Source organism: Nelumbo nucifera, chromosome 5, assembly GCF_055504915.1.
Source record: "Nelumbo nucifera cultivar China Antique chromosome 5, China Antique-T2T, whole genome shotgun sequence".
In the NCBI taxonomy this organism is placed as follows: domain Eukaryota; kingdom Viridiplantae; phylum Streptophyta; class Magnoliopsida; order Proteales; family Nelumbonaceae; genus Nelumbo; species Nelumbo nucifera.
The window spans coordinates 2,094,603-2,160,039 of NC_142653.1; the positions used below are offsets into that span (position 1 = coordinate 2,094,603).

The window sequence follows — 65,437 nt, forward strand, 5'->3', positions numbered from 1 at the left end:
ACATACTTGATGGAGGGTGATTTGGCCCGACCTCGTAGCACAGGGACACGTGTGCGTGACCTGGCTCGATGAACAGCTCAGCCTAACAGCACAATCGTAACTCGACGGGAGGGACCCGCCGAGTCCAACATTGGCCACTCGACGGGTTAAGCGACTCGCCGGGGACTAGCGCTTGGCCGACCTTGACTCCCACCAAGTGTGGGAGATCCCAAACTCCTCTTAGGGCATGAGATCCCCTTGAGACCCGAGCTCTCCCTTCCTAAGAAGGGAGCACCTCGGTTTTTGGCTAAGTGTCTCGAGGGAGAAATACCTTGGGGCAGCACCGTCGAGACTCTTGTTCGAACTTGCTTAAGGCCCGCCTCCAGTGCGGGCACCTCGGTGTACCTCGGCACCTCGGTGCAAGGAAAACCTGCCCCAGGTGGTTCAGCGTACAATAGCTCGATAGGTTGCAAGGAGATCTGCCTGACATCCGTACCTACCGAATCCGGTGGCAAGGCTCGGATCCCTTGCCAGGCAGCGTTCTGCTTGCCAGGCGGCGTTCTGTTTGCCGTCTCTGAAAAGCATGGCGCGCCTATCGAGTCCGTACCTTGCAATAGCAGTATGTGGCAGCAACTTGCACCTGCCACACCTGCCCTGGCAGTAATGGCTAGGGCAGTGGCGGTTATGCCAGATGTGGCCGAGCTTTGATATAAAAGAACCTCAACCCTCACAAGGCGAAGGTATTGAAGCTAGCACTTTCAACACTCTTAACTCTCTGTATCTTCTTTGAGCTTTCCCTAGAGTTCTAACTTAGCCATCGGAGTGTTCCCTCTGGGAGAGCTCCCCGGGAACCCTTCATCTTCTTCTTCCTCTCAGGTGTCGTCCATCACAGGTAGGAGCCAACTCTCAGCCAGCTAGGAGTGCCCAGATTGTGCAGCATCATTTGGCGCCATCTGTGGGAACGGTTCAAAAGGCCTTCCTCTAACTTCTGTGAAACTTCCCTCAAAGAACTCATCATCACCATGGCTTCCTCTAGCAACTCCAGACGCCGGAACACCCCATATGAACAACTCCAACTACCCACCGTCTGCATCGGGCAGTTCACCGTCCCCCTCTCCGTGGACGGGGTACCTAGTCTGAATGTGCCCCTGATGGTGGCTCCCGTGACCGTTCCATTACCCTCTACCATTGGAACAACCTTTGCTGAACTCACCATCCTCCCTCCGGTGGCTAGCCAAGGTCAGTTCGAAGACCTGATGCAGTGCATGCGAGCCATGCACGCCCAAATGCAACAGTTCCAGCAACTTCAGTTCCACCAGCAGCAAGTGTTGCACTAAGTGTCCCAGTATCAGTATCAGCAACAATTTCCTTCACTCCCTCCCCGACATCCAGCTGCGCAGCCGACCAAGCCTCACTGCCGCAGTGAACTCCCTTCCCACCGAGGAGAGACCTCGGCATCATCTCATGGAAGGAAGGAAAGGCTCCCTACCCCCGCCTCACGGTCTATAGTTAGGACGGGGGCCTCCCAGCCGTGCTTGTTGCCCCGTTGGGAGGTTTCAATTCTTTCCCGTCTCAACCACCTTTTCCGAAAAAACGAAGAAATAAGGGGGGAGAGAGAGAGTAGGGATTTGTTCACTCTGTAATCTAAGTACAAAATTGGTGGTTGGGGATGGAGCAGTTGGAGAAATTCCTGATGCAAGATGAGGAGGGAATTCATTTTTGGCCGGGAAATGTCGTCACCACCAATGATATGATTTTGGGTTTATTTGTTCACCAGTTGGGTACCGTCAATTGTCAATTGACAATATGTAAACGGTAAGGGTAGAGTTAGTCAATTTTGCAAACAATAAGGTAGTTTACGAAATTTACCCTATCAAATAATTCTCCGTCTAGTACCTTGTATTTGGCTCTAGTGACACTTTGGTCCCTAAACTTTAAAATATGATAATTCATTATGCGAACTTTTAAAACATACCAATCTAGTACCTCTCATATAGAAGTGTAAATTGAGTCATGCCACCCATGGCTTGACCCAATTTTCACATGATAACCTTCTTCCTTTTTCTTCTTTTTCTTCTTCCTCTTCTTCCTTCCTTCTTTATATAAATTTTCACAGAATTTACACCTTGACAAGCAAACATGATCGGTGTAAATTTTCAAAATTTATCAGTTCCAATTTCCATCGACAACTAAACTGGTTCGTATTTTCCATCGGTGTAAAACTGAATTTACACTTAAAACAAATGTAGCCTTGTGTTTTTTAAAATGTTTGAAATCTTTGATCAAAGGTCGACCCACCACAAGTTTCATCTAGGGGTGTTCACATTCTGGTTAACTGAATCGTAGTTCTTTTTTAATTGAACCAATCAGTTTGATTTTTTCAAAAACATAACCAAAACCGAACCGATGCAATTGTGATTGGTGGGCGGTTTTTTTGGGATGGACCGGTTAACCGCATTACGGTTTTTCGGGTTATTTATACTATATGTTTTTGCACTTGAAAATAAAAAAAAAAAAAAGAAAAAACAAGTTACTTGAGAACTTGGACGGCGGAGCGGTGGCCGACCGGCGACCGCAAACTGGCCTGGTGGGCGGTGGCCTGGGAGCACCAATTCCTGGTTATTGGGGGCAGTGGCCTGATGCTTTGGTAGAGAATAAAATGGAGATGGAGGTTTTAGTGTGATTGCGTTAGTCTGAGATATGAGAGAGAGAGGTGGGGAAGAAACAGGGCGGCGGCGGTGAAGCCAGGCGTGAAGGCTGAAACGTTGGCGCCTCGGCGGAGAAGAAAATGGAACGACGAGAAGAGAAGGGAGAAGCAGGGCGAACGAAAACAGTGACTGACTGACTGTGAGGGAGGACGAGGACCACCCTTGCGGTTGAGTTGTGACGCCAACATCGCCGTCGAAACGGTGACTGTGACGCCAACGTGGCACCGTTTTTTTGAAAAACGGCCACGGTTTCAAACATCTCCTTAACCGACGGTATTCTTATATTAGTTAACCAAAACAAAACCGATGTTTTCAGTTTTTTAAAAAATACAGAAATACCGAATCAATCGGTCGGATTAACTGCATTTTCTATTCGGTTTTGATTGATTTTTTGTTTGATTCAGTTTTTTATTTTTCTTGTTCACCTTTCGGGTGGTTGTTTCGAATCCGTTTAGGCTTTACTAATACAGACGCACAGTAGTCAGTGACTTGTTCTGTTGGGGGAAAATTAATCATAACTTCCCTAGACTTATTGTATTTACAAGATCTTACCATCTCTTTCTAGTTTTCTCTCCGTACCCTTGGCAAAACACTAATATGCCCCTAGACCACCGTAGTCCCTTTGTAATTACAGAAACTGTCAAATAATAGCTGTGTTTGGTTACCTTGCAGAATTGACACCTTGTCTAGTTGTCTAATTTATTTGTGAAAATTAAACTAAAAAGTAAAATGGTGTGGTCTCACCTTATATTGCAAGAAAACAGAGGTACGAGGAGAGTTATTTGTTTGGGAGTGAGATAAGAAGCATTATGATGTGATTTCTATGAAAGATAATTGTGGTAGAAAGGTGTTACAAAATTTGCATTAGTTTTTGAGATACAAATTTTACACTGCTAGTGAAAAACTATTGACACAAAAATTATAAATTTTGTATTAAGTAGATGCATAAATTATAATTACAAATAGATACAAAACTGAATCAAGTGCAAATTTGCATTGTTAGTGAGAGCTATTGACACAAAAATTATAAATTTTGTATCAGGTAAAAGTACAAATTATAATTCCAAACAAATGCAAAACTGAATTAGGTACAAATTTTGTATCTAGAATTCTAGACCACCATAATCAACCATAGCCCAAATGTTTAAACTTTAAAATCATGGACCAAAAGTCAGCACACCATAGGGTTGACTTGTTTCATCACATGCTAAGGGTGCAACTCGAGTGGATTGGGTCGGGTAGAGGATCAATCAAGATTCAAGACCCAACCCTAGTTGCAACTCGAGCTTGGCCCAATCCAAAGTCAAATTCGGGTTTATCAACTCAAGGACAATCTAAGTTGGGCCAAGTAAGGCCTGGGCGGATTGATCAAGTTTGAAATGATTTTTGAACATATTTTCATTTAAAGTAAAATTGATTGAAAAAATATGTACAAATTTCATTCCGAGTCTGCTTAAATTGCAGCCCTATAGCATGCCTTGATGCTTCATGTTTAATAAATGTTAAAATCTTTGACCTAAGGTCAACCTACATGGGTCCAACTTCATTGAAGATTTGTTTTGAAACCTTAGACTGGCGCAATTAACCTAACGATCACTTGTTTTTGTTTATGGAAAATTACTCGTACCTCATACGGGGATGTATTCAAATAATGAGATCTCCTAAGGACTTTACCTCTAACATCTGTTTTAATTTATGTTTTATTTTTGTTTATTCTCCATGCACTTGCACAATGGAGGTAGCCCAGCCCCCGAAGGCCCAAACCCATAAACCCCCAACTTTGGTGTAAGTAGTATATGATCCCAAGTATCCACTATACTACACATCATCATATTTTTGGGTTTCCAATACATCCATTTAAAAAATGTTTTCAAAAAACCCGCATTTTTATTGGTTAATATAAAAATATGTTTAAAACATAAATTTTGAAAAAAAGAAAAATTAAAGGATTGAAAAATGTGGGATAAAAAAGCATCAATATAACCCTATTGGCATATCAAAGTGTATCAATACTTTAACCATGGTTGACACCTTGCCTCTAAAGTCTTGTTAAGTTACTTATACTATCGAGAGAAGTTATTTTTACATGTACACCATTATGAACTGTTTATCTTTTGGAGAGAGAGAATTGTATTAATAAAAGTGGCTCCCTCAACTTTAATCATTGATAGAAATTGTTCACATCAGCTTAAATGCAATGTTTTATAATCAAATTACCCCATAATGGTGAGTAGGGGGTCCATGGTTCGGTTAACTAAACTATAACACATTTTTGTAAACTAAATTGGTAGTACCAGTTTTTCCAATTCTCCAAACCGAAACTGGACTGGTACCATCAGTTAGCCGGTTTCGATTTTTGACCGGTTCGGTTCTTCGATTTTTTATATTTATAATATATATTATACAAATATATGTATAATATTATATAATAAATAATAAATGATATATAATATATTATAAATATTTGAAAAATATATAATATATTTATAAATGGACCATTATAAATATAATATAAGTATATATTTATATATATAATGAATATATATTTATATATAATACATAGAAAATATGTGACATATATTAAAGTTATATATAAAATATACATAAATATATATATATACCAGGCGATTCGATTAACCGTGGTTCTTTTATAGATTAATCGAAAATCGAACCGATCTTTGGTTTTTCAAAAATCCCACCTAATCGGTTCGATTAACTGCATTTTGCGGTTCAGTTTTATCGGTTTTTTATGGACACCCTAACGGTGAGTTAGACTTATTAATTTTATGACTATAATGCCCTTTAGCGTATATAAGATTTTTAATCGTTGAGAGATTAAAAGTTGAAAAATGAGTTTTGGGTAAAAAGTACAAAAAATATAATTATAAAAACTTGGTAAAATGAAAAGGACCTGTCTTCAGTTCCGACCGTTGAATCGAATTATTTAAAGAGAACTATGATGGACGCACCATGTGGCAAATTACACGTTTGATTATTATTGGTTTGGCTCTTAAAAAGAGAGAAAAATATATTCTCCCACCAATGAGCAGTACCCACAGGTGGGGTAGGCTTAGGAGTTTCCCCGGATGATGATCATCTCTTCCCTGTGACAAATACTAACGGATAACAATTAACTTGACCCCACCTTAAAGGAATCTGCTCCCTGTAAACGACAGAGTTGAAGCTGACAAAAGGCAAATTGCTCCTGAATCCTGATATCGACGACCATTTGGCTTGTTCTGCTAATTCTGTTGATAAATGGTTTATCATTTATTTAATAAAATCACGTGGACACGTGTCCTGGGCCGGTTCTGGCTTCTTCTTGAAGGCTATACACCATTACACCTAGAGGCTAGAACTAGAATATATGCTTTGCTGCTTCCGTGGGAGAGGAAGAGAGAGATTGAGAGTGTGTGATGTTCTTTTCCTTACGTACACTTCGCAATATTATATCATGAATTCATGATATATATATGGCTTCTGTCGGTCTGTCATAGCAGATCAGTTGTAGTTGGGATGATTATCCATTAAAACCAGTATTGCCTTTGTAGCTTCGCTTAGAGGGTCCCGATCTAACCTCAGGCACGAACAAACCTTCTTTGCTTGTAGTGTGGATGGAGAGAACTAGGGGTGAGCTGATGTAGAGGGAGCAATCGCCCTGAGACTGGAAGAGATGTACAGTTTTTCTGGGTTTCCTCAGACGGCTATTCTTGGGTCTCCGTCATTTCCCCCGAATGGTTGCAGAAAAGTAACTTACAATTGCTCTTGTAGTTGGCTGATTTTGGACCACTTTAAGTATTCTATCTATTTAGAATTTGATTTTATGCATTCACTGGAAATAGGTTTTCATATATCAATGACTGCTACATTTTGTTTGTTCTTTTGTTTTGTTTTTTCTTTCCAGTGGTGGGTTTAGAACTGCTGCTTTTCTGTCAATGGATCTTACGATTTTATTATATTTGAATTTATGGACTAACTTCTACCTACCCTTTTGGAATAGAATTAATGAATTTCGCGAGTCTTCCTCAATTGCTTATACTCATCCAAATTGGACAAATGTCCTTGCATTCAGAAATTATGTAATCGGGCATTATTGTAGTTGTAACTAGGGCAGATAAAAAAGGCACTTGTGGTATTAGTTATGTTGATGCTAATTGAATGGCATTCATTTTTTTTTTCTCTCTGGAATTACAAGTTTTGGATTTTCTCCTGTTTATTTCATATCACATTTAAGTGAGCTTACTTTAATGGTATCCCTGTTTACAGTATATTGTTCCTTGGGATTGATGAGGTTCTGAATTCTCCTATGCTTCTTTTTGATGGTTCCCCTCCCATTTTTATTCTGGTCAATTTTGTTTAATTTTAACATTTCCACAATTCAATTTGTGTTTTCTACTGCAAAATTATATTAATGATGATTTTCCTTCCTATTACCGACCTAAGCATGCCCCTTCTCCACTAAAAATTTTGATAAGGCCATATTCTACGGTTACTGAGCAACACGTAGTGGTGATTGGTGAGATATAAATTTCATTTGGCCATAAGGCCTATAATCCGTGCTTGTCCCCTTTGTCTCTTAGAAAGATTGCTGCAAAAAGCTCTTTTTTGGCCTGTAAACTCCTAAGGTAGTCCAAAGAAATTGGTCTTCCACAAGAATAATTTCCATTACATTTTTTATGGGAATCTACTACACCATAAATTCCTGGCCGAAGCCAGATAAATTGGTTTCACACACTTCTGAGTTCCACTAAACTGAAATTTTCCAAAGGTAGTTCTCATGTGTCACACAACTAGAATACCACCGGCATATTCCAATGGAGGAACCATTCAACTCATCTCTTGCCTCCCCACAGCATTATTGTTTCCTTACTTAATTGCATCTCCCACCCCCAACCTGATCTCATGTGTTTAACAACTCATTGCTTTCCATCCTCACTTCTAGAGTAAATGGGCTTACTTTGAGGATCATATGCAGAATCAGCTCATTTTTTGTTCCTGGTCTTCTTAATAAAGGGAGAATGCTCAGGCAAAAAACTGTTTCTCCTTCTTCAGCTTCAGGTCATGAATTACAATTACAAATTGATCTTTTTATCTGCCATAGATGTCCTGTTAGAAATGTCATTAATCTGCTATTCTCTATCCATGTCCTCCTTGGTAATTTGGAGTTTCTATGTTGGTTTTCACATCTGTTTGATATTGGATGGGTTGATTTGAGTTACAAAAGATTTTGGTTGATACTTGGATAATATGGATTTGTTGGCATTTGAATTAATTCTGTAGTTTTCCCATTCTTTATGTGCAATTTACTTTTCGTTTGGTATTCTGAGTCTGATATTTTAAGGTTTCTAAACTAAAAGAATTGTTTCTGTGAATGATTCTTGATTTACTCACTCAACTCAACTCACCTAAGCTTTGTCCCAATTACATGTTGTTGGTTACATGAATCCCGTTCTTCCATTTTGCTCTGTTTACTTCCATATCCATTGTTAAACATAGGCACTTATATTATTTCTCATGACTTGTATCCATGTTATATCATTTAGCAACCATTATTTTTTTGCAATGTTAATATTAACCTTTAATTATTGAAAAATTTGGACTCATCTCTTTCATGTTTTTGGCCCCATGTGACGGTGGGCCATCTGGTTTCTGCATATTGAACAGCTAATATACATTGTAATGCAATTTATATGATCTAGGCTCTTTAACCCTTTGCTCTATAATGGTGGCAATACAAACAGGAAATGTTTATATTGGAAAATAACCATAACTTATTATAAATGTAAGAAATAACCACATTATACTCCATAATTCAACCCCAATTGTAACTTTGTATTTATTCTAAAAATATCTGCATCTTTGGAATGCCATTTCTATGAATTTCTGATTGATGATTTCAGGTTATTTTCTTTATAATTTCTGATGCTTGGACATTTGTATTGGACTCAAGTCTTTACATTAACTGCAGGCCTCAAGAGACTACTGTTGCCTCTCAACTCTACAACCAACTTTGGTATCCTGTCACTGTAGGAAATTGCTTGGGAAGAAAGGGCTGAACTTGTTCTTTTCCCAACCAAGACCCTTGATATATGGGAAGGTATGCTTAATATTTTTTACATAATTGCATGAATCTCTCCGTGTGTGCTTATTGATCTGAGAGCAAAAAATAAACAGATTCACCATTCATCATGGGCCTTTAATGCATTAAAAATATGGGCCACCACTTTTTCCATCTATGTTGTGGCATAATCACAGGATTAGGACTTGTGACCATTGGGCTATTGTTTAATGCATTAGGACTTGGAACCCTCTCCAGGTTCTATCAAACTTTGAGTTTGATTAGTGCTGCCTAGGAAACCCAGTCAGAGAGAGAGTATAGAAGGAGCAATTTGGAATCTTGAAGGGGAGATGTTACTGGTATATCCAGTTTTCAGGCCCTACTGGAGAAGGAAATTCCATCACAGAAGAGTTGTTATTTCTACTCCCAGGCTATGTTTTCCCACCAGGTTACCCCTTTAAGGTGGATGAGGGGAGGGCAGAAATTTCTTTGGAATTCAGACATAATATCAGGAAGCTTGTTTTTTGGCCTAAAACTTGAATGCCTAATTAAATGGTGTTAGTAGATCGGCCAATGTAGTAGCTAACCCACTAGCAAGGGATGGTGTTGAATTTTGTCTTTTCTATTATTATCTTTTAATAAAAGTCTCTGTTATTTATCAAAAAAAAAAAGTCTTTGGTGCCTACTCAAGCAGGGTCCATTGGGGGAAATTGCATAGGGAATTTGAAAGGAGTTTACACAGTTTATATCAAAACTGGACTTCTGTGACTATTTTGAAAAGTTTGGCAGAAGGGACCTCTTTTCTAATCATTCTCTTGTCAAGAAAGGAATCTCCTTTTTTTTTTTTTTCATTTTGTTTCACCATGCAGGCAGTATAGATAATACACATTGATATCTCGACTTTCTGGTGCATAGCTGCTGGTTTTACACTATGCACACTTAAATCCTGAATGATTATACATGAAAATATTACCTTTTCAAAAAGAGAACCTCTTTTTTATTTAACTATAGTATGAATAGATTGCTATTTTGTTTCTTTTTTATGTTTTCCTTTACTTATATTTCTTTTGTATTAACCAAAAATAACTTTTTTTTTTCTTTTTCTTAGTGAAAATTATTGTGTTTAAGATTTGGACTATTTCAGTAACATTGAATTCTAATCTGTTGATAACTTCTGAATGATCTTCAGTTTATTACCAACCACAATAAGGATAAAGAATTCTAATCTGTTCCCTTTTCTTTTCTAGGTTGAGTACAATTCTGCAATTGCAACCCTTTTAGCAGATGAAAGCTCAGCAGTGACAGACATGGGAGAAGATACTGAAGATATTGGTGTCTTGGCAATGGATCCAGGATTGGAACCATATAAAGATCACTTCAAATATAGATTAAAGAAATATGCAGAGCAGAAAAAACTGATTGACCAATATGAAGGGAGTCTAGAGGAATTTGCACGAGGTCAAATTCTAATGCAGGATGTTTTGTTTTTCATTGTTTGTACATGCATGTAAAATGATGAAATGAGGATTATCAATTTATCATCTTCAAGACACTTATTGGAAGGATTAACAGTATATGTCTCCTAAGCTAGTTTTTTTTTTGTCAAGTGACCTCCTAGCTGGTCCGTTGATTTATTTTTTGGTCCCTCCTTTCATTTTTACTCCTTTTAGAGTCTGTTAAAATGGGAGAAATATTTTACCTGGGTAAAGTGTTTGCTTACCTATTTCCTTGTATTTTCCCTAATCTTTCCTGATTAGTTGCATACTTGATTTTTTATAGGTTATTTGAAATTTGGGTTTAACAGAGAAGAAGATGGCATTGTGTACCGTGAATGGGCTCCTGCAGCAGAGTAAATTCTTTGATAACATTCACACTATCTCATTGTTTCTGTTGTTTTTATACATAGTCCCAATTTGTGATGACTTTTCATGCAAATGCAGAACCATGCTGGTATTACTCAACTGGCCTTTGTTAAATATCAGATATTTAAGTTCTGCACTAGGGCTGTTTGTACTTTCATGCTGAACTCTAAGTTCTGCACTAGGGTTCATCACAAACTGCTAGTCTGCATCATCTGCATGTGTTACACACTTTTTACAAAAATGAGTATATTAACTTGGCTGTTATGCTTAGTTATCCTCTGATTCAAGTTTCCACTTATGACCTTCATCTTTTCTTTAATGTAGGGAAGCACAACTTATTGGAGACTTCAATGGATGGGATGGTTCCAATCACACAATGGAAAAGAACCAATTTGGTGTTTGGAGCATTAAGATTCCTGATTCTGGTGGGAATCCAGTTATTCCACACAATTCAAGAGTGAAGTTTCGTTTTAAGCATGGGAATGGAGTTTGGGTCGACCGCATTCCTGCATGGATCAAATATGCTGTTGTGGACCCCACAAGATTTGCAGCACCATATGATGGTGTGTACTGGGACCCTCCACCTTCAGAAAGGTGCTAGATCTTACTCATTTTATACTTTACCTCTTCTCCTTTTGGATTAATGCACACATGGGAGAAGAAAAAGGGAAATATTAGCAGGGGGCCAAACTTAAAGCACCCACATATATCACATTGCACGTATGCCCAGATCCTTATGTTATTGCATAACAAAAGATTTATTGTTCAATAGAATTTAATGTTTCTTGTGATAATGTAGGTATCAGTTTAAGCATCCTCGCCCTCCAAAGCCCAAGTCTCCACGAATATATGAGGCTCATGTAGGAATGAGTAGCAAGGAACCCAGAGTAAACTCATACAGGGAATTTGCTGATGATGTGCTGCCTCATATACGGGCAAATAGCTACAATACAGTCCAGTTGATGGCTGTAATGGAACATTCCTATTATGCATCCTTTGGGTATCATGTTACAAACTTCTTTGCAGTTAGCAGTCGATCTGGGACCCCTGAAGACTTAAAGTATCTGATTGATAAAGCACATAGTTTGGGTTTGCAAGTCCTGATGGATGTTGTTCACAGTCATGCAAGTAACAATGTAACAGATGGCCTTAATGGTTTTGATGTTGGCCAATGTGCACAAGATTCCTATTTTCATACGGGAGATCGAGGATACCATAAGTTATGGGATAGTCGGTTGTTTAACTTTGCTAACTGGGAAGTTCTTCGTTTTCTTCTATCAAATCTGAGATGGTGGCTTGATGAATTCAAATTTGATGGTTTTAGATTTGATGGTGTAACATCAATGTTGTACCATCATCATGGAATCAACATGGCATATACAGGGAACTATAATGAGTATTTCAGTGAGGCAACTGATGTTGATGCTGTTGTTTATCTGATGCTAGCTAATCATGTGATTCATAATGTCTTGCCAGATGCAACTGTGATTGCTGAAGATGTTTCAGGTATGCCTGCATTATGCCGACCTGCCTCTGAAGGGGGAATTGGTTTTGATTACCGCCTGGCAATGGCAATCCCTGACAAATGGATTGACTACTTAAAGAATAAAAAGGATAGTGAGTGGTCAATGAAAGAAATATCATGGACCCTGACAAACAGAAGATACACAGAAAAGTGCATATCATATGCTGAGAGTCATGATCAGGTATTTTAATGCATTTGTGGTGAATCTCTCTTGTGAGTTACTTCTGTTTGGTTTCCCTTATTTGGTGTTTAGACATTAACCTTTTGGAAAAATAGCACTTATGCAAGAGAATTGTAATTTTGGTGCCTTTCTGCAAGGGATAGGGCACTACGTCTTTCCTTTGTTTCTCTTGGGAGGGTAAGATAATAGTATATTTGCATCTAGGGTGATGGAGTTACTTTATTCTCTCTCTCTCTCTCTCTCTCTTCGTAATAAATAATAAGGATTAAATTTAGCCACCCTCCCCTGCCTAGTTTGGTTGAGGTTAACCAAAGCAGAAAAAGTACCAAACACCTCCTAGGAAGGATTGATTGGTAATTTTATGCTTTTTAATACAATGGAATATTCCATTTTGAAGGTCAATTTTCCCCACTAATCACTCCATTGACCAAAACTCTCTGTGGAAAAGAACGTATCCTTGAATGATTGATATCTCCTTGGATTTACCATTTCCTTCTAATTCAGCTATTTTTTTTCTTTTTTCTGAAAATGCACTTTCATGCTATTGGCAGGCCATTGTTGGTGACAAGACCATAGCATTTTTACTAATGGATAAAGATATGTATTCTGGCATGTCTTGTTTGACGGATGCTTCTCCTACAATTGAGCGGGGAATTGCACTTCACAAGGTTATTCTTTATGTTTATGCACTTATTGCTTTGGGTGGATCTGATTGTCTTAGTAGTTCAGTTAGTTGGTAGCCTGCATTCTGATGGTCAAATGTTAAACTCCAGCTAACCTAGGCAGAAGAAAAACTTTTCTTTTCTGAAATCATATGTAGCACCAAGTATTTAGTTTCATGCATCATATATTTTATTATGAGTTGACATTAATATTCTCTTGATTATTCTCAAATTTCAGATGCCTTCTTATGGATTTTGTATTTATTTTAAATGTAATTGTTCTCATGTTTTCTTTTTATGTTTTTGCAGATGATTCATTTCATAACAATGGTCTTAGGAGGTGAAGGGTATCTAAATTTCATGGGCAATGAGGTGATTAAACCCCTCCCACTTCTGAAGAACAATGTGACTCAAGAACCTCATATTAACTACAAAAAAAAAAGAAGTAATGAGTAAAAAGAAATGCATTGAATAAACGTTCTGACACCCACAATACATGAAAAGGCCATTACTCATATTTATTATTCTGTTCCCCCCCCCCAAAAAAAAAAAAAAAAAAAAAAGAAAACTAGTGTAAGTTCTGCAGTTTACTCTAGGTTGTCAAGCAAGGTAAATGGTCTAACAGTTTGTTTTTCCTTTCCCTTCCCCTCTCCCTGAATCAGTAGTGGACTGAATCTTTAAGTGATCACATGATAGCAACCTGACTATTTGTAAAAAATGATAGCATCCTGACAACTTGAGTAAATTTTAAAGACAAATATAACCCTTCTGGAACATGCAAGCATAAGGGCAATAGAGGACTATATATAACATAAAGAACTAAAATGAAGGACAAAAAATACTTAATTCTTTGACTGTTTGGACTCAGTGAGCTAGCTGGTTTGTTACAAAGCAGCTAAAGAAAAGTAGGATATACCTCTCATTGTCCTTCAACTAAATCATGTCTCTGTTATGTAATCAAAGTCTTTTTTCTCAAAGCTAAGATCCTATGCTTCTTGTGCCTTCTCCTAGTCAAAGAACACTTTGTTAATGTGAAAAAGAAGTGCAAATCATGGACCATAAGGTGGATAGCCTCAGCTAGACACTTCAGAAGTTACAGAATAATGGACCCCCCTATTCATGAAAAAAAAAAAAAACGGACCCCCTTAGATTGTCAATCCCCAAAAAATTATCCCTGCCCCTTGTTTAGTCAATCCATCTGCTAAACTGTTTGCAGCCTGAGATACCTAACTGATTTTTGTGCTCAACTGTCTCATCAGACTTCTAATTTCCCTGACCATATGCCTATAGGTCCACTTTTTGCATCCTAAGGTACCCAACTGATTTTTGTGCTCAACTGCCTCATCAGATTTTTGTGCTCAACTGCTTCCAGCCCGAAGTACCCAACTGCTTTGTGACAACCTTGGAAACTCTTTCAATGATGGCATTAGAATAGTTTAGTGCTCTTATCTTCTTGAGCCCTGTTAATGCTGCCAATAGTTCTGCTCTTATAGAATCTCCTACCCTAAATGGACCTGAAAACATAGCAATTATGTTTCCTTCACTATTTCTTATCACTCCCCCAATACCTGACAAGCCTGGATTTCCTAGGCTGTAACCATCAAGGTTTAACTTGACAAATGACATAGGTGGAGGTCGCCATAAGCAGCTATTTGTTCCTTCCTACTAGCAGAATTGGCCACTCTTTTCCAATTTCTGCTAATGTCATCAATGGAGAACGGAGTAAACAAGTCTAGCGTTTTAATCCAGTGTGCCACCTTGATAGTAATATTATCAATGATCTCCTCAACTCTTTTTTCCTAGGTCTTAGCCAACTTGGAATGAGCAGGGATGAAAGGGAGACCAATAGATGAAGAACAAGACAAGATTACAAGGAATTTCAAAAAATGGAATGGTAGAAGATACACAATTGGACTCGACAACAGCATTGGTCATACTTGAGTATTTGTTTTTGATAGGTAATAAGAGATATGCTTAGTGGGTAGGAACCGTAGGATATTGGAAGGTCACCCCAACATTGATATTCCCTATTTGAGTTTGCTCCTGTCATCTTCTCCTCACAAGAAATATTCTGTTAGGAATCAGGATCATTTGCACCCATGAAATTATGCTCCAGAGCTTGATTGATGAAGTTATCAGTCTTTCTACAGTTAGATTGTTTTATATGAAAGAAGAAAAAACCATAGGACTATCATATTTACAATTTAAACTTTTCTTCATGCTAAACATGAAAAACGAGAATGCCATATTAAAAACTCAAGGAGGCCTTCTACAAGCTTAGTGCTTGGCCAGCTAGCCAAAGGCCAAGTGCTTTGGAGAGTCACCCCTTTACTGTTTTGTAGGTTCTGTGAAAGGAAAAATTGCTGAATTTCAATAATAATTCAAGGTTGATTGATAGAATTTGCAAGGTTATCAGCTCCTTCATTATGGAATTGGATCTGTAAGGAATATACAGAATGCCTGGAGAAACGTTCTTGGAGAAGGGTTTACTTATCCCTAATCACCATTTACAGTTACTAGAAATTGAATTCCTTTGACAATTATACCTGCTAACCCTTTTCCTAACAAGGGGTTGGATATGGCTGTGGCTTTCCCTTTTCCTAACAAAACATCTGGAGATCTGCTGCACCCTCAAATATCAAGTTTTTTACTTGGCTGGTAGTTTGGGAGAGATGTCTTACTAAGCAGATGCTAGCGAGAAAGGGGTTTACTAGATCTTTTCTGTCCCTTGTGCAGGAGAGAGGAGGAATCTTCCAACCACCTCGTCCTCTATTGCAAGTTCACTTAAAAGATTTGGATTTCTTCTTCAAGATCATTACTTACGAAGGATGTGATTGTATGCTAAGATCTGTTCAAGCTTTGTTACAGGGATGGAAAGTAACTGGAATGGGCAGGAAAGGCAGTCTGATTTGGTCTACTATTCCATTGGCAGTTTTATGGTTTGTGTGGCTGTAAAGGAATTCTTGGGTTTTTGAGCAGAAAAATAGCCCTGTGGAAAGAGTGACTAATAGCATTATTGAGACTCCAAGGCAGTGGTACTGCTCACTTCAAGGAGAATGATTTTTCTTCTTCCTTTTTGGGTGTTCATTTTTTTTTTTGTTTTGAGGATACTTGAATACTTTGGCTAATAAGCTTCTCATTGTACATTGAAACTTTTAATATTTGAATACAATATTACTCTTTTCAAACAATTATACCTGCTAACCCACTTATAATATCCATGTTTTTTCATATTATAACCAAATCTTGTTTCTTCTCTAATGCATGTTTCATGTAGTTTGGCCATCCTGAATGGATTGACTTCCCAAGAGAAGGCAATGGTTGGAGTTATGAAAAATGCAGGCGTCAGTGGGACCTGGTGGACACAGAACACTTGAGATACAAGGTTTGGAATGTAATTTTTGGCACTGAATTTATGATTATTATTTTTTGATAAGTATTGAATTTAGGGGTTTTTATTGTTCAGTCCACCCCAACAAATCTTAGCTCCACCGAACAGTTGGGGTAGGTGCCAGCTTGGAATTGATGCCAATACACGGGCAGGTATTGGTGTTATAGGTGGGGGTATTTGAAAATTTGAATTGTTGTAAGCCTGCATTTAGAATTCTGAGGTGGAGTGCAGTATAGTTTTTACTTGAATTTATGATATATTACTTTAATAGTTGCTCTTGACTCAAAATTATAGTCAAATGTTAATATAGTAACCGGGTTCAGGACATTAGTGTACTTAACCTCCATATCCTGTATATTTATGAAATGCCTAGCTCTTCTGCACCTATATAGCACATCCAAAGGAATTGAGACCCACCCAATGGAGTGGTCAAAATTCATATAGGCCAAATATTAACCCAATCAGATGGCCTTGGCCATTTGATTTCTAGCACTTAATTTGAAAAATTTGGAAATGATCCAAAAGGATGTATGCTGTATTTTGAGGAAAAATCCTGTCTGGTATTCATAAAATATTGGGCATTGTGCCCCTTGCATATTCATCAAGCCATACTGGGTGATTGTTTTCCTTATTTTGTTGTAAATTTAGATTAAAGTTTTTATTGCAATAAATAAATTATAATGCTGGGTTTTCCTTTTTGTGCATGAAATAAAATCCAGTTCATGAATGCATTTGACAGAGCCATGAATTTGCTTGATGAAAAATTTTCATTCCTTTCATCAACAAAGCAGATTGTAAGCAGCACTGATGAAGAAAACAAGGTACTGATAATCTTGGTTATTTTTCACTAATATAGTAGCATTTTGCCTACCTTGTAATACAAGCAGTTCAAATGAAATTAATTCTAATTGATTTAAAGTGAAGTCCATATGGTGTGTAAACCAGATTTGGGTCTTTGATGCGAACTTGAGCGTGTTCATATTAAAAGTAATGTTGAATTGTCCAGCTTCTCTTACCTAATAATCAAATGTTTCTTTTTACAATCAAAAGGAAAGGGATGACAGTAACCACTGATCTACATGACTGGTACTGTGACTCCAAAAACTTCTAGACTCATGATCAAACTGTGCTGATGCTTGGATTCACCCTAGTTTTCTTTCAAATGATTCTAGGGTTAAACTGGTAATTGAAAGTTAAACTAGGTACTTAAGGTCAACTTGTAAACTTGTTGGCACCACAATTCCAATGTCTTGTGCATTTTGTTTGGATTTTAAACTTCGGTTACTTGTTTATGCATGCAGGTTATTGTGTTTGAACGTGGGGATCTGGTTTTCGTGTTCAATTTTCATCCAGAGAATACATATGATGGGTACAAGAGTCCTTATAGTGCTGGCAGAGTTTTCTTTTTACCTAAACTTACTTTCTCTTTTACTGACATGCATGACACATTCAGGTACAAAGTTGGGTGTGACTTGCCAGGGAAGTATAAAGTTTCCTTGGATAGTGATGCTTGGGAATTTGGTGGACAAGGCAGAGTAAGTACTCTGCTCATTGCATGATTATGGGTATTGCCTGAAGTGGAACAATATAATAACGACAACCAGTTAAATTAATAAACTTCTGATTTAACTTTTGAACTAAGGATGACCCATGAATGGCATTGTCATAGATGTATTGAGAACCTCCAAAACAAAAAACCCACCTGATTGGGTGATCCTTCCTACCTACACAATATATCAGCTCTTTTCTCACAAACTGGAAAGTTTGGAAGGTGCATGACATAATATTGCATTTAAAATTTATGCTCTTGTCCATGGTATCGGCTTTTCAGATTTTGCAGTCTTAACTCAGAAGCAACCAAAGTAACACATGGTATTTTCACTCCCTTTAATCTGTGTTGCAAAAGTTGGGTGCATATATAAATAGTTATTTAGAAAACTAATTTTTCCTGCAGCATTGCATAAGACAGCCAAGCATTTCTGCATTTAGATAGCTTTATTCATTTTTCTTTTTTTGTTTCATTGCTTATTTCATGATAGTAATACTCGTCATCATCATCATCGTCAAGTTTGATCACATGAGTCATGCTCTACCACTTCATGATATCTTCATAGCTTGTCTTGGACTTCATCGGATCTCCCTTGCTCCCTTTGGTCTTGCCTTTTTAGAGCACCTTCTGAGGAGTGCCTTTGTTTTATTACTGGAATTGATATATCAGCTGCTTTTAAAATCCACCATAATATGTAGTTTCCCAAGTAGAGTAATTAGTTTGATCTTCTGAATAAGATGAAAGTAATTTCAATGAAGATTAGTTACTCATCTCTTTCTGATAAGATGGTCTGTGTTCATGCTAAACACCCTATTTCTGCATATTCAGTTGTATCATCCATGAGTACCACTCATCAGTTTTACTAAATCTACCATTTTAGTACTGCTGATAAGTTCAGATATTGCCTACTGCAGGTGGGCCATGACGTAGACCATTTCACATCGCCAGAAGGGATACCAGGTGTACCAGAAACAAATTTCAATAACCGTCCCAACTCCTTTAAGGTTTTATCACCAGCTCGTACATGTGTGGTATGAGAATTTCTCTTCATTTTAATGAATATATGTTTCTTTTAATGTGTTGTTTAAGCTATGCATATCATCTAAGCTTTGTCCCAACTATATTGGGTCAGCTACATGAATGTAGCTCAATGATCAAACATTAAAGTATTTAGTGCATGTGATTACAACATGGTGGAAGCAAGAAATCATAGCTATGAACATAGTATTGGTGAGCTAGGAATCATGGAATCACAATGAGCGCATAAAAAGTTAGAAACACAATTAGTGAGGTACATTTTGGGTCTGTTCTTGCTGGGTGATTCCATATCACCCTGCTGTAATCTCCTTTTCCTTTTCTCTAATTAAGTTTATTTTTTTATTTATCTTAAAAAAATACATTTTCTTAACCTCCAAACTTAATGTGCATGAGAGATTGTGGGATGCCCACCCTTATGCTTAGGGGGAAGACAGTTCAAAAGTGTGTTTTTAGAAAGTTATCTGATTCAAGAGTTGAGCGATTTGTCTTATGGTGCTTGAGTAATTTCTACCTGGTGGCTGAGAGTTGAGTGGTCCTTCCATCTGTCCTTTCGTGCCCTCTTGTCTCTTCCCATGTTAATTTGTATTTGATACTTGGATATCAAACCTCTATTTTTCTGAGTAGTCTCTGGTATTTCATTATTGTTAAAAGTGTTTTCTTGAGTTCAATACTGCACCGGCTTTAGTACCAGAGCACTCAAGAGTACAATAAAACTGAAAATATGTCTTCTCTCGAATGGGAAATCTAAAAAAAAACATTTTTCACGAATATTATGTTACTATTGTAACCCACATGCAAGAGGTAGACCGAAAATATGAGAGTTTAAATGAATAACCCCACTTAAAAAAAAAAAAACTAAGTTGATCTTTCGACATCAAGTATCTGCTTTTGGAACCTACCAAAATGATTGATCCAATTCTGTGTGAAATGCTGCAACATGTGAATGGGAGATGATTCAACATTTGATAGGGATTATGCACCATTCTATGTTTCAGCGTACCCTTTGTCATGATATAGTGTTGCAATGAATGACATTGCCTCCGTTGGAACTTTAGGCTTATTATAAGGTTGAAGAAAGTCCACAAGACATTACTTATCGAAAAAAAAGTCCACAAGACAGTGATGCTGGAGACAAATTGGACTTACCCAAAAAAAATTCTGGAGACAAGTTGGTTGGCGGAGACGAGGCAGCAGTGGCCAATGTGGTGGCTAGTGGGGAGAGTCTTGAAGAATCAGAATCTGTTGATGTTGGCAGCAACGAGATTGAGGATGAAGAAATTGAGGACGTGGGAGATGTGGGATTGGATGACTGAGATCCGTGCTTTTATATCTGAGGATAGTATAAGACTTCTTTTGTTTTTTGGGCTTCTTTTTCCCCCTTGTACTTCATTGTTAATATAATGTTCATAGATAATAAATAATGATTCACATGTCTACATTCTTTCGTTCTTCTTCATCACCCTTTAAATCTAGAATCCAAACATATGCTTTGCAAACCACTTTGTAGCATGTGGTTGGATAATTTTTTTTGGTAAATATGTGGTTGAATAATTGGATTTTATGGTTTCTGCTCGTAAGATAAACAATTATGCCATGACTAAAACGTTTTAATGCTTTCTTTTTTTTTTCCGTAGATATAAGCGTCTAAATACTTGAAATGCATGTAAACATGCTCTAAATGTGCATTGGCATAGGACTCACCTCGTTCATTTTTGCAATCTCACTGTTCTATAAACGATTTTTTTTTGGGGTACAGAAAGAGCTTGCACTAACAGCTTCTAGGGGTGGATTTGAGCCGAATATCTAGCTATTTGAGTTCGGCTCGTCAATAAACCATCAGGTTTGAGTTCGATTCGAGCTAGAGATTTGAGTTTGAATTTGGTTTGAGTCAAAAGTTTCAAAGTTTGAGCTCAGCTTGATTGTAAGTCAAACATTTTATAAAAATAAAAAATATACATATAGAAATTTAAGAATTATAAAATTTAGTTATTATTATATATATAAAATAAAAATATTATATATAATATTTTTTATATGTACAATAATAAATTAGTTATTTATTATTGTGTATATATATATATATATATATAAAAGCTTGATTAAGCTTGCGAGCCACATGAGCCGAGTTTTATTGGGTTCAAGCTTGGCTTAATTCGCAAAAGAACCTATATATTAGGCTCAAACTTGACTTAGATTGAGCTGAATTAAGCTTTTTACGTGTCAAACTCAAATAACTCATAAAAATTTGGCTCGTGGCCACCCCTAGAGGCCCTACACACACCCCCCATGTTCCAATGCGTGATTGGGATGTGGTGTGGGACATGTGTGGGGACTGGGGAGCCCTTCTGAAATTTTAAGATGGCGTTGGTAAATTTTTGAAGAACTTGCATTGGCACTCCGAATGCGGGGTTGGAATGTGCTGTGGGTGTGGGGTGCGTGTGAATGCACTCTGGGGAAGTCAATTCTAATTCATGTTTGTTCCATTATGTACAACTCCCCATGACTTTTTTATATTTCTCTTCCATTATAACTTTATAAGCATTTTAAGTATTTTATATGGCAAAACTATCCTTCAATGGTTGGTCAATTTTATTAAAACATATATTTTAAATGTACGTAGGTTGGGCCTAGTGTGGGCTCAGGCCTGAGTCAGATAATTTTGTTATAAAAATATATAACAAGGATGATCATGAATGGTACTCTAATGGAATCTAATATAAGGTGAATTTTAGACAACAAAGAGTTCTCTAAAGATTTTGAGAAGTCATGTTGAATTTAAGAAAAATATTAAAAAATCACGGCAAGTTTTATATAATATCCCTTTGACTAATACTGAATTTATTGATTCAATTTACTATCACATGTGGATTTTCCTAGTGCCCTAGTGGTGCCATCCTCTTAACACATGTCAAGTTGGACCCAAGAGAATCAATTTTCCAACTATCAATTTTGTCTTTACAAAACAGTGCTCACATTGTACTCACAACTAATCTCATGAATAAAAACATACAAGTATGTTGATGATGATGTGCAATTCGGCCGGTCTTAGCTGTCAACGACCTTGTCTCTGAATTGAGTAGCGGGGAATCTGAAATGAAGGAGATGAGGAAGCTCCGGGGAGAACCCGGTGTAAAGGCTCCGAAGCTTAAGTTAGAATCCTTCAAAGGCAAGATAAAACCAGATAGCGCAAAGTTTGCATACCTCCTCTTTGGGGGGGTGGAGAGCCTTTTATAACCACCTCGCACACTCACTCCTAGACTTCTGTCAGGTCGGGAATGATTACTTTCGTGCTTCTGCCAGTTCGGGCATCATTGCCTCTGCTAGGGCAGAACCGTCACTGCTCTTTTTGTCGGAGCCGTCTCTATAACTGGAGATGGCGGTGGCAGGTGGCCGTTGAAGTGCAGCCGTCAAGCGTCAGATCCCAAGTCAGTTAGGTGCGCCGCCCCTGGATACGGACTCCTTCGGTGTCAGGTACGGTGTGGTTCGTCCAATTCAATGCTCTGGAGGCGAAGTGCCTGGAGCGGTGTGTGAGGCGAAGTCTTGAGTTCGGATAGGGGGGGTGTCCCGAACTGTCATAAGACGGGCCAGTTCGGGTCTCTGCTTTGTGTGACTCGGGGCCAAAGGGAGGGTTCGGGCTCTTCGTAGGGAGTTTGAGCTCTAAGTGGGGAGTTCAGGCCCCTTGTAGGGAGTTTGGGCTCCTCGTAGGGAGTTCGAGCTCTAAGTAGGGAGTTCGGGCCCCTTGTAGGGAGTTCGGTCTCCTCGTAGGGAGTTCGAGCTCTAAGTAGGGAGTTCGGGCACCTCGTAGGGAGTTCGAGCTCTAAGTAGGGAGTTCGGGCTCCTCTTATGGAGTTGGTCTCCTCGAGGGGAGTTCGGACCGCTGGTCTCTTCCCTTTGGTGTTTGTACCCTCGGTACGCTGTTTTAAGTGCCGAGCTACTTGTTTTTTGCCATGTGGCGTGATTTGCGAGGTCGGGCCAAATCTTCCTTCATCAATTGCCCCCCACTCCTCGTGCTAAGGGTCTTGCCCTGGCGCGGGGAGTTCGCAAGGTGTCAGGTAGATTTGCCTTGCACTTTGAATCTTGGTTCTGCCGGCACGAGGTGCATTGTCAGGGTTCCTTGGGCTTCTTCGAACGTCCATTACGCGGGAAGCGCGCCGGCCTGCCTAAACGCTGATAGATGTGGCGGCGCGCGCTTTATTTCGAAATTTCAAAAAAGCGCGCCACTTGGGGGGCGCGATAGCGGGCGTCTTTTCAAATTTGAAAAAGACGTGCCGCTGCCGTTTTTATTGAGGAGACGTGCGCTGGTGTTCCGTCAGTTTCGAAAAGATGTGCGTCGGCGCTCTGTCAGTTTCAGAAAGACGTGCGCCAATCACGTCTCGGTCTCGGGGGACGTGCGGTCAGTGCGGCTGTAGGCCGTCGGATTGGCTTTGATCTAAGCCATTGCCTTTCGGTCACTGTGAGTATAAATAGCGGGGGGGACCCCAGTTGTTGTCACTTCTGTATTTCTCTCGAGCTCGCGTCTGAGTTTCAGCTCGCATCCAGTTCGCGTCCAGGTTTTTTCAGTTCGCGCTCAAGGTCTTCCGCTCGTCCGAGCTCCTGTGGTCTACAGCCTTTGTCCGGGTGAGTACTTTCCTGGATCTCATCTCACTCCCGATGTCTAGCTCGGATCGCTCAGATAGTCCTTTCAGCGGGTCTGATGCAGGTTCTACGAACCGAGTTGCATCCTCCGATAGCCCTAGCGAGCCGGAAGTAGAGCTCGAGGAAGAGTTCGAGCTCATAGGCCGTGGCGCTTCGGGTAGTTTGGCGTCCACCTCTTGTCGGGGTCGGATGTTAGACAAGTTCGGTCCTTCAACCATGACGCCTGAGGGGCTCCAATCCCTCATTACTTACTATAACTTGCCCGGGGAGTACGCTTATTTCATACCTTTGGGTAGCTTTCCTTGGGAACACGGTCATGATGAGATTGTGATATTCCGGGAGCAGCTCGCCGCGGGGCTGCGATTGCCTTTCCATCCCCTCTTTGTCGAAGTCTTGAACCACTTCGGCGTGACGGTCGGCCAGCTTCACCCAAATTCCATTCGAAACTTGGTGGGGACAATCTCCTTATTTTGCGACGAGAGCTTTCCGTTGGACTTGGAGATTTTTTCTTCAATCTTGATGCTTAAGAAGCAAGCGGGTCCCCTCCCCGGGCGTAGGCGGGCTTACTACCTGTCTCCTCGCCCGGGCTTTAAGCTTTTACACGAGCTCCCCAACAAGGTCCCAGCATGGAAGCGAGACTATTTCGGGGTGCGAAGTGTGCTGGGGTGGCTGTTTCAGACCGGGTGGGGGATGACCGCTCCTGACTCCGGGGTCACGCTTGACAAAGAGACGGCGAAGGGCCTCCGACAATGGGCGCGACTTGGGCTGAAATGTCAACAGTATCTGACGGAGGCCAAGCTCATTGCGGCCGGCCTGAGTTCGGGTAGGTTCTTCACTTAAAGATTCTTATCTTGCTGTCTTTCTTGCTTTTTACTGATGGCGAACTTCTTTTTGTAGGTGTGATGGATTCTCGAGGGACCCGGGGTGGACACTTGTTTCAAGGCATGAAGAGGAGAAAGCGGGTTGCCAAGCGAAGTCGCGCCGAGATGCCCCGGGATGCGGAGCCCGAGGTGCCGGACTATCAGCCAGAAGATCTGCCTAGGGAGCCCGAGATGGTCCCTCCAATGCAGGAGCCGGCAGGGGGCCCTTATGCTGAGACTACATACACAGGGGCTTCTACATACTCCGGTGCTCCTGCTTACTCCGGGTCTGCTCATACGCGAGCTGGGCCCTCGGGCTCGGGGGATTTCAGGAGTGTGTTGTCGCTGACCCATGCTCTTCAAAAGAGTAAGGAGGCTATCTTCCCCGAGGAGGTCGCGGCGTGGACTGATCTCCCTCTACATCAAGTGGTCTGCCGTGCCGTTACCCATGCCATGGTGGTAAGTGTCCTCCCCTTTTTTTTAGAGTTCTTTGTCTTTTGTTTTGTTGGTTCTTTTGATCACTCGGTTCCTTTTGGTAGGTGAATCTTCTATTCACGCCTTGGCGGCTCAGGTGGAGAGGAGCTCGAGGCAGGCGCGAGTTGCCGAAGAGGCTCGTCGTGCTGCCGAAGAGACTGCTCGTTTTTCACGGATCAGGCTGGCGAGGTCTCAGAGAGATGCCGAGGCCATGGGAGTGGTGGTGAAGCACATGGCGAACTTGAGGCTGGATCTGCAGCATCAGGTCGAGTATCTTCAGGAGGACATCAGGGAGAGGATGCAGATCTTTTCTCAAGGTATCGAAGATGCCAAGAAGAAGGCCGTCGATGAGTACATTGCTTCGTCGGGCTTTGATGATCTGATGGTGGATTCATATAGGAGGGGTTTTAAACTAAGCCAGTGGATGATCCGGAATACGTACCCTGAGCTTGATGTTAGCGCCATATCCACTTCGCGCATAACTCAGGAGATGGCCAATGCTGCTGACGCTGAGCTAGACTCCGAGGGCGAGCCGGGGCCTTCGGGTATTGTTGAAGTGCCTTCTGATGGTGAAGAAATAGCTCCGGGCATGTAAATTTTTTTTTTTATGTACTACCTTACTTTTGAAATGGAATGACTTTTGTTTAAGTGCTGGTTGTTCTTTCTCCCGAACTGAGCATATTTGCCGAACTAATCATGCGTCCGATCTGTTTCTTGTCCGGGCTACCGCACTTGCACGGCCTGTTTTGTGGTGATTTTATCCACTTTGCTTGGCAGTCTATAGGTAGTATCGCCTTAGGTTGACAATGTTCCATGCTCGGGGTACTTGTTTTCTCTCTAGGGTTTTGAGCTCGTATGCTCCTCCCGAGTGCTTTCTTTACTCTGTAGGGTCCTTCCCAATTTGGTCTGAGTTTTCCTACGCCGGGTTCGGGTACCATGATCTTACGGAGAACCAGGTCGCCGACGCGGAAGTTCCTCTTCTTTACTCTGGCGTTATAGTACCGAGCAACCTTTTGCTGGTAGGCTGCAGTTCGGATGTGCGCGAGGTCTCTCACCTCGTCCAGTAGGTCGAGGTTGGTGCGTAACTCGTCTTCGTTTGTCTGCTCGTCGTATGCTTCTAGTCGCAGCGTAGGTACTTCAATTTCCGCTGGGATTACCGCTTTGGTGCCGTATGTGAGGTTAAAGGGGGTCTGTCCTGTGGCGGTTTTTTCCGTGGTTCGGTGAGCCCATAGAACACTTGGTAGCTCGTCCGCCCACAACCCTTTAGCTCGGTCTAGTCGTGCTTTCAGTCCGCGGAGGATGGCTCTGTTCATTACTTCTGTTTGACTGTTTGCCTGCGGGTGTGCGACCGACGTGAAGTTCTAACTAATTCCCATACTTTGGCACCATTCTTGGAACTTGATATCCTCGAACTGTTTGCCGTTGTCGGAGATCAGTACCCGAGGTAGCCCGAAGCGACATACTATGTTCTTCCAAAAGAAGTTCTGTATGTTTCGGGCTGTAAGTGTTGCCAGAGGTTCAACTTCTATCCACTTTGTGAAGTAATCTACTGCCACCACTAGGAATTTTCTCCCACCTGTTGCTGGCGGGAATGGCCCCAGAAGGTCGATGCCCCATTGTGCAAAGGGCCATGGACTGGTGAGGTACTTGAGGTCGGCAGCAGGTTGATGGTGGATATTGGCATGCTTCTAACACTTGTCGCACTTTCTGACGAGCTCGACGACCTCTGTCTTCATTGTTGGCCAGTAGTATCCTTGTCGAAGTGCCTTTTGAGCGAGGGCTCTGCCCCCCAGGTGTCCGCTGCACAAGCCTTCATGAGTGTCGCGAAGTACGAGCTCGGCTTCGGCAGGTCGCAACCATCACAGGTAGGGGAGCGTGTAGGATCGTCAGTACAACCGTTCGTCTATTATGACGTATTTGGCTGCCTGGCGCTGCACCCTCTTGGCTGCATTGCGGTCCGCAAGGAGGGTTCCATCTAGCAGGAAGCTCGCGAGTGGGTCGATCCAGCTCGGCTCTGCTTCAGAGACGGGAGCGACCTCTTCTGCCCCATCGAGAATGCTGGGCCGAGGTAAGTCCTCTATGTACACGGTTCTCATGGCATTGTGACTCGTGCTGGCTAGCCGGGACAGGGCGTCGGCCTCAGTGTTCTCTGACCTCGGGATTTGCCTGATGAAGTGTGACTGGAAGTTGAGCAGAGCCTCCTTTACTTTTGCCAAGTATGCAATCATAGTGAGCTCGCGTGCTTCGTACTCGCCTGTAACTTGGTTGACCACGAGCTGGGAATCACTGCAGATAACAACGTTCTTTGCTCCGACCTTCTGTGCTAGGTTCAGCCCGGCTATTAGTGCCTCGTACTCTGCCTCGTTGTTGGATGCCGCAAACTCAAAGCATAGTGCGTATTCCAACTTTGTTCCGCTCGGGCCGCGTAGCACTATTCCAGCCCCGCTGCCCTGCTAGTTCGAGGAGCCATCTACGTGAAGGATCCAGGGCTCCTCATCCCAGTTCGCGTTTGGTCTAACCAGGAGAGATGATACACTGGCTGCTACTTCATGGGGTTCAGACTCTATTGGCTTGGGAGCTCCGAGCTCGCCCGAGCTGGGGATCTCGGGCTCGACCGGCTCAGGGGCTTCGAGGCTAAACGTGCACTCGGCGATAGAATCTGCCAAGGCTTGGGCCTTAATAGCGGTTCTTGGCTTGTACTGGAGGTCGTACTCGCTGAGTTTGATGGCCCATTTCGTCAGTCGACTGGAAACCTCGGGTTTGAGTAAAACTTGTCTCAGAGGTTTGTCAGTCAGGATGATGACGGTGTGAGCCTGGAAGTACGAGCGGAGTTTCCGAGCTGCTATCACCAGTGCGTATGCTAGCTTTTCTATCTGCGGGTACCTTGTCTCTACTCCCTGCAAAATTTTACTAACATAATAGATGGGTCACTGGACTCGTTCTGTTTCTTTTATTAGTACCGAACTGACCACCCCGTCGCTTGCCGAGAGGTACAGTTCTAAGACCTCGCCCTCCTCGGGCCGGCTAGGGTTGGCACACTAGCGAGGTAACCTTTTAGCTCGTCAAACGCGAGCTGGCAGTCTTGGGTCCACTCGAACCCTTTGCCTTTGATTGCTTTGAAGAAAGGTAGGCAGCGGTCTGCTGATTTGGATAGAATCCAAGTCTTGTATTAATTCTTGTGAAAATCGTGTCTTGACGACCATGTCGTCTACATAACATTCTATCTTTGTGCCCATCAAGGGCTGAAACAGCCTATTTACAAGCCTTTGGAAGGTCGCCCCGGCATTTTTTAATCCGAAGGGCATGACCTTGTAGCAGTACAGGCCGAACTCGGTTATGAAGCTGGTTTTTTCCTCATCGGACTGGTCCATCCGGATTTGGTTGTAGCCCGAGTAGGCGTCCAGGAAGCTTAGCAACTCATGTCCCGAGATTGCATCTACTAGGCGGTCAATTCTGGGGAGGGGGAAGCAATCATTCGGGCAAGCTCGGTTCAGGTCGGTGTAGTCGACGCACATGCGCCACTTGCCGTTCGCCTTTTTTACCAGCACTGGGTTGGCCACCCAGCTCGAGTAATGGACTTCCCTTATGAAGTCTGCTGCGAGGAGCTTCTCGACCTCCTCGTCGACCGCCCTCCAGTGCTCTTGGGCTAAGTTGCGTTTCTTCTGTCTAACGGGTCTGACTACAGGGTCAGTATTAAGTTTGTGAGTTATCAGGCCAGGGCTAATACCAGGCATGTCGGCCGCGGACCAGGCAAAAATATCTAAATTTTGAAGTAAAAAACTCATCAGTTCGGTTCGTAGGGGTTCCTCGACGGAAGCACCGATCTGAAGTGTGTGAGCTGGGTCCGTAGCCGAAGTCGGGATTGCGACCGTTTCCTCTGTGGGCGAAGCTCGTTCCTCGCCTTGCTCCGCAGGCCGCTCCAGTTCGAGGTCGTTGGCCGCCTTGGTTTTTCCCTTCAGGGCGGCAACATAACACTTGCGGGACTCGAGCTGGTCGCCCCGCGCTACCCCCACACCGAAGTCCGTTGGGAACTTCATGGCCAAATAGTAGGTGGAGACCACTGCCCGTAGGATATGCGTGATTGGCCGCCCTATTATGGCATTGTATGGGGAGGGAGTCGCGACCAACAGGAAATCATGGTTGAGTCTGACCGCACAAGGCCATGTGCCGACTTCCACAGGTACTGTTATTTTTCCGAGGGGCCTGACTTCCTCTCCACTGAAACCCACTAGGGGAGTGTTCGCGGGCTTCAGCTCGCTCCTCTGTAACTGTAGCTGGTCAAATGCTGATTTAAAGAGGATGTCCGCTGAGCTGCCCGAATCTACGAGTACACGTCTGACCTCGAAGTCGCTGATCCTTAGTTTAATGACAAGCGCGTCATCGTGGGGGTAGTGGACCCCTCGCGTGTCGTCCTCCGTAAAGAAGATTGGTTCTTCGGCCTTTGGTCTTTTTGGGGGGTTCCGTTCCTCGAGGGCCGCTTCGCGAACTAAAGTCCGGGCTGCTGCCGAGGTACACCCTGCTACCACCGAACCTCCCACAATTACATGGATGGTCCCCAAACTGGCCTCTCTTCCAGAGGCTGTCGCTGCAATGGTTCGGCAGGTCTACTGCTAGATTCGGGGGCATCCTTTTCGTGCTCCCCTTGCCGACCTGCCTTATTGTTATTATTGTCGTGCTCCCACAGACGGCGCCAATTGATGATGCGCAATCCGGCCGGTCTTAGCTGTCAATGACCTTGCCTCTGAACTGAGTAGCGGGGAACCTGAAACGGAGGAGATGAGGAAGTTTTGGGGAGAACCCGGTGTAAAAGCTCCGAAGCTTAAGTTAGAATCCTTCAAAGGCAAGATAAAACCAGATAGCGCAAAGTTTGCATACCTCCTCTTTGGGGGGGTGGAGAGCCTTTTATAACCACCTCGTGCACTCACTCCTAGACTTCTGTCAGGTCGGGAATGATTACTTCCGTGCTTCTGCCAGTTCGGGCGTCATTACCTCTGCTGGGGCAGAACCGTCATTGCTCTTTTTGTCGGAGCCGTCTCTGTAACTGGAGATGGCGGTGGCAGGTGACGGTGGCAGGTGGCTGTTGAAGTGCGGCTGTCAAGCGTCAGATCCCAAGTCAGTCAGGTGCGTCGCCCCTGGATACGGACTCCTTCGGTGTCAGGTACGGTGTGGTTCGTCTAGTTCAATGCTTTGGCGGCGAAGTGCCTGGAGTGGTGCGTGAGACGAAGTCTTGAGTTCGGATAGGGGGGTGTCCCGAACTGTCATAAGATGGGCCAATTCGGGTCTCTGCTTTGTGTGACTCGGGGCCAAAGGGAGGGTTCGGGCTCCTCGTAGGGAGTTCGAGCTCTAAGTAGGGAGTTCGGGCTCCTCTTATGGAGTTGGTCTCCTCGAGGGGAGTTCAGACCGTTGGTCTCTTCCCTTTGGTGTTTGTACCCTCGGTACGCTGTTTTAAGTGCCGAGCTACTTGTTTTTTGCCACGTGGCGTAATTTGCGAGGTCGGGCCAAATCTTTCTTCATCAGTTGATATTCTCGGTACACGGATAGCGTGAGTATCGTTTTTAGGAGGATGAACCCGAATTCTGCACAAGGATGACTGAAGTAGAAAATGGAAGCATGTAGCGTTGGTCTTCTTGCCTAAATAGCATCAGTTAATATGAAGGGATTATTTGTGCTGTCCCACTACCAGGAGCAGGAGCTTCCAAGCTGAAACTTGCCCCGTAAAAGAGATGACGAAGAAGGGAAATTTACCCAAGTGCCTAAATGTAAATGACCTATAGGTTGCGTTTATTTGTAATACAAACGTTGAATCGGGTATTTATGTATCTTGATTTTTGGGTTTGTGAGTATTTGTTTGTCATATAAAAGTGAATCCATTAATTTTTTGACATATTCATATTATGAAGAGTGCATTACTGTATTTATTCATTAGGGATGCAAATGGATCAGCCGATCTGATCCAATCCTATTTGGTTGAATTCGGATCACTCCTATTCGACTCGAGAAGATTCAATCCGATATATATTATGTATTTATATTATAAATACATAATACATATATGTTATTTATTTATAAATGTATTTTTATAAATTTGGTATATTGTTTATTTTTTTATAAAAATGTGTATGATGAAAATAATTAAAAAATACTTGTATTTTTACTTTGCTTAAATTAGTATACTTTATTTTTCTTTTAATAATTTATTAATTTTTAAAGAAAATAAGTCGAATCGAATCAGATCTGATCTGACTTACCAATAGGATTCAAATTCAAATCGAATCTTATCAGATTTGATCAGATTGAATTAGATCTGGCATGAACAATATCGAATCGGATTCAAATAAGGGTTACTCTGATTCAATTCGATCCGTTTGCATCTCTACCATTCATGGATACAAACTTATACTCTTTGGATCACAGGCTTACTTATTGGGTCAATCGAACGAGAGAGACCACCGTGCAGTTCTTTAGATCAATTTGAAACAAATAAGAGAGTAGAAGATGGGTTTACAACTATGAACCCATTTTGCATTTATGAACGAAAGAGAAGGTATTTTGTATTTATATAAATTATAAAGTAAACATTTGTGTTTATATGGCAAACAAACGCAGCCACTCCGTAGGGATCCATCATCTATGTTCTATCCAATAATAAGTGAAAAGATTTCGGGTCGCCCGTAATCCAAACGGATATTGTTCGCTGACCTTTCACGGGGATTTTGATTGGTGAGAGAATGAGAGACCCTGAGAGGAATCCTTCCGGTTCCGGTATCATTTCTTTCCGACAGGATAGGTCTTTTCCTAACATTAAATGTCTTAACTGAAGTATGACGTCATTATAGCATGTTGAATGGCTCTGATTGATCAGGATGGCATCAATGCCCTGTTTCTATTACATATCAATGGCTTAGATTTGCTCTATAAAGTAACAGGTACCGAAGCTGGACTCTGTGCGATGTTAGCGCACGACGGCACGAGGAATTACTTATATACTATATACTACCGAGACTAGTTCTGTTTTCTTCCCGCTTTCTCTGTCCGGCAGAGAAGCACAGAAACCGAAATCCAGATCTAAAATAAAAAGGCAGCAGAAAAACTTTGAATTCTCCATCGAAGCCAAGTGGAGGAAAATCCAACTACTGGAAATCTTTGTTAAGGACGTCAATGGCGCTCAATCTTCGACAGAAGCAGACAAGTAAGTATTTCTATTTAATTCATCTCCATGAACCCACACAATAACTTAAAACAAAGAAATGAACTCGAATTCAAAATTCTCATATTGTATCTGCGGCTTCAATCAATTTTCTATGTTTTGATTTGGACAATGGAATCCATTTAACGAGTAGGTTGTATTATTCGGATGTTGAATCTGAATCAACCCTTGAACTCGAGCGGAAATGTGGACGAAGAAGTTTACAAGATCCTAGTGTATGATAAGTTCTGCCAAAACATTCTCTCGCCCCTGATCCATGTCAAAGAGCTTAGGAAATATGGAGTTACACTTTACTTCCTCATTGACAAGGAGAGGAGACCGGTTCCTGATGTCCCAGCTGTCTACTTCGTCCAATCGACTAAATCCAACATTCAGCGGATCGTCGCCGATGCCTCCGCTTCTCTCTACGAGAGCTTTCACCTAAATTTCTCATCGTCCATTCCTCGACCATTGCTCGAAGATTTGGCCTCTGGAACCCTAAAAACTGAATCAATTCAACGAATCTCCAAGGTGCACGACCAATACTTGGAATTTATAACCCTAGAGGATAGCATGTTTTCCCTTGCGCAGAAGTCTTGTTATGTGCAATTGAATGATCCCTCGGCTGGGGATCGCGATATTGAAGAGATCGTAGAGAAGATTGTCAGTGGGCTATTCTGTGTTCTGGCAACACTTGCGGTCGTCCCCATCATAAGGTGCCCGCGAGGTGGGCCTGCAGAGATGGTTGCTTCCGCACTTGATTTACGACTGCGTGACCATATCATATCGAAGAATAATTTGTTCACTGAGGGAGGGAACTTGGGGAGTTCTTTCCAGCGTCCAATTCTGTGTATTTTTGACCGAAATTTTGAGCTCTCAGTTGGAATCCAACATGACTTCAGGTACCGTCCCCTTGTCCATGATGTTCTTGGCCTAAAACTCAATAAACTGACTGTGCAAGGGGAGAAGGGGGCCCCAAAATCGTATGAAATGGACAATTCAGATCCGTTCTGGATGGCAAATGGGTCATTGGAATTCCCGGAAGTTGCAGTGGAGATAGAGACCCAATTAAACAAATACAAAAAGGATGTGGATGAAGTGAACAAGCGGACTGGTGGACAGGATGGGGCAGATTTTGACAGCCAGGATTTGATTGGCAATACCAAGCATTTGATGAATGCTGTTAACTCACTACCTGAGCTGACAGAACGGAAGAAAATCATTGATAAGCATACCAACATTGCTACAGTGCTTTTAGGTGAGATCAAGGAGAGGTCCTTGGATTCTTACGCAAAGAAGGAAAATGATATGCTGGCAAAAGGAAGCATCGATCGAAATGAAATTCTTAGTGTTCTAAGGGGGAAAGGCTCAAAGGTTGATAAGCTACGGTTTGCAATCATTTACCTTCTTTCTTTAGAAACCACACCTCATTCAGACTTGGAAGCAGTGGAAGCAGCATTAAGGGAATCTGAGGTAGACACTTGTGCATTTCAGTATGTGAAGAAGATAAAATCACTAAATGTCTCATTGGCTTCAGTGAATTCTGCTAGCAGGAGTAACATTGTTGATTGGGCTGAGAAGCTTTATGGGCAGTCAATAGGCGCTGTGACAGCAGGTATGAAGAATCTCTTGTCAAGTGATCGACAGCTTGCACTAACGAGGACCGTAGATGCACTAATGGAGGGGAAACCAAACCCTGAAATTGAATCCTACCTCATCTTTGACCCCCGAGCCCCAAAATCAAACTCTGGGGCAAGCAGCCATTTGAAAGGACCATTCAAGGAAGCAATTGTGTTCATGATAGGTGGTGGTAATTACATGGAGTATGGGAGCTTGCAAGAGCTTGCACACCAGCAGCCAGCTAAGCATGTTATATATGGAACAACAGAGGTTCTTACAGGAGCAGAGTTTGTTGAGCAACTTACACTGTTGGGTCAAAAAATGGGATTAGGTGGTAGTGCTGCTTCTTTATCCCATTGAAGCTGATATCATATTTGAACGTTGGTCTTTGATGGTGCATTTGCAGAAGTGAACTTGCTTATATGAAGTTCAAATTGTTGAAACTCTCCTGTTAAGAGAGGCAAGTTGTGTATCTGAATCTGTTGTCGGGAAAAGCTATTTAAAGCAGATTTTAAAGTGGATTTTGCTATCCATTGCCTTCTGCTTTTGAGATCAGCATCATGTTCATTTGTGAGTGTTCATTCACCATTTACATTTTCCTGTTTTTGCTTCTTCTTACTCTTCCTCTTTTTATTATCTCTTTCTTTCCTTTACTTTTTTTCTGGTATTTGAAAAGTTAACCTCCAGAATAGAAGTGCTAATATTATCCAAATATTAAGATAAAGAATTTGTCTTGGGATCTCAATGAGCGGTTGGGGCTCCCACATGATATATAGTGATTGGAAAGCGTTACTTGTTAGACAATAATAGTTAAGGAAATTACTATATTTTATATGTTCGGGAAGCGCTATTATGATTTGCTTCTATGTTGATTGCAGAGTTGATCTTTTCTGTTTCCAGAGAGCGTACCAATTAATTTTGTGCTTGACATAGGGAACATACAATCAAATTTTCTACTCTAATTTATGGCATTCTCTGAAGTACCAAAACTCCTTTGACTTTGTGAAAAAAAAAAGAAAATAATTGATGCTAACACTCTGAATAATCAGTTGAATGTTAAAAAAAATAACTGAGAAATTTGTTCATATGCATGGAAGACCATCTACAACACTAATAAGAAGTGATCTATTGCAGGTTGAAAGATCTAGAAGATATAGTGGCAGGCTAAAAAAAGACATGGGTTTAAGTAGTAAGAAATGATTTGAGGGCCCATAATTCAATAATGGATATGGCACCAAATAAAGGGGCCCTTATCGGTGTAATGGTAAAATCTTAGGCCGTCAAGAATGAAAATGTGGGTTTGAGTCTGAGAGTGGCCACTTTGTGCAAAAAATGCCAAAGGTTAGGACCATATCCAGTCCACCCCTCCCAAGACCCCAGATAGCTGAGACCAACATTGGGTAATGGCCTTTATATGGCACTAAATAGAATGGAAGAAACAAAATACAAAAAAAAGTCACTAAATATAAGATGCATTAAACACATTCTTTCAAGGAACCAAAAAATTGAACCAAACTGATGAAATCAAACCAAAAGCCAAAAATCTGGTTAACTGAACTAATTGGTTTGGTATTTTTGAAAAACCAAAGGTACTGGTTCAGTTTTGGTTAACCGATATGAAAAACTGGTGGTTAATCGAAACAGCCAGTATATATATATTTATATATTATATATTTTTCATATATATTATATATTATATATAAATATATTTTTTATATACAAATATATGTATATATTATATTTATAATTAGCTATTTATAATATATAATATATTACATTTTTATATGTCTACATATTTATATTATCTATAGGAACCTAGGAGTAGCTCCAATAGGTGAGAAAATGAGAGAGAGTAGACTAAGATGGTTTGGCCACGTGCATAGAAGACCACCAACTGCACCAGTTAGAAGAAGTGATTTGTTACACATTGAAGGGGCTAGAAGAGCTTGGGGTAGACCAAAAAGGACATGGGTAGAAGTAGTAAGAAAAGATTTAAGCACTAATAATTTAACAGTAGATATGACTTTAAATAGAATGGATTGGCGAAATAGGATTCATGTAGCCGACCCCCATATAATTGGGATAAGGCATGGATGATGATGATGATGATGATATTATAAATACAAAACATAAAAAAAATCAAAGAACCGAACTGGTAAAAAACCAAGCCAATCAACTAGTTAACCAATTGGTTTTGGTTCTCAGTTTTCCAAAAGCCAAAGGACCGGTTTGGTTTGGAAAAAAGCCCATGGTTCGGTTAAGCAACCCTACTTGAACTTGGGTGTAGCCCCTTTGGTGGATTTCAACAACAGCTTACACACATGCCTTTTTTAAATGCGTCATTTTTAATATTCTTGTGTGTTTTACAAAACTCAACCCCTTTATATGTATGGGCCAAAATTTAGGTTGGGGGACTGCCCTGAACTCTCACATGGAGTTGTTTGGGATTGACTCAAGGGGCCTTTACAGAGGTGGAGGCAATAGGCTACTTAAAGTGATGCAAGACATGTAACATCACAATAGCTACTTGAAGTGATGCAACTAGGAGATAAATAAACAGATTGAAAGTTTCATATTGAATTTTTTAGTGTGAACTGTGAAGTACTTTAGTACAATCCACATATGTTTGCTTTTATTTTCATATTTTCACTTTGAATATGTTTTCATTTTAATGTATTACTATTTTTGTACTTTTTTTAAAATGTTCACCTTGCTTTGAAAAGTTCATTTGGTCTCTGACCTCCTTAGAGTTTAAACATAGGTTTTGTTTCTTCCCCTAATAGAAAATTAATTAGGAATTTAGGACTTAAGAGAAGCCTAGTACCCTTTGCAATTTTATCCTTTAGGGTTTGATGAGGGCGGATTTGGCCCTCCAATGACATTGTGACACATGGCATCTTAGAACAACTAGGTGACATCCGGAACCACTTTGGCAACAACTTGCCTTAGCCAAGATGATGGTGTCCCAGCTGGCGACCTGGCACAGGCGCCGAACTGGCAGCCTGGCACAGGGGCCGAACTGGTAGCCTGGCACAGGCGCCGAACTGGCGACCTACGAGACGTGCTCGCCGACAAATTCGGCACGCATATCCCAACACTCCCACGATCCTTGGAAGTTGGCCCACGTATCGAATGTTCTAGAGGATGGTCAACGTGCATGGCGGTTGCCTCCGGGAATCTCGGACCACTTAGGCGACCTCTCGGAAATCTCAGATACGGTGCGTGAAGCCCACGCCAGACAATGCCTATATAAAGGCACCAACCCCAATGGCATGAGAGGGGGGGGGCAAGTAAGCATATTCTAGCTCTCATACTTTATGATTTTTAGCTCGCAGTCTACCATGAGAGTACTGACTTAAGCATTGGAGCGACCTCGCCGGGTTAGCCACCTTGGGTCCTTTGACATTGATTCCTTGAAAGGTCTCTAAAGAACTACGAAGCTCAACAATCAATCTAGCTCAGCACTCTGGTCAGTTCGACACCTAATATGCAGCTTGACCCAGTCAGTTTGGCACCTAACTTGCCCAGCTCGGCCCAGTCAGTTCGGCACCTAACCTGCCCAGCTCAGCTCAATTAGTTCGACACCTAACCTGCCTAGCTCGACTCAGTCAGCTCGGCACCCAATCTGCCCCTAGCTCGGCCTGGTCAACTCGGCACCTAGTCCACTTCCAGCTCGGCCTGGTCAGCTCGGCACCTAGTCCACTCCCAGCTCGGCCTGGTCAGCTCGGCATCCAGGTCCTCACCCAGCAAAATTTTCCACTTCGGCCTCTGAGTCATCGGCCACTTGGAAGCCGACCATATGACGAGGTACTTAGCCAAAAATTGAAACATCAATCGATGCCATCTTTGGGAAACACTACAAAAAGCTAAGTTCTCATCTTTTGAAAGGCTAAGCCCTCTTCTTCCAGAAAGCTAAGTTCTCACCTTTTAGAAACTAAAGCTCTCACTTTCTAATTTCCTTTTTTTATGAACTCAAAGACTAAGCAGGAAGTTGATGGCCAACAACTCTGCCGACTTTATGTCAACTCGGATAAAGCCTCATCAGTCCTCTTCGCGAGGTACCCTCTACAAGATGAGCTCTTTGTGGCTTCCGCGGGAGTTGGCAGCCAACAGACTGCATGGACGCCCTTGCCGGTCGAGCCTTCAAGTGCTCTCGCGCGAGCTAGTGACCTAAAGTCAGTAGTGTTGCCCCCGTAGGTCGAGCTCCCAGTAGCTTTTTGTAGGAGTGGGTGACCGGCGTCACTAACGAGGCTGATGCAGTGCAGCCGTAACTCTAAAGTGTCGAACTGATAAAAGACCTCGGCACCATATAAGACCCAGTCGCCTCTTCGGCATGGGCAAAATCAAAGGTAAGGAGAGTGGACTGTGAGTCGCTCCCAGAGCCCAAGGGCTAAAGTACCGAGCTGGTAAAAGATCTCGGCACCACATAAGACCCAGTCGCCTCTTCGGCATGGGCAAAATCAAGGGTAAGGAGAGTGGACTGCGAGTCGCTCCCAGAGCCCAAGGCTGCAAACACTTGGACTCTTCCGACCTGAGAAGCAAATTGGATCGACGGTTACGAGCTCATCGAATTAGTCATTCCAGGCCCGAAGGAGAAATCTACTCCCTTCGCCGAGTTACTTTCAGCTCGGGAGTGGGGGGCAAATGATGAGGGCGGATTTGGCCCTCCAATGACATTGTGACACATGGCATCTCAGAACAACTAGGTGACATCCGAAACCACTTAGGCAACAACTTGCCTTAGCCAAGATGATGGTGTCCCAGTTGGCGACCTGTCACAGGCGCCGAACTGGCAGCTTGGCACAGGCGCCGACCTGGCGACCTGGCACAGGCGCCGGACTGGCAGCCTGGCACAGTCGCCGACCTGGCGATCTGGCACAGGCGCCGAACTAGCGGCCTGGCACAGGTGCCGAACTAGCGGCCTGGCACAGGCGCCGACCTGGCGACCTGGCACAGGAATAGGCGCCGAACTGGCAGCCTGACACAGGCGCCGACCTGGTGACCTGCGAGACGTGCTCGCCGACAAATTCGGCACGCATATCCCAACACTCCCACGATCCTTGGAAGTTGGCCCACGTATCGAACGTTCCGGAGGATGGTCAACGTGCATGGCGGTTGTCTCCGGGAATCTCGGACCACTTAGGCGACCTCTCGGAAATCTCGGATACGGTGCGTGAAGCCCACGCCAGACAATGCCTATATAAAGGCACCAACCTCAATGGCATGAGAGGGGGGGGCAAGTAAGCATATTCTAGCTCTCATACTTTATGATTTTTAGCTTGCAGTCTACCATGAGAGTACCGACTTAAGCATCAGAGCGACCTCGCCGGGTTAGCCACCCCGAGTCCTCTAACATTGATTCCTTGCAGGTCTCTAAAGAACTACGAATCTCAACAATCAATCCAGCTCGGCACTCTGGTTAGCTCGGCACCTAATATGCAGCTTGACCCAGTCAGTTCGACACCTAACCTGCCCAGCTTGCCCAGTCAGTTCGGCACCTAACTTGCCCAGCTTGGCCTAGTCAGTTCGGCACCTAACCTGCCCAGCTCGGCTCAATCAGTTCGGCACCTAACCTGCCCAGCTCAGCACCCAATCTGCCCCCAGCTCGGCATCCAGGTCCTCACCCAGCAAAATTTTCCACTTCGGCCTTTGAGTCATCGACCACTTGGAAGCAGACCATATGACGAGGTACTTAGCCAAAAATTGAAACATCAGGGCTTTATTGCCATCCTTGACTATGAAACAAAGTATTTAAGTACAAAATCTTCATCTTTAAACACATTTTGCTTAGTTTCTTGCTTGCAGAATATGTCTAACTGAATCCTACTCTCCTGGACTCTATTCTTTAGTCAAGCTTGTCCAGCATAATACAAGAACATTGCGCACTTGTTATTTGCAACCAACGTTCTGAAAAATTGTAATTGGAACTCAAAGATCTTCGAAGTTTTTTTCCAACTTTTCTTAGGAGATATAAGTTGTCAAAGGTATCAATGCTTTTGAGAGTTTCTTCTCCTTATTAACGATTTGGTCTTTTCTCATCATTTCATTACTGCATGTTTTGGGAATATGCATTTTTAGAGGATTTTTGAGGTTTATTTGGGGAGATTACTCAAGTTTCCAAAAATCCTTCTCCTTTTCATTTTACTCTGGTAGATTTTTTATACTTGGAGATCTTCTGGACTTTTCCATGTTATAGCAATTCCAATCAATTCATACTGCTTTTTGCAGATTATGAAGGCTCTTTTCCTGGGTTAGATTATGTTCTTTAGCATGATTTACAGTTCTTCATGCTTCATTTCTGTGAAGGATAGGAAGGGAAAAAAATGAAAATTGGAGGTCTGGTTCAAGTGTTGCAAGGAAGGTAGTCTCTTTTTTGGGTTCATTTCTGGCTGGCTACGAGAATGCATTGGAGGAGGAGATTGTCAGATATGTCATTAGGAGGAAACATAGTCTTTGCAGACTCTCTTTTTGCTGATCCGAAATCCTAATCTCAATTTCATTGCTACTCTCCCTTTCCACCCTTTCTCTGCTATCATTCAGTAACTTTCCTTACTTGATCAAAATCAGTCAAATCCCTCTCTTTATAGTTCTTTCTTTGCTTAAAACCACTTGTGAGAAGCCTAATCGTGTGCATTGTGGCTTCTTACAGAAAGAAAAAGTTAATAGTTAAAGAGAAGGTGCTCACTAGGCAAAGCTCAGAAAGTGGGAAACCTTGCTGTAGAAGACGTCTATTCTCCTCCATCAAACGTCTCTCATGACTGGATGTTCAAAGCCAATCCAGATTTTCTACCAACTCAATTCTACCACTCTACTAATCCAGTTAAATAGTGCCACTTTTCTCCAAACGTGTTTAGAATCTTTAACTTGTGGAGCTAGTTAATAGATACTGTCATTACCCCTTTGCTAGACATTTTTTTCCCTCAAAAATCTAATTTCTTTTGTGCATGACTCCTATTCTAATTCATTTCACTTCCTAAAATAGCCAACTTCTTTTGGCACCTAAGGTCATAAATTCTTCTCACTGCAATCATCTGTATATACTCTAGGACAGTTCCATCTCAAATGCCCTCTCAAGCTCTCCAAAACCCCTGAAATTTAGGTCAGTGTCTGATTATTTGGAAATCTGCAGCAGTTCCTATCCATCCTTGAATTTGCAGTAACTGTGTTTACAGCTGGGTTTTGAATTGGTTATTAAAGGCGAACACCCTCTTCTAAGGTCATAACTCCTCACTGCAATCATTTGTATATATGCTAGAAAGGTTCCATTTGAGATGCCCTCTCAATCTCTCCAAAACCCCTGAAATATAAGCCAGTCTCTGATTCAAGATGTTTGGAAATCTGCAGCAGCTCCAATCCATGCTTGCAACAACCATATTCATAGTTTGTTATGAAAAGGTTATTAAAGGCGAGCATCCCCTCTAAAAATCGATGAAGTTCAACCCATAGTTGCCCATCATCCTCTCTCCACTCTAATCCACATTTCAAACTTGCATATTTTTTCCTTTCTTTTCTCGTGTTTACTTCTGTTTTCATCCTCTTTGCTGCTGCGGCTCAATTGAGGAGTACAAGCCACTACCACTCTGTTTTTTGTAACTGAAACAGGGGGCAAACTAACTCATTCCCTGCCATCCCCCTTCCTCCTCTTTCCTCACTCATCATTTGAGTGTTGTTCGTAAGGCTGTGTTTGGTTGTAATGTAAATAAATTTGTACTGATGCAAACTATGGCAGTGCAAATGATTTTACTGTAAATTCTGACCTATTTTTTGTTTCAAATTTAGCTTATTTTGTTTAATTGCAGTACAAATGAAGTAAATTAAGGCATGAAACAGAATAAGGTAAAACCCAAAACAAAATTAAACGAGAATTTGCTTCTTTTTTTTTTTTTTCATTTGCACTTCCTTACATTTGTTCTAGTGCAAATAAAATTGCATTGCAACCAGTCTTTAACTTTGCAAATAACACGGACGGTGTTATTATCCCTCCGTGTTAGACATGTATTCCATGGAGCAGTAACATTATAAGTAAAATACAACTGTGATCATCGTTATTGACTTGTTAGACCAAAATGGACTCACAACATTTGGCTAATGAAGCCCTCACGTAAGGAGTACTTCCTTTCGTCAGATTGGAATCTCTTGGTAGAATGGTATAGAACTGATCAAGTTATCGATCTTTATTACGTTCGGTGCGGAAGCACCATCTTCAGTGTGACCCCACAGAAATGCGAGATCATCGAATTCTGACCGTGTAGGGCCTACAAATCTATAATATTATGGAAACATCAAGCGAATAGCTGCCAAATAATCACGGCCGTCGGTCCGGTGCCGGCAACTGGCATTCATCTTCTCCGACGACAGTAGGATTAGAAAAACTTCTAACGGCGGCAAATGTGTTCTGTTTTGGCGATATTTTTTCAAATAAATGGTGAATATCTTCGTATGATGCTCTCTGGTGATGTTTTTCAGTTGATTTCTGCTTTTTTCGGCATTATTTTCTATTTATCAACACCGGTGGGAGAACTGATCTCTTCGAAAAGTTAGAGACTTAGAGTAGTGAACAGTAGTTCCCACTCGCAGAGAAAAATTAATATAGTGGAGGCCATTTTTGTCATTTAAAAAAATATCTCAATTAGTAATCGTAATGGGTAATTATGTCTTTTTACATCCTGGTTACGGCAAATACCGGATTGTTGTTTTTCGAAAATTCGGATTCTGAATCGTCACATTTTAAAATTAAATTAGGAAACCAAATTGTCACTAAAGTCAAATTACAGATACTGATATCAGAGCGACTTCCTTTTCTCCGTATCTCGGTTTTCCTCCAAAGAAAAAAAAAAAGAAAAAAAATAAAACTCAGAATCAAATCAAAAGAAAACTGGGTTTGACGGTTTGACCTTCGTTTCTTTACCTCGGCTTTCTCCTCTCACTCTCTCTCACTACTGTAGAAAGAGACGATCAGAGCTTTGAAGTGAATATGTATAGTTGTTAGAATATTAGAATAACGTTCTGTTACTGTCCAGCTGTCGTCTGGACGATAGTTACGCAGTTACGAAGTAGTTGTACTGTAAGAGCAAAGACTCATCTAATGTGTAACCTCATCGCTGAATTACAAGTTTACAACTTTGAAATACAGAACCCCTTTTTCTTCGGCCCTGTTTTGATAACAGTAGGTAGCCGAGAACCAAAAGTGAGGCCTTTTCCCTTTTCTGTCTTTCTTTCTGCAAGCCTTGGGAAAATAGTCTGATTTTTTCAATTGGAAACCTCACACCTTGCCCTTTCTTGCTGGTTTTTGGAACTGTGGTTTTCAGCAGATAAAGTTCGCATTTAGGTGCGGTTTCCAGCCGAGCTGTTGTGAAATAGTAGTGTTTGATAGAGGGAGATTGAAGCTAGCGATTAGCTCTGTGATAATAGTGTGCATCAAAGGCTCTGGTAATGTTATAATGGGGAATTTCCGTAATAAGATCTCCTCGACCCTTGTATAGGAAAAGAAGAAAGAAGGTAACGATCCCCCGAGATAAATGCATTTGTCCGCAGACGGACCTGTGCTTTTCTCTCTTTCTCCTTCACATACATACCAGAAAGAGACCACACGAAGAAGGTAACTGAGGCTCAAATTGGGTTTCTTCCGCTTCATCTGGTTCGTGTGAAACATTGTTGAAATCGTTTTCGGTGTTTCGTTTCTTTCAAGATTGACTCAGCAAGGCTCTCCCTTTTTTCTGATCCTAGTTAGAGGATCACAAGTGATCTAGAAAGAGTAGAAATGCAGAGGAGTTCATGGTGGAATGAGAAAAAGGGAGACTAACAAGTAGCAAAAAGAAGGACGTCCTAAGCTTGAGACCTGGTGTAATCCTGTCGAGCAAGCAAAAACATCTCCTCCCTATGCTTCTGGGTTATGGGAAAGTACCAACAATCTTGCAACTTGCTCAAACATTCTCAGTGTCAATATCTGATCCAAAGGTAGTTGATCGCTTCTCTGCCCAAAGAGGCCTGCCCAATCGGAATCAGGGTCCTTTTTCGCATATACTCGTGATTTTTATTTGGGCCCATCACCAAGGCATCAAATCAATGGTTACTAAGATATATGAGAGAATGAGGATGAATGTTTAAGGTTTCTGCTGCCTTGGTTTGCTCCGTTTGGTGGCATTCATTGGGTTTGGGTCTCTTTGGTTCTCTTTCAAAATTTGAAGAATGAATAAGGGTAAAAAAAGGTCATTCTCTTAAATTCCCTAATATCTAATGACCACAAGGTATATTTAAGTTTATTTGAAAAATGCAGGGTACGTTCAAATTAATTTATGAAAACTCAAAAAAAAAAAGAGAGAGAGAGAGAGAGAGGGTATGCTTAAGTTTTACCTTAAAGCTTAAAACAGGTTTTTTGTCTATTGTGTTGATGAAAACCCAGATTTAAAATCGCTTATGGGTGTGGAAAATTCACAGATCTGACCAGGATAACATTCGATGATTACTTGTAAAATTTACATTCTACAAATTTGTACTTGTACTCCTTCCAAACTGAGCCTTAGGAATATGGAAATCGCAATATGGTTTATGTTTGCAGCTTTTGCCATTAGTAGTCCATTGTTAAAGGGGCAGGTTAAATGCGAATACACTGTACACTACTAAAAGAATAACGTTAATAATCAAATTAATTAAATGCCAGATAGAAGAATAAGGTTTAAACATAACTTGTTTTAGTAGAAAATAGTGTTAAGTCCACAGAGGAAATCTGATTTGGTCCTGACAAGACCATGCTCACATCAGTCCTTTGCATTGGGGATATCATCTAAAAAATGTAAATTATAAAGACCCCCTTGCACTATGGGATCAGCGACAAAGACCTTATATTATTTTTTGCAATAAAAACCCCTGAACTTTGGCCTTAGACAAAAACCCCTTTTATTAGTGTTGCAGAATTAACTTAAAAAAAGATTCTTATCTAACTGCTTAAGTTTTTTTAAATGCCAAACTATCCTTTTTTTAATTTATTTGACTTTTTAATTGACTTGGGACCAAAGTGATGATGATGCTGTTTGACTCAGTTGCAGGGAATGGAATTCGAAGAGGAACAGAGGAAAGGAGGGAAGAAGAGAGTGGGAGGTAGAGAAAAATGAGATTTAGAGAGGGCATTTCTAACTTTGAGAGTTTGAGTTCACAACCCTTACAGTCCATCCTGACTTTAAGGTCCACAGTCCGCAACTATTTTTCTTTTGTTTATGAACACTACTGATCAGTAAACCAGAGATATTCTAACGTACCTCTGACTCCCATGTTTGCTCTTTATTTTCTGACCTTTTTTTGAAGAGTAGGATGAGAAAATTTTCATGAAAGTAGGACAAAAGTAAGAACCGATACCAACTTAAATAAAGAAATAGAAGCTCCGGGATAAGCTTAAGATTCGATGGGTTTTGATTGACAGAAACAAAATCTCACTCACTTGCTCAAACTGCAGGGCAGGACCACAACTAACTCTTTTTGTTTCAAACGATCGTGAAGGAAATGCAAATGAACAGGCATATAGGTAATCAGAAGGGAAGAGATATTACAGATTGATAGTTTGTTCTAACTAGGCAATATGTGAAGGAGGAAATGAGAAGGGATAACAGTACCACTACAACAATAGCAGTTGGGGTTCTATCGATGCGACTTCTCCTATAAATTGCAAGAACTGGCGATGACTTTAAAAGCATATCTTCAGAAGTTGGAGGAGGATGGTGGGCAATAGAAGTATCAGACGCCTTTTATGGAGCTGTAAGTTTTTCCTATTTTTGTACGTCTGTATGTGTTGGTTGATGGTAAATTCTCTATTTTCTATTTCAAATATACCAAATTGTATGTCTTTGTGTCGTCAATATGATGACGCATTGACGCGTTATGCTCTCACTTTCTTCTTTCATTTTTTTCAAGTATTGTTTTGTATTCGGTAGATTGTAATTCCATGGTTTTCAGCTGATCCTGAAGCATCGAAGCAACAGAGTGGTTGTTTAATGACATGGGCGATTGGCACCGAGAAAATTCTAATGGAAATTGACAGGAGCTGGCACCCTTCCATTCCCGAAGTAGCAGTCCGTTTTTTCTTCCACTTTACAATCTAATAGTCCCAAAACCCCATGCCGAAAGAGTCCTATTTACAATCTAATGTCTCGATGTCGACAACGAATTCTGCAAGGTCCATATCAGAGGGAAGAAACCTTGGTAAGTTATATCCCCCATTACATCACGACCAGCATGGAGTGCCTTCGTTTCAGTACCCATAGCTGTAGTACTCGAATCATTTGCGGTCATCAGTGCTTCGTTTGACATGGTGGGCGTGCACAGTTCAGTGATAAAGGGATCGAAACAGTATTATTTTTGTTCTTTTCTTTTTATTTGTCATCATTGGGAAGTTGTTGAAGTCAAAAGTTGGAAGAAAAAAGTTTATAAAATTTTTTATTGTTGAAAATAAAAAAAATGGAATAACTGAGGTTATCTAAACTTTTACACACCAACTGAGTGATGGCTTGGGTGGCACGTAAATTGGGTAGTCTTAGATGAGATGCGGTTTTGAGCCCCGCCATCGGCTCTCACCACATTTGAGAAGATTTACTAAGTATTTTACTATGTCATGGAAAATTTGTAACCAGGTTCTTTTTTTGACACCTGTCCCTTAAAATATCCACAGATTACCCTTAAAAAAAATTAAAAACTATTTTTAACAGTTGTATGAATATTTATCAAGTGTTCATTGATGTATAACCGGCGTTAAAAGTGTAGATCATTAAACATTTATGTGTAGCCTACCCTTGAAAAAGATTAAACATTGTCTGTATTCATTAAAATCTACTTTTACGATTAAGAAGTGTAACGTGCATTGTAATAGCGAATTTATAACCCATCTAAACCTAATTGATAAGAAAATATAGGGTAAATTTCTTAAATTACCCTTATGGCTTAATTGACTAACTCTATGCTTACTGTTAGATATTATAAAGTATCCTTGTTGTTTCTTATAACTGACATCATTATTAAGTGCTAACCGAATTTCTTTTTAAATTTTCTATTATTCCACAATTTTTTCAAGATAAAACCAACTGATAAAAAATTTCAAGAATCCTTGATAAAAAACCCAAAGGCACGAAGTTGAATTTCTCGTATAAATGAGAAGGTCACCTCACCCGTCACGGCTCCCAACGCATTGAGACTCATCTAAGAATTTCTTGAAGGAGCACCGTCTAGAGAGACGGAGCTGGTGCAAGGGAGCAGAGTCTGCATCTCTGTCACCTCTGAAATCGGCCATCAATGGCGTCACATAACTCGAAACCAACGACAAGGATTAAGAATTGCGCAATTGCAGATTGTCCATCTGGTTGATCTGGTGGTGGTCGTGATGGTGGTTCTTTCCACCCGGAACACTTACAGCTACTCAATCGATCCAAAAATCTGTTCTCTGCCTCGTCGTTTTCTCTGCTCTGATCTCACTAGGACTGTCTCTGTCGCTGTTAGCACAATTCCTCGTACTTATTACTACTCGAACTGTTACCACTTCTGTTTCTATTCCAACACTTGAGGTCTTGTAACTAAATTTCTGGTGCCCGTAGTACACCCACTCGGAAAAGCCTCCATACAATAGAAGTTCGGTCCTGGCCACCCATGCTTAAACTGAGCACCAGAACCAGAAGTAGGAACTAGCCACCTCATTTAGGATTGAGTTTTCATACAACACTATAGTTAGAAGTAGGAGCTAGCCACCTCATTGTCGTTGTTGCTCTTTATTTGATTTCAATAAGTTTTGCTGCAATTCTGGGGAGTTCTCTTGGAAGAATAAGGCTTATGCTTTGCTTGGTGGATTCTTGCAGTTTTGGGCAGGAATTAGAATTTACATTTAGGTTCGTCATTCGTGTTTGTTTTCTTGCTCATGCTTCCGCTAACATGCTTCTTCACTTCCTTTGAAAAGTCAGCTCCAATCCATGTTTTGTGCAACTATTTCTGTTCAGTTTTCAAAATTGCGACAATCTTCTTTACCTTGTACCTGATAAATAGGAGGCAACAGATATTTCTATGGTGCGGTGCCGGTCCCGATCAGATCAGGTCCGACTTGGGATGAGAAGCCCTGTATTTTTTATGTTGACAGTTCGTCCAACCAACAGGGAAGCGGTGCAGGACTGATTCTGTGCGGCCTAAGCGAGGTGAAATTGGAATACGCACTCCGGTTCGAATTCGTAGCATCAAACAGTGAAGTAGAGTACGGAGCATTGGTCGCCAGATTAAACCTAGCAAGGGAAATGAAGGCAAAGCACCTCATCATATGCAGCGACTCACAGCTCGTGGTCAATCAAGTCACTGGTGAATATGAAGCCCGCGGTCCCACTATGGTTGCTTACTTGGCCAAAGTTAGAGAGATCCTAGGTAGACGAACTGCCCAGTGTCTTCTGGGCCTACCAGACTACCATTAAGACCGCCACAAGTGAGACTCCTTTCAACCTCACTTACGGCACAGAAGCGGTGACCCCAGTAGAAATCAAGGTGCCAACACTACGCTTGGAGGCTTATGACGAGGAAACGAATGATGACGAGCTCTGTACCAACCTAGACCTGGTAGAAGAGGTATGAGACCTGGCCTACATCTAGACTGCAGCTTACCAACAGAGAGTAGCTCGGTACTATAACGCCCGGGTTAGAAAAAGACACTTCCGTGTCGGTGACCTAGTTCTTTGGAAGGTTATGGTACCTGAGCCCGGCGTTGGTAAGCTCGGACTGAATTGGGAAGGCCCGTACTAAGTAAGACGAGTGTTCGGGGAAGGCATGTACGAGCTCGAGACTTTGGAAGGGAAGCATGTACCTTGAGCATGGAATATCGACAACCTAAGAAGGTACTATTCGTGACCACCGAACTAGTCAAAAGGGATCATCGAACTGGAGAGAGGATTGCGAGTCACTCCCAGAAGCCTAAGGGTTATGATGTCGAGCTGACATAAAACCTCGGCACTACGATAAGTCCTAATCGCCTCCTCGGCATAGGCAGATAAGTCCTAGTCACCTCTTCGGCATAGGCGGACAAGTCCTAGTCGCCTCTTCAGCATAGGCAGACAAGTCCTAGTCGCCTCTACGGCATAGGCAGACCAGTTCCCACACCTGAGACATAGACGGTTCGGGTATAAACCCTACGATGTCTAACCCACCTCGGCACATAACAATAGGTTAATCCCATTTGAAGTCAGGCCCGGTGGCTCGACACTAAGGGATAGCCGACACCTAAACGAGTAGCCCGTGTGCAGACAGGTCAGGTATATACCCTACAGTGTCCGCCCACCTCGGCGTACAACGATGCGAAGTTATCCCTACTCGTAGTCTAGCTCGTCCCTACTCGTAGTCCAGCTCGTTATCTCGACAGTTCGGGGTAACCGACACTTAGAAAAAAATCTACTCCACTTATCCCTACTCGTAGTCCAGCTCGTTAGCTCAACAATTCGGGGTAACTGACACTTAGAAGAAAATCTACACCTATTTGGTTTAGCTCGCCAGTTCGGGAATTATTTACACTTAGAGAAAATTTTTACACAAAGATTGCCAAAATGCTTGCATTTCATTAATATGGAGTTTTGAGTACAAAAAGAAGAAGAAACTATTACTATGAACCGAGCTCGGAGGCCCGGGATGTACATTACAAGAGGTCCAAGAAAAGAGGCAAGAATTAAGCATCCGAACTACCAGGCAAGTCAGTCTCCATGCGATCCTCCTCTGTGTCCTCTCGGCCTGATGGGCCCACCTCAGGGACTTCACCGTCACTTTCCTCTTCGGAGGAGTCAGGTTCTTCATTAGCCGCTTTCGCCATCTCGAGAGTAAGGTCGGACATGGAAACAGTTCCAAAGTCGAGTTCGGGAAACTTCTACCGCATCAGCCATTTGCATAGTTTGAAACTGGACCGATAAGAGCTTGATCCGTACTCGACCTAGAGATTGTGGAACTCCGAAGACTCTTTGAAACCTTCGATGGCACACTCTCTCTCCTCAGCTCATGCCTACTGGACCGATAAGAGCTGATCATCGCATCGAGGTTCTCGTTCTCGCGTTTGAGTTTTTTCTTCTCCTCCATCAGCACCATGATCAACTCATGTTGGCCCTGAGCTCCTTTCTTAGCTCAAAGAACCTCACCCCGAGCTAAGTCCAGCTCATGGTAAAGTTTTCGAGCATTCTCCTCGGCTTCTCGAGCTCGCTTCAGGCGGATCTCAGACTGGTAGACTAACGAATGAATGACAGAGTTCACCTGGCAAATAGAAAGCAGATGTAAGTATCTTTAAAAGACGAGCAAAGAAATAGAGCATAAAGGCGAAGTACTCACCACCATACAGTAACTGGCAGCCCGACATCCGAGCTGACTTGTGGGCATTTTCGCCCACTCCGCGACTTCGGCGGGAAAAATGGCGTCCTTGCTTTTGAGGAGCCCGAGCTAAGGGGTCATTATGCTCTCCTTCGAGAGCTGAGACTCGAGCACAGAAGCACTCTCCGACTCACGAGGCGGAGCTCCTTCATCTAGGTCCACAATAGGAGGTTGGGGATAGACCTCCTCCTTCAAAAGCTCGGCTGAGATCGGCTCCAGCGTGGCGACCTCAGGTGGGACGGGGGTAGAAGGACCGGCCTCCCGGCGAGACTTCTTTGAGGCCTTCCTCTTTTTCCCTCTCTGGAAGCTCCTCAGAAGGTTTTCTGCATCGACCTCCGGCATAGCTACTGCAAGAGAAAAAGGAAGGGGTTAGTCGCGAACTGAAGTAAATTCAAAATAAAAAAGAGTAATATGAGCGCCAAGGTGGAGGCCTACCAGGAGGACTCAGCCCAGCTCGCACAAGCCTCTCCTCGGCCAAGAAATCTCTCATCTCTAGGCCGAGGTCCCTCCAAGAGTTAACGACCGCCCTGTTCTCCGCATCTAGCTTCACCCCGAGGTCTTTAATGGCCACCCGCCAGTGAATTGGGAAGGGCCACCCCTTTGTTTGGGTTGCCAAACAGGATTTTGAACCCAGGGCAGGGAGAGATGTAATAACTCTGTCGGATATCCCCGCGCAGGCAAGCAGAGTTCTTCTTGATTAAACAGATCGAACTAAAAATATCTAAGGACAGAGGACGGTTATACTCGTGGAATAGGGAGATTGTACCAACTATAGTTCGGATGGAGTTCAGGTGTAATTGGTCAATGGTGATATCAAAGAACTTAATAATTTCTACAATGAATGGGTGGAGCGGGAAGCGCAGCCCAGCTACGAGCTACTCTTCGAAAATCACGAGCTCATAGTGACCATGAACCCAAGGACACCGACCCAAGGGAATACTAAAAACAAGGTTATCGGGAAGACGATAACGGGCTACCAAGGACAGTAACCTGTCTGAGGTCATAGTGGAAGAGCCGAAGTCATCCAGATCCCGACCCTGGGAAGAAAAAGGGACCCCCTCTCTGGAGGTCGGTCCCTCCTCCCGAGCTTCAGGCTCCTCAGGCCGAGATGGCCCGACTTCGGGTAAAGGAGTTTCTCCTAAGAGGCGAGGGGAGGAACTATTTGGCGAGGAGCTGACCTTGCCAGCGGGAGCCGAGGACTACACATCGGCACCCTCAAGCTCACTAGAATAACTAAGAAGTCTATCTATACTAGCACTAAACATACTGGAACAGGAAAAGGGAAGGAGAACAAACTAACGAAGAGAAGACGAACTCACCAAACAGATGAAAACAACCTCGGAACACAAGGGAAGAAGTGGCGAGCTGAAAGACTCCGACGCGACCTCGAGAGAGCTCAATCACAAGATTTTTTGGCGAAGAAGAGGGGCCCCTAGGCCCCCTATTTATAGTTCACCACATGGCGATCAACGGCTGGGACATGCTTGATCCAACGGCTCTCATGAAAACTGGTTGCACGACACTCGAGGACGAAATCGGTTGAGTGCGCTCTTTGACGTCCGCGGAGTATATAAACAGTGTGATGTCCGCGCGTACCCGGGATGCGATCTGGGTCATTTCGTGGTTGAGTCAGACGGTTGAACAGGCCCGACCAATGGTTTGCTCTTTAGATTGTCTAGACCCCGCGCCAAATCCACTTAGATCCTCCATGAACTCCTCGCACCGGGTTGGGACTCCTAACACGAGGAGTGGGGGGCAATTGATGAAGGGTGATTTGGCGTGACCTAACAAGAAGGGGACACGTGGACGCGACCTGACTAAGGAATGACAGTTCAGCCTGGAAAGCCTAGTTCGCAACGTTTGAGCTCGGGTGTTCGGTCACCCCGGGATTGAGTCACCTCAGTGTCGGGGCACCTCGACATCCAATCCAGTTCGGAACTAAAGAACTGGAGTATAAGTTCGGGGCTAACAACCCAAACCACCACGTAACGACTCTGGAAGTTTCTCCAGTAGCCTCCAAACCTCACGGGATCACGCCGCGTAACGGCAGGCCTTATCTTCTCCCCGCCCGGATCGGGCGGAAACGATAGACTTTATTGACTGATACGTTACTCGCCAACTAAAGCGAAAACGGATCTCATCCCCTCAGGCCGAAGATCCAGGAACCGTTCCGTGAAACCCGCGGAAGCTCAACTATATAAGAGCAACAACCCCTCCAGGGCCCAAGTACATCACTCTTCTCTCTAGCTCTCAAATTCTCAAAGCATTCAGCTCGCATATACTAACTTAAGCATCGGAGCAACCTCACCGGGTTAGCCACCCCAGGTTCTCTGATCCATCGTCTTGCAGATTGATCCAACTCACTGCTCGATTGAAAATCAGATCACCCTCCAGCTGGGAATAGTTAGATCACACTACATCATTCGCCTTTATTTTTCTTTGTTTGTAAGGAGTTGAGCTAATAGCTGGACATCTGTAGCTCTTGCCACCAATTCTACTTAAATTTGACTTTTTAGACTTCATTATGGAATTTGATTTGTCACTTGGCTTCGCCACGCGCTCAGTTTGTTAGAATTTGAGTGGGTATGAAAATGCTCCTAGTGAAACCACACGAAAAACTATGCTCCAAAGACTCTGACCTCGAATATCAAGTACTAATCTTCTGGGTATCTTGACGAAATCCGGCGAATCCGCTATCGAAGCTGATAGAGAGTCGTAAAGGAAGAATCTGGCCTTGAAAGAATAGGTCGTCGGCTTCGGGCCTTCGGCTACACACATTTATCGCATCACCTAGAGTACAAAGATTTAGACTAGAGCAAAGGAGAAGGCCGTCATGGCAGTCAAGGTAATTGCCGAGAGAAAGCAACGATGGTTGTCTCTGTTCTTGTAACCTCCAGTGATTCGAAGAAGGGGGTTTGGGGCGTTTACTGTGCCTTCTCGAGGTCAGTTCATTGGGCCTGAAGGAGCAAGCCGCCTTGATGGCAATCGAGGTGATCACCACCGATCTGGATAATGCCTGGACCTTGTGATGTCTCTGATTCATCATTATCTGATTATTTAGACCGATCATCAAGTTGCAAAAGATATTTTAGGAATTTTAAAAATTATACCAATCATGCTATATGTAAACGAAGTGTGATAGAAAATTAATAATAATAATGGTTTTAGATAATTATGAGAAACGATAAAGATAATTTAAGATAATATATAAATAATAAGGATAGAATTAATCAATTTACTAAATCATAAGAATAGTTTAAAAAATTTAATATTACCTTTTTAGATTAATTATTTAACTTTCCTTTTCAATTCTAACAAATTATTAAGCCTCTTTCTTTGATCAATTCCTACTATACGAACACGTCCGTTCCATTACAAGAAGAATATAAATACAAATATGTAAAATGCAAAACTATGTATTTTGATGATTGAAATTCCCATAGTGCTTCGTTTTAGAGTACGTTGGCAATCAAAAAAACCCAGCACAGACCGGAGGGAAGACGAAGTGGGTTTGACTTTTGAGTGAAACTTGATGGAAGGGATTGAGCATAGATGGTTCATGGTTCACTCATTCTCTGTATAATACTGGAACAAATTACAAAATCAAACGAGATGGACGTACGGGTTCCATGATTAAGAGACAGATTCCCACATGATACCGAAAATCTGAGAAGCCGGCTTTAAAACAGGAGTTTTGCTTATTTGGCTTAAAAATCAAATCCATTAAATTTTCTACTCATTTTAATGGTCTAAAATGGGATGTTTAATTTTCTTCGTTGGAGAATTTTGTAATTTTCGCTTTGTTGTTAGGTTGGGTTTCATTAGTCCCCCAATAAAGGGTTTCATAATTAGTCACTATCCAACAATCATCACCACTTTTCAAAAAAAACATCACCATGAGCTCTCCCAGCAATGATACACTACCTCATTCCCATATACCTGTCTTAGCAATTAGCAACAATAGGAGAAACAAGCCTTCAGCGGCAGATGAAGTGATAAAAAAAAAAAGAAAATAAAATGTGGCTGCTGGGATTCGAGCCCAGGTCTCCACGGCCACAACGTAGAATTCTTACCACTAAACTACAGCCACTGAGATATCAATACTGCTAGGATTTCTAATAGTAATCTGACAATCATAAAACTAATTGCAAAGAACCAATCGAAGCCCAACCGAGCTCGCGCAACCACGAATTCATAACAAGTTGCTAAATGACAAAAAATAAGAGAACTTGATGGCGAAGTATCTCTGTGTGAGATCCTGCCTTTCTACATAGATGATTAGCTCTCTTCTCATTATTTCGATCTGTTGGTAGCGGTTAACCAAATCGTGGGCTTAATTTTTAAGTCAAATCAGTAGAACCGGCTTTCCAAAAACTAGTAATCAAAATTGAATCGAATCTGATCATTAACTTCCGATTCAGTTCGTTGGTTTTCAAATTTTTTTGATTTTTATAATATGTATTATAAATTATATATATTCATTTATAATATAGATCAATTAATTCGATTAATTGAAATTTTTTGTTGATCTCGTCAGTTCATTTGCAAAAAACCTCGCTCCGGTGCTTCATCTTCAGATCTGAGATTATGAAGATATATTCTGTCTTCCGAGAAGTTTTCTCTATAACAACTAACTCCATTTTGTGGGATTCAATGACTCCAATAGTGTATAGATTGAAGCAAAATTATGGGTGACAACTTCAACATATACATGCCTTCTGTTATGATGACTCGACTCCTCACTTGGAGTATATCGGCTTTCCCTCTGTATTTCACGGTGAGAGGTACTAATATTGAAATCATTTTTAAGTTACTGACTCCAAAACTAAATTTAGATTAGAAAGGCTCTTTTGTATGGACAAACTCTGTTTCCATGGTGAGACCATCCCTCGTTATATACTATTGGAGAGTCATTGAATCCCTGTTTTCCTTTTTATGTTATCTTCTTCAACTCAGACCACCCCTCGTTATTATCTCGATTCTCGACCCACCCACAACCCTCTCTCCTATCTCCCTTTTTCACTTTCCCATTTGCATTTTTAATGGTATTTTGCAATAATAAAAGTCTCAATTTGGAAAGAGTATAAATACAAATATGTAGAGTGTAAAAGCTTGTATTTTTGAATCATTTTGTATTTATCTATATTTATACTCTTTCCGAATTTGAAGGAGTATAAATACAAAAATAATAGAAAATACAAGATTTTGCAATCTACATATTTGTATTTATACTCCTCCCAAATCGAGCAAAAGGCTGTCTTTGGAAACGATGTAAATCCTGATTCATGATAAATTTACACTCAGGTTCATTTTTGCTTGTTTTTGATAACATTATATTTTTGTATTGACAAATGACAGATCAATGCATGTTTACATTGATAATAAGATGTAAAAGTACATCAATAAAAAAGAAGTAAATTTGCATACAAGTGGATTTTTTGATAAAAAAAAAAGCATATGCTTTTTGATAAGAAAAGAATTCAGAGATTGCCTTGGGTTCATGACACGAGACCGGTAATTGCCTAGTTGCCCTGTATGTATGAACGAGACCCACAGTTAGATGGTCACAACCTGAGCGAAGGGTCTAAACCAAAAGTCAGTATGATCCAGATGAAACTCAACTTTCTCGTTCATGAGTTGTAGAGGTGTAAATCGGGTCGGGCCACCCGCGACCCGACATGATTTTGGACAGGCCTGGCATGGTCTGGCACGATGGCTAACGGGTCGTACCAGGCCCAGCACGGAGGCTCGTGCCTTGTTGGGACGGGGGTTTGAGGCCCATGGGCCGGCACGGCATGACAACACGTGCCATGCCGCTCACGGCCCACATGCCGGCACAACCCAACCCGCGGCACGGTACGAAGGAAGGCCCGCCAGGCTCGTAATGGGCCGCGCTCGGCCCACCTGGGAATATAGCCATTGGGTCCCCCTCCCAAAGGGGCCCAACGGTTGGTTTCAACTTTTGGGGGGGTTATAGAAATACCCCCCCCCCCCCCAACAGCTATAAACAACCATATTAGGGGGGGTATTTCTGTATTTTGCTTATGGGGGTTGAAAAAATGACATAAATGCCCCCCTCAACAGCTATATAACAACTAGTTTAGGGGGCATTTTGAGTAAAGCTATAAGTAATTTTACAATAACCAAAATACCCCTCCTAACAACTAAATAACAGATAGTTTTTTGGGTATTTTGGGCAATTGAATTATGTTCAATCCTATAAATAGCCCTATCCTCCACCATTCTCATCACGCCAATTCAACAATTCTCTTAATTCTCTCTCTCTCTCTCTCTCTCTCTCTCTCTCTCTCTCTCTCTCTCTCTCTCATACTCATACATTCTCAATTATCTGCAGTCTGAGAAATTTTGATTAGTTGATTGTCCGATTCTGCATTCTCCAATTCTCAAGTCTCAACTTTGTCGAAGTTTTGACTTTCAACAAGAAAAGGCTTGCTCAACCAGCTCAAGTATCACGATTCGGGAGGCTTGGAAGTTGAAAGGCTTCAACCGTTGAAATCAAGTGGGGATTTTGAATTGACAATCCGGGTAAATCGAATTAGATTAATTTTTATCTTTTTAGAATTAAAAAAAAATAGCCGGCCCTTCTCAAAACTGATTCCCCAACATGTTCGCCATGGATGACATTCAATTACATCACGATAGTATTAGTGTTAACACTAATGCCGATGCGTTTGATGTCGATGGAAGTGGAACTTTCACCCCTAGTAGTAGTGATACTAGGGGAAAAAGGAGGGCTTCTAAGCTGAGTAGCCCGGTTTGGAAAATTTTCAAAGTAGAGGATATTGAGGAGAAGGGGACGTTTGTCAAAAATGTAGGAAAGACTTTAGTTATTGTAGCAAGGGTGGTACGGGTCATTTGAGCAGACATCTACTCACACATGAGCGAGAGGAAGATGAAGGGAGAGAAACAACCCAAACACAAATTGGGAGGGGGACCAGTTTTGATACTTTTAGATATTCACAAGAAAAAATGGGACAAGAACTTGCTAAGCATATTGTACATGTACAACAACCATTTATGTTAGCTGAAGATCCAGAGCTAGAAAAATGGTTGTGTAGTTCTGTAAACCCACAATATAAAAAAGTTTCTAGGAATACTATAAGAAGTGATGCTTTAAAAATTTTTTATTCATATAAACAAAATTTAATTTCTTTGTTAGCAAATCTTAATTCTAAAGTTGCAATTACTTCGGATGTTTGGACATCCAAATTTAATATTAGTTATATTTGTGTTACCGATCATTTCATTGATGAAAATTGACTTTTGAATAAAAGAATTTTAAGTTTTACTAGGCTTGAATGGCCACATAGTGGCCCAGCTATTGCTGCAAGTATTTTAAATACTTTGCATTGCTATTAGTTTTGATAATGCTAACAATAATGATTCTGCAATAAATATTTTAAAATCTCAATTAAAGCCATGCTTAAATGGTAAATTATTTCATATTAGATGTGCATGTCACATCTTAAATTTATGTATTCAAGATGCCTTGAATATTATTTCAAATCATATTTCAAAAATTAGAAATTATATTATATATATAAAAAGTTCAGGGGCAAGAAAACAAGAATTTAAATATTTATACAAAAATTATGGTTTAAAATATAAACATTTTATATTAGATGTAAAGCATATGTGGAATTCTAACTATGGTGTGTTAGAAAGTTGTATATCTCATAAACAAATTCTTTCTGATTTTTATAATTTAAAAATGCCTAATGATATGATATTGGAGGAAGACTGTGAAATGGCAATCTGTATAAGAGATTTTTTAAACATTTTTATAATGCAACAAATGAATTATCTGGAATTTATTATCCAACTAGTTGTAATTTACCGTATCAATTAATGGTAATTAGTGATTGTTTTTCCAAACATAGAAATAATCCACAATTTCAATGTATTGTTGAAATTATGGAAAATAAATTTAAAAAATATTGGGAGAACATTTCTCCCCTTTATTGTTTAGCTACAATATTATACCCTATGATTAGAAAAGATGGTTTAGATATTTTACTTGAAACATATTATGAAAATATGAATATTGATATAGGAAATTAAAATGAAAAAATTAATAATTTATTATTTGAAATGTACAGATTGTATGAATCTGAAGTTATAGGAAATTCATCATCATCTTCTTCTTCTTCTCCTTCTAACTTTGAGCCCAGTAATAGAAGAGAAAATCTTTTTTATTTAATAAGTAAAAGGCAAAAATCTACTAGTTATATAACAAGTTCATTTATTGAACTTAATTTTTATTTGCAAGCAAATTTTTCTAATTTAGGTGAAGTATCAAATAATTTTTATATTTTAGCCTAATGGAGTGAACACTCAAAAAACTATCTAATTCTCGCCACCATTGCACGTGATCTACTAACCCCTCTGGTGTCTACAGTTCCATCGGAATCTTGTTTTAGTGCGGGTACCAAGGTGTTGGATGACAAAAGAAGCTGCATGAACGATGAGAGCATAGAGATGTGCATCTACTTCAAGGATGGCTAGATGTAGAAGATAGATTACAAGACAAGGGAGGGCATGATACGACATCGGACATTTCACCTGAAGCAGATGATGAAAGTCATGAATGATGATTCATGAATTTGACTACTTGTAGAATTTTTCATTTTTTCAAATTATTGTAAAATTTTTAATTTTTATTTAATTTCTTTGATATATTTTTTTTAATTTTTTAACAATGTAATTTTGTATTTTCAATTTGTAACCATATTTATTTTTTATATTTTATTAATTTATTCCATTTTTATATTTCATTCATCCAAGTATGCAATGATCCAATCATTGTATTTGTAATTCACTAATTTGTACCATTCAATTTTAAATGAAATAAAATTCATATTTTTCTTTCAATTTGTTATTCCATCATTCCTATTTCAATTTGGTTAAGTATTTTTTTTTCATTTATGTATTAAATAACTTAGATTTATCATTTCTTAATTTTTTAAATAGTTCCTAATTCCCAAAGTTCATAGGAAAGTTAAATATTTTAGTTTTACAATTTTACTTAGAAAAGAAATCAAAATTTTCAAAAAATAAAAAAATGAAAAAAAAGCAGTGCAGCCCGGTTCAGCCTAGGCCCAAGGCCCGCCTTGTGGCCCAGCCCAGCATGGTCTAAGCCCACGGCACGGCTTGCAGCTCGGCACGGCTCAGCCTAGGGCCCACTTGGGCATGGGCAGTGGACCATGTCGGGCCAACCCCCAAAATTTCCACCGGGGAGAACGGCATGGCGTGAGTCGTGCTCCACACAGCCCACTTTACACCTCTAATGGGTTGTTGTCTAAACTTTATTTGGATCATACTAAAAGCTGCAAATGGTGTTGGATTTGTTTGAACTCGAATTTGAAAGCTTTCTCAATTTAATCTAATATGTTCCTATTTGATTAGATCTTACGTTAAACTTTTTTACTCCGGATCTCTTGCCCACGCCTACCCACAATACACCACTCCATGTGAATTGGGAACGTCTCCCCCTGCATAATACTATGCAGAGGATGAGATGTTCTCCATGTGTGGCTGCGATAAACGTGGGCAGGAGATCCGGGCTCAAACTTTTCTGGTTGAGGTTTTGTCAAGGTTTTAAAAACTAGACTGCACACAAAACCGTTTATGGGATTGATTTTGGGCCAAATGGTCTGACCGTCTGGTTTAAATGGACAGTCCATTCTGACTTGAAAAATAAATAAAATAAAAATGGGCAAAAATGTTGTCCGGGTCGACGGATTAATAGTTTGACTACTTGAGCCAACATATCACTAACCAAATCAATAGTTTTTGGCCAAAAAACGATTTTAGGATGAAATAAAACCGATTATCTGACCAATTCCCAGGTCAATCAGTCCAATCGTCCAATCTAGTCCAATTTTCAAAACCATGGGTTCTATTAAAGTTTAGGATGAAATAAAAAACTAAGGGTTGTCAATGGGTTGGACAGAGTGTCCTAATTCCAAACTGATTATTAATTAAGATGAAATCATGGATCTAAAACCATCCTACATAATAACAATAACCAAGTCTGACCGGATAGACCCGATTATTCTGAGGCCTATATTTATTTATTTATTTAAAACTTGATTTTTGATAATAAAAATGACAGTAAAATAGTGAACTATTTATCATTTCAAATAAAATATAATAAAAAATAAAAAACCTTATATATTTTACAAAATAATCAATTTAAAACAAATAAGATCAGGAAATAATCCAATTATTTATTTACTTAAATAATAATTTAAAACTCGAATTTTGATAATATAACCTTAATAAAAATGACAGTAAAATAGTGAACTATATTTATCATTTAAGATAAAATATAATAAAAATTAAAAAAAACTTATATATTTTACAAAATAATCAATTTAAAACAAACAAGAACCGAAAATAACTCAATTATTAATCTGGAGAAAATCATGAAAGAAGAACCAGAGTAATCAGTTCAATTAGGTTGGGTGAACCGATCCATTAATAGTCCTGAAAAAGCTTTATTGTCCACATCCGACAGCTTGAAAATGTGAATGGGGTTCTCCCCATAAGACACGTTAGGTCACGAAGAACCTTCTCAGTGGGTTCGAATCTGCCCCCCCACCGACTTGCACCCCAAAATCGTCCCACACCATTAGAAGTTGCCGCATGTCCTTCCACACGCATGCATCTCAGTCTCGTGGGGAGCTAATGAAATGGTGGTTAGCTCCCATTTCACCCAAAAAAGTCAATCTCAATCTTTATCTCAGTCTCTAACTCCTATCTAAAAACCCCTAGCAAGATGGAGTTGATGATGATGGAAGGCTCGGATCGCGACACCGATCGGTTCAGGATACAAGATCCTGGACCATTCAACAGCCTGAAGGAGCATCAATATAGTGGGTTTGCAGAAGAAAAAAGATATATTTCACTTGTGCAAGTTCCCTAATTCTTTATTCCTATTTATAGCTGCATGAGGAATTTGTACATTGGGAACATCCTTGAATATAGGTAACCACTTTTGCTTCTAAACCTGCCATTTATCCTCACTTTTACTTCGGCTCCAATCAGGATGAGACTAGTGTCTCATAGAGTGGGGATTAAAGCCTTACTTTTCTCAACCACTCTTGCCAAGTCCTCTACTCCTAACATTTATAAACATTGGATAGAGTTGGCCCAACAAATGTGTACATGTGAAAGTGTGTAAAAGACTTGTTTGGAAAAACATTTTATTTATATGAAAATAAAATACAATATAATAAAAAAGAAGTGATATTGTGTATCACATTGTACACAAAGTGTAAGCAATTAGTCCATTGGTGTGTGGCTATATCCAGGGGCCACAATTTGTCCAACACACCAAGGCTAGATCAACGAAGGCCATAGGCCTCTCAATCCAACATCTCCCACTTGGCCGTATTGGCCTTAGATGAGATCCTCTTACTAATTGCTTCTTAGACCCATTGACCACATGTGCCTCTTAAAATCACCAACAATGCATGGTTTTGTCAAAGGGTCAGCAATAATTTCTTTAGTAGGCACATATTCAATATGTATTTCATTTTTTCTGTTGCACATCAAAGATGTAATGATATTGTAATTCTATATGTTTCCCTTTAGGACCAACTTCACCATTTTTGATAGTTTGAATTGCAGCTTGGTTATCATTTCTGATTGTGATTGACTTGCTTGGCATACTTTCTAACTTTAAGTCTTCCAAGAATCTTTTTAACCATACAACTTCGGTAGCAATTGTACTACAAGCTATGAATTCAGCTTCCATGGTGTGTCTTGCCACACACTCTTGCTTCTTACTTCCCCAAGAAACTGCTCCTCCACCAAGAAGGAAAATATAGCTAGTTGTTGACTCTTTCATTACAGTCTCCTGCAAAATCAGCATCACAAAAGCCTATTAATTCTATTTCGTTGCTTTGATATGTCAATTTATAATGTTTTGTTCCTTGTATATATCTCAATATTCTTTTAACTACTTTCTCAAAGTTAAAATTCAACCAATCCTTCGTTTCTTCTATCATTTTTAAATTATTCCCAACAATTAAAATATCACCAACATATAAGAATAATATTATGTAAGAACTCCCACTATTCAAAGTATATATGCAATGATCAAATGAATTGGGAACAAAGCCCATTTTCAAAACAGCATTATGAAAAGTAAAGTACCACATCCTAGGAGATTACTTTAAACCATACAAAGCATTTTTTGAGTTTATAAATGTTTTCCTCCTTTCCTTTAATTGTATAACCTTCAGGTTGAGTCATATAGATTTCTTCATTTAGTTCTCCATTTAAAAATGCAGTTTTTACATCCATTTGACATATTTCTAAGTCAAAATGGGTTGTTAAGGCCATTATCATTCTAATAGATGTGAAATTTGCTACAGGAAAATATGTCTCTTCATAATTTATTCCCTCTATTTGATTGTATCTTTTTGCTACTAGCCTTGCTTTATATTTCTCTATAGTGCCATCTGCTTTTAGTTTCTTTCTTAACACCCACTTGTACCCAATTAGTTTTCTATCAGATGGTAAATCAATTATCTTCCATACATTATTCTTTTCTATAGACTCTAATTCTTCATTTATTGCATCTTTCCATTTTTCATTGTCATATACATTCATGGCTTGTTGAAAATTCATTGGGTCTAGTGTTTCACATTCATTTATCAAACTCTCATCATAGTTTAAGAAAGTATAATAGTCTCTATACTTGGATGGGGAAATTCTCTATCTTTGTATTATTGTTATTGTACTTTCCTTTTCTTTTGGATTTTCATTTGGGTTATCATTTGAATAAGTTTTATTGGTAGTTACTTCTTCCCCATCATTATTTTCAAATAATTCTACTAATTTCTTTTTATCTAGAGTTTCAATTTGGTCTTCAAAAAATACATCTCTACTTTCTATAACTTTCATTCCTCCATTTGATTTATGGTTTATAAGTCTAAAACCTTTTGAATTTTCAGGATAACCTATAAATGTGCATCTTACACTCTTGTTGTCTAGTTTACTTCTATGTTGATTTAAACATAGGCATTAGATCCCCAAACTCTTAGGTTTGATAAATCTGGTTTTCTACCAGTCCACATCTCATAGGGAATTAATTTATTAAATTTTGTAGGTACTCTATTTAGAGCTTCCCCCCAAAAGATATTACTTAGTGAAGAATGACTTAACATGGATCTAACCATATCAAGTAGAGTCCTATTTCTTCTTTCAGCTACTCCGTTTTGTTAGGGAGTGTACCTAATGGTGAGTTGGTGTTTTATACCATGTTCTCTACAGAATTCATCAAATAAATCAGAAATATACTCACCTCCTCTGTCACTTCTAAGTGTCTTTATCTTTTTTCTTAATTGAGTCTCTACTTCAATTTTATATTCTTTGAATTTGTCTAACACTTTAGATTTTTGTCTTAGAAGATAGATTTGACCAAATCTAAAAAAAAAATATCTATAAATGTAACAAAATATTCCATTCCCCTATGAGTTTTAAATTTAGGGCCCGCATACATCTGAATGCACTATGTCTAATAATTATTCACTTTTCTTACTTTTTCCAAAAGGTAATCTTGTCATTTTTCCTTTCAAACATGGTTCGCAGTGTTTAAAGTTTATATCCATTTTGGAAGAAGACCACTAAATGTCATTCTATGCATTTTATCCCTATTTATGTGTCCTAGACGTAAATGCCATGTGTAAGCATTAGTATCATCACAAGCAAAGGAATAATCAAAAAAGGAAGACGTTTTATTAATAATGAGACGGTACAATCCATCAAGTTTCTCTCCCCTTACAAAGATACGTCCATGTTTCCCAATAATCACTTTTCCTGACCTAAAGCGAACTTCAAATCCTTTTTCATCTAGAAGAGGGGCAGATAAGAGATTTCGCCTCATTGTAGGAGCATATAATACATCATTCAAAATAAAGTTTGTAGAGGCATCTATGGGAATTCTTAATGTCTCTGTTCCCAACACATCACAATAAGTGTTATTCCCCATGAAAATTTTATGTTATCCAGTTTGCATTTCCTTGAAATTCATGAACAATTCCCTATTCTTGGAAACATGGTGAGTCGAGCCTAAATCTATCTACCAGTCTAATTGATTTGAATCAGTCATGAGGGATTCTGAAATAACACAAATAATGTCTAGTTCCAGAAGTTTCATAGTTCTTATTGTTTTTGTTATTATTTTGATAGTTGTTTTTGTTTTGATAATTATTATTTCCTTCTTTCTTGAGCCCCCTACAATTAGGTTTTGTATGTCCAGGTTTTCCACAATTATAACAAGTTACTTTCTTTTTGAAGTTTTTCTGAAAATTAGATTTTTTATGCCACTTGTTCTTCCCTTTAAAATTTCTTTTATACTTTCCTTCTCCTATCGGGTTGTTATCTGTCTTAGTGGTAATAGTATTAGTGTTAGCCATCATAGCTTGATCTGTTTTCTTTTTGTTTTTCCTTTCAGCCTCTAATGCTAATAATGTAGTGAGACTTTTTAAGTTCATATTAGATACAGAAAGGCTTAGGGAAATAAATACTGGTTTCCATGAATTAGGTAAGCAATGCAATAACTACTGCTATCATATTCATGCTATTAATATAATCTACTACAGAATCTTTTTCTTTCATTTTACATGCATAGTATTTCTCAATTATTTCTCAATCAATAATTATACATAAGTTTCAGTAACTTTTCCATAAGTTTCAATAATAACATTGAACATATTTTTAGCATACTTGTATTCTTCAAAAATCAACTCAATATCAGGTTCCATGAATGTAAGCATACTGGATCTAGCAATTTCGTTTTCTTTAAGAAATTTAACATAATTACTATCAAAAAAACATTTTAGGAACATCAGTAGTTAGAATATGTTCTACGTTTTCTCTCTCAAGGATTCTAACAATCCTATGTTTCCACATAAGAGAAATTTGTTCTATTCAATTATTCAGTTTTGCTCAATTCAACAGTAACAGCGGAAGAAGAAGAACCACTCATGATTAAAATTAAATAAATGAAAAATTAGAGGAACTTAGCTTTGTTTATGATTCAACTCCCACTATCCAAATGCTCCGTACTCTAATTCAATACCACCGCAAGTTGTCAAAAGGACAAATGATGCTTACCCACTTTATACCTTGTAAAAAAAAAAAACAACGAACATTTAACAATAATAATAATCGGAACTTGGAAGAATTTATATGATAACAGGATTTATGGCATTAACCGATTCAAAAAAAAAAAAAAAAATCTTGGATCACAAGTTTTCGTGTAACAAACAAGTTAAATATGTGAATAGATCTTAAACAAATTTCACAAAAAAAATGTGAGA

At 40.6% G+C, this 65,437-nt stretch overlaps 2 protein-coding genes and 1 non-coding gene across 5 annotated transcripts; 2 read left to right on the forward strand and 1 right to left on the reverse strand.

The window, feature by feature from the left end:
• Positions 1–6,035: 6,035 nt before the first annotated feature.
• LOC104603742 (1,4-alpha-glucan-branching enzyme 1, chloroplastic/amyloplastic-like) lies at positions 6,036–20,389 on the forward strand. 3 transcript variants are annotated; one of them, XM_010267846.3, is made up of 14 exons: positions 6,036–6,435; positions 8,656–8,784; positions 9,993–10,203; positions 10,525–10,594; positions 10,932–11,201; positions 11,407–12,313; positions 12,865–12,981; positions 13,285–13,347; positions 16,253–16,360; positions 17,086–17,187; positions 17,668–17,735; positions 17,820–17,901; positions 18,830–18,946; positions 19,949–20,389. In XM_010267846.3, the coding sequence occupies exons 1-14, from the start codon at positions 6,361–6,363 to the stop codon at positions 19,979–19,981; spliced, it is 2,352 nt and encodes a 783-aa protein (XP_010266148.1). In that variant the 5' UTR covers positions 6,036–6,360; the 3' UTR covers positions 19,982–20,389.
• Positions 20,390–20,527: 138 nt separating this feature from the next.
• Positions 20,528–34,476, forward strand: LOC104603740 (SEC1 family transport protein SLY1-like). The gene is made up of 4 exons (XM_088887392.1): positions 20,528–24,411; positions 24,486–24,907; positions 24,988–32,111; positions 32,263–34,476. Exons 3-4 carry the CDS (start codon positions 32,081–32,083, stop codon positions 34,086–34,088), a joined length of 1,857 nt encoding a protein of 618 aa, XP_088743518.1. The 5' UTR covers positions 20,528–24,411; positions 24,486–24,907; positions 24,988–32,080; the 3' UTR covers positions 34,089–34,476.
• Positions 34,477–54,099: 19,623 nt separating this feature from the next.
• Positions 54,100–54,171, reverse strand: TRNAH-GUG (transfer RNA histidin (anticodon GUG)). Its single transcript has one exon. It is a non-coding gene; the product is annotated as a tRNA-His (tRNA).
• Positions 54,172–65,437: the final 11,266 nt, after the last annotated feature.

What these genes read in the sequence shown, in the direction of transcription:
- LOC104603742 (XM_010267846.3), top strand. Translation starts at nt 6,361, where the DNA reads ATGTACAGTTTTTCTGGGTTTCCTCAGACGGCTATTCTTGGGTCTCCG. An exon ending in GACCCTCCACCTTCAGAAAG is followed by an intron (nt 11,202 to 11,406) that starts GTGCTAGATCTT and finishes GTGATAATGTAG; the next exon opens with GTATCAGTTTAAGCATCCTC. An exon ending in CCAGAGAATACATATGATGG is followed by an intron (nt 17,736 to 17,819) that starts GTACAAGAGTCC and finishes TGACACATTCAG; the next exon opens with GTACAAAGTTGGGTGTGACT.
- LOC104603740 (XM_088887392.1), top strand. Translation starts at nt 32,081, where the DNA reads ATGGCGCTCAATCTTCGACAGAAGCAGACAA. An exon ending in TCTTCGACAGAAGCAGACAA is followed by an intron (nt 32,112 to 32,262) that starts GTAAGTATTTCT and finishes TTTAACGAGTAG; the next exon opens with GTTGTATTATTCGGATGTTG.